This window comes from Colias croceus, chromosome 15 (genome assembly GCF_905220415.1).
Source record: "Colias croceus chromosome 15, ilColCroc2.1".
Classification (NCBI taxonomy): Eukaryota; Metazoa; Arthropoda; class Insecta; order Lepidoptera; family Pieridae; genus Colias; species Colias croceus.
The window spans coordinates 1,885,583-1,950,332 of NC_059551.1; the positions used below are offsets into that span (position 1 = coordinate 1,885,583).

A 64,750-nucleotide genomic window follows, 5' to 3' on the forward strand; every position below is an offset into this window, starting at 1 on the left:
TACGAGTGACAGAGGTGTCTGTCACGTGTGACATTTGTCTCATATAACCCGGCTAAATTCAGAATGTATGTGGAATAGTCATAACTAGCTTACCGCCCGCGTCTTCGCCCGCTTTGTCTAAAACCTAATAAATTCTATACTAGAACCTTCCTCTTGAATCACTCTATCTAAGCATACAAAGGGACATAGGGAAATAGGGACAGAGAAAGCGACTTTGTTTTATAGGTACTATGTAGTGATGATGTATAGCAGAATGATAACATTTTAAATCACATGTGATCACTTGTTCCTGTTAAAATGTTGAGTTTAGAAGCGTTGGTTGTACGGTTACGGTTATCTAAGACTTGAGCTTTTGAGAGGAAAAAGGATACAAAATAATTTTGATGTGAATAATAATAATATACGTAGTTTCTAGTTACATGTAGTTTTTAGAGAGTACAATTTTACGGTCGCGTCATGGAGTAGGGCGACGATTTTGATATACATATTTGAATCTTGCCAAAAAAGTTTCACTTCTGACACGTGTGCTCGAGAATTCATATAAAACATAATAAAAGTAATATTTCCTAACACTACTTGATTGATGGAATCACTAACATTAGTTATGAGTAGACATTTGACACAAAACACGGAATGTGCAATAAACTTCTGGAACAAGTTAGTTTGGAAGTAAATTAACGGCTCGCTTGTCTCTCATGTACGACATAATTTGTGACTTCCAGAAAGTTCGCGGAAGGAGAACAACGTCATATAGGTACAGACTACAGACTTTTGAAGACATAATATATTAGATGTTAATTATCTGTAGTAGGTATATTAATTCAAATAAAAAAGTTTGGATGTATATACGAATGCTCAAATATACCAAATCTATTTAATCTGTGCTTTGACGGCATAAAAATAATTTATATTCTGTTAGTTTACTCAGTAGCAAAAACTTACTTTGCCGTACAAACAACGAAAAAAAAAGACTACAGAGAACTCTATTACATATAGGTAAACCAGAATCTGATGGCAATTAGGGAAATCAAAATTTTGAGTGTGCAACCCTAGGGAAAATGGACTGAACGATCTTGATACGGCTTATTTTTTATTTTGTCCTCAACATCATTAGTCACATTACATAAGTGAACAATAATGTACTTAATAATGAGATATCCACTTAATATTATGTAGGTACATACTTACATGTGTATTATACATATAACTTTTATCTAAGCTTTTATCTATGATATACATATTATTATTTACACATACCTATATTTGTATATTATTCATTATCATTATGCCATGTAAAAATATGGATGTAATGATAATGCAGATCAAAACTAGATAATGCTAATAATTTTTTTATAAAATAAATAAAAACTATGTTTATTTTCGTAAGTATTAACAGATACACACAATATCAAATTGACTTGGACAGCTTGGACTTGACGAATAGCCGTATTGGAAACTCTTGTAATAAGTTTTCATAAAATTATATTGTAATCAACAAACAATATTATAGTTACCTACTTATAATATGTATTTTTAATTTTAAGTATCAAAACGGGTAAGTCCAATTTACCAATAAAATATTCAACATTGAAAATTGTGATGTGTTTGACCCTTCTTCATCGAATGTTTTTCCATACACGTTATAAACAACATCTCTTGTTGTGATTGCAGCGGCTTTTTCGACATTTTCGAAGATTTTTTAGACAAAATCCTAAAAATTATTCATCAATTCCAAAGAAGACAAATTATTTGACAACCAATTTGATAGTTGTCAAATAACATTGCCATATGAAAATCTTTTATTTCTTAATTATAAATATGCCATCAGATTCTGGTAGACCTATACCTATATTATTTCAATTTCCATTTTTATACGAATGTACGTATCATATAAAAATACACTCATGCAAAAAAGTGGATATTGCGAATCCATAAACATTCGCATGACACTCAAATGAAAAGGGTAGGTACAGTCGCGTAGAACACTCGATTGCAACGTTCACCGTTTCAACATTTTCGTTCGACTGTACGATGCATTAAAGAGATTAAATGGAATACAATGGCTTCACAGTTTAGTAGAAAAGTGTTTTTAAAAGCGATCTAGTTTTTTGCAAAGCTGGAACGAATTTAAAAATCAACGAAGCTGCAGTGATGATTTATAGTACCTACTATAAAATTGTTACAGGAAATTTTAAAAAATTTGCAATATGATTTCTTTCATTCCGTGTAATAAATTAAAAGCGTTATTTTGATTTTATCTTGGCATCTTCAACGTCAATTGAAACACGACTTATTTGAATTCTTTTAAACCATAGAATACTTACTCCAGCTATATCTTATTCCATAACTTGATATTTAATATTTGACAACTTAATTCAAATTGTTTACCTGTTATCGCATCAAAATGCATACCATAATACTGCAGTATATCTTATTCCATAACTTGATATTAGCTGTGTTTTACCTGAAATAAAACACATATTAAATACTTACCTATATTTGAAGCTTACTTATTGAGAAGGTACCTAGCTTTTTCCGCCTATTTTCTCTCTCTTTCTCGTTGTATATATGCTATCTCTCTCGCACACGGCACACCTCCCACCAGGTGGCGCGGCCGGCGCACGATAATGTGCAGGCGCTAGATCTTCTTCATTGAGTCGAAATACTCAACAGGTGGACGTTAAGTGTAAGCTTCAAATATAGGTAAGTATTTAATATGTGTTTTATTTCAGGTAAAACACAGCTATTAAACACTTGACCGTAATTTGAAGCTTACTTATTGAGACCTGTTTGTTACCCACCTGGTGTACAATATATGGACGCCAATGTGAATTTGAATAGGTACATAAGTAATTACTTATTTCTTTATTTGAAAGAGTAAGGTGTGCAGATAGTATACCAATAAATCACACAAATTTTTAAATTTTTATATTATTTATATTAACAATAAAAAGTTAATCAAATAAGAACCAAAAAGTAAATCATAATGATTAAAAGTATTAGAACTTATGAGATTGGTTCAAGCGTACCTTAGTTAACCTTTTGGGCTTGAAAAGTTAAAGTTACTACAATTTCCACTATCTTTAGCGTAAATCTGCGAAAGAGCAAGTAACGACTTTTAATTACGCATTTAGATGTTACTTACAAAATTAAGCAACAGCTCATCACCGACGAGGCAAGAATACCTCAAACTCAAACCTTTATTTATTCAATTAGACTTCTGTAGAAGCACCATTGAATCCTCATAACATAGATTTACCAGCTGTCTCAACTCACACAGTTCTAACCCAACCTGCTACTAGCGGACAAGTAGAGACCTTGGTCTTTACTTTTAGGGTCAAATAAATTAAAAGGTCATCCCTTGGATAAGGTAATAAAATAAACCAGGTAAGCGGTTTAAATTATAATACAGATAATATGTAACATCCAACCAAAGCGTGCGGTGTCTATTAATGTTTAGAGCCAACGCCACCGATCATAATATAAACATGGCTGGTACTTTCAGTGCAATGCATGAATTATTTATTTAAAACTGATAGGTTTTAAACTCTGTACTGGAAACATAATATAATGAACTCAAGAAGTTAGAGACTAAAATGATAAGAGCTTATCTGTGTCCCAAACCTGCAATTACTACAGCTAAGTACGTTAAGTTTTAATCAAATTAATTTTAAGGTATAGTTATGGTTTACATCAGAACTTATATACCAAAAGTCTCGGGACTACATAACGTGACTTATTTATAATGAAAGTGTTTGTGCATAACATCTAGGCCATCAACAGCTATATGAACGTCAGATAGGAAATGAGCCAAATTTATCCAGTAAGTAACAAAGGTTTTTAATTATACTTATTCTAATTCAACCAACTTCTACTAGCTACTCCGTATGTCTTTTGGGTAGACGGAGGCAAATAGGATTTTTTTTTCCGACTATAACATTTGATATTTGGAAAATGTATACATTTCTGTATACCTTCAGAGTCAGATTCTAGTGGTGCAGCACTAAACACTGTCTATTAGGTGAATGGTGCTGCTGACCGGGCCTTCAGTTCTGCTTTCCAGAATACCTTCGCCCTTCTCGGTGCTACTACTACTGAAATAGCAGTACTCTTACACGTCGTTCAGGCCTCGAACTGACTAGGATTTCTCATATTATCGTTACAACCCTCGCTCGCTCTAACGAGAACAAATTATCGCTAAGGAATTCTGCTGCAGGACAATGGCAACAGATTAATATGCATTATTATGTTCAGGAATATGGTGCGTTCTGAATACTATCGTCGTCTGAAGGTATCTCCTTTCGATTAACTGCATTAAGGGTGCAGATCTGATCCCATTTTTGTTCCGTAGGAATGCTACGACTGCCTAAACGTTAAACTGGACAAAGAAAGTTGCCCTGAATATGGTCGGTTGTTCAACATCCCTAATATGGCTAGCTTACCTTAGTTACCCCTTGATTGTAACTGCTACCAATGGAGGCACTGCTCGTGGGTTGTCAACAGTTTTTCGAGTGCAAAAATGAAGAACTGAACTCGTGGGGATCTATGTCGAATGAATCTGTTTTAAGATTATGAAAGGACAGTTGGTTGTGGATGCGAAGACAGGACGTTACTTTAGTCATCTGTAACCACCACGAGAGGCAGCCACGGACAGTGATATAGTAAGAACTAAACTAGCAAAGTTTAGTTGGCTTACTAGACTTTGTCATGTTTAAAATGCAGTATATCATCTGTATAGAATTGCATTTATGACCATTGATAAACTTAATTCAACCGCAACCACGAGAAGCAGGCACGGATATCGATATAGCAAGAACTAAACCAGAAAGCTTTAGTTCGCTTATCTGGTATATTTATAATGTTTCAAAAGCCGTATAGTCTGTATTGCATTGCATTTATTGCCCCCCCCCCCCTTCAAATCAAAGAAATGTGAAGTCATCTGGCAGAGCTTTCTCGTGAAGGGTAGGGGTTCCAAGTAATATCTAATAATACGAGGCTTTTGTTTGGAAGGATTGACCTTCCGTTATTAATTATCCTCTATCCTAAGTAACTCAATAGTCAGAATTCACAGTACTCGTTGAGTCCTTAAACGTTTTACGTTAATAGTTGCATATAAGTTTATTATATAATATAATAATCCTGGTGGGATGACAAGAAACTTGTCTAAGCAAATGATTATCCTAATCCCTCAGCGATTTATTGTTTGAGCCCTGAAGAAAAACTCATGGGTGCCATAATGAGGCCAAACGGGTTGATAAACGAGTCGAATAAATTGCCTACAAGATCGGGCAACTAAAGTAGGCCTATGAGAGGTCAACTATACATAACCAATCGTAATTTGTTACATTCAATCGCTTTGCGATTAAAAAATCTCTTCAGGTGATTTTATGTGAAAATTGGTCGGCTAGTGCCATGGAATTACGATAACAAATATACCATTGACACAAGGCTTGGTGACAATCCTGGAAACCACCGCCACAAATCATCTGCGAGATGATATTTGATCCGACTCGCCTCCCTTTGTTGTGATTCTCTGCATTGTGAGGCTCTGCATTGGTAAATACAATTTGTTCAAGTCGCAATTTCCATAATTGATAAACCAATGGTGGTTTCCTGATTAAATAAGCGTAAGCTAACCTTTTAGGATACAAAGTATTCATTTCATGCGTCCATTATTTAACGTCTCTTACCTATTTTATTGTATTTATTAGGTTATATTACTATACTTATATTGTATAGATGGCCCACTGTGAATTAGATTTCAAAACCTTTTTCTACCTACCTTAGAAGAGTGAAGATCCGTTACTGTCATCTCTAACATTTTCGTGGGTCCTCGTTGACGAAAGCAAATATCTATGATCATTTTAATGATCAATCCTTTGTATATTTGCACCAACCGCAATCAAAGCCCCGCGAGGGCCGATATATATTTGCACCATTTCCCCGTGAGGGACGGTCGTAATCAAAGCCCCGCGAGGGCTGATATATATTTCCACCATTTCTCCTTGAGGGCGGTTGTAATCAAAGCCCCGCGAGGGCTGATATATTTGCACCTATTTCCCTGCGAGCGACAGCTGCGCGAGGGATGTTTGTAATTTGAAATAAGTAGGGCCTTCCCAAAAATACTTAATAGTCACCCTGCGAGGGTGGGTTTAACCTGGCTAACGAACCTAACCTGCGAGGAGTAGCGGTTAAACCTAGCGGCCACATTTATGTAATCTGCTTCGAGCAAGATTTAAGGTGCTAATATAAAATTAGAAGTTAATAATCATTTAAAATAATAATATAGTAACAAGGTACTTTAACTTATTTTCCAATGCTAGCAACAGCTGTCCAGGATGAAATAAGAATTGATTTGACAATGGTAATTAATTGTTATGTATATATAAAAAGAAGGCTTTAACTATTTAATAAAGTCAAAATTCAAATCATTTACACAAAATTTTAAAATGAACTTCGATTCATATTTAATTTAGTTCATACAATCGATGTCACATTCAGTTGCTTTATATCCGTTAACATTCCTTACGAACGCAGCCATACGTGGCCATACCATCGTAGGACGGTTTTATTGCACAAAATAATCTCCGCTCACCCGCAATTTTTTACTTTTTGTCAAGGTGTACAAGTTTATAATATTATTCTAAAACGTTAGAATATGTGAATAGTAAATCCTTTGAAATGTCTCTAAATTTAATTTCTAATTAAGGTATCTCGATAACTATACGATAACGTCTCTTTCCAAACTAGAAAATTTAAATGTAAAATTTTGGCACTTACTCGTTTTAACCAAAAAGTTGCATCATTTGAAACATAGGAAACGTAATATAAATAAAAGTAATTTTCAAACCAAAATTGCTGTGTGTAATACCTATGTCTATTTTCGCTTATATACGGATCAGATTAATACTCATAAAAGGACACGTATAGACTACGGATACTTTTGAATGTGTGGTACGTTCATGGTACCTACTGAACATGTGCATTGTGCGTATTCCATCATTATTCAGATGAGCGGCTAACTCCCGGACGATTTATAACATAATATCTCGACATGTTCGGACACGTTGTGATTCGTGCAATTACGCTAACATCAATTTGTTCCTGTTATAGGTAATACCTATATAATTTGTTCTTTGAGCTGACTCATCTCGTTCGATAATTTTTAGTTATAAAGTATACTCCGAACCGTTCCTAGTGATAACGACAATGTAATAAAGTCGTAGCAATGGATTGCATGCCTGTTAAGCTTTGAGTTGGCTCATAGGATTAGCCTTGGATTTATCCATACATACTATTAATATTCACTTGTAACCTTGTAATAAAAACACATTAAAAATGAAATAAAATAAAAATATCTATATAAAAGAGAGGGTATTTGATATATTTAGTCAATATCAAATAATCACAAAAGTAATATTAACGATACGAGTAAAGCCGAACGGTAAATCCGTTAAAATCTGCTTTACTCACAGTATTTGAAATTCAAATATTCATTAGTATATATTGCATTACTTATAAAATATTTCAAAAGAAAAGTTACTATTTCACGTAAAATGTAACGGTTGTATCGTTAATTTTAAATATCTAACATACTATTAAGTATTTAAAGCATATTGAAAAATAAACTATTGCTGAAGGATTCACTAAAAGACCTCAGCATTTTAAATAAAGTCCAACGGATATACCGTCGATTTAAAAGATTTTTGCTCATTTTTAAGTAAAACGTCATTACAATAGATGTAAAAATAACTCACTGTACCGATCCGACGGGATACACTTTTTCACACTTTTAGCACTTGCAATATGCAATACTTAATACTTAATAGCACCAAGGTTGTAGTCTTGTAGACAACCTTCTCGCGGCGGAAGCTAGACGCCAATGAAGAAGATCTAGCGCCTGCACATTATCGTGCGCCGGCCGCGCCACCTGGTGGGAGGTGTGCCGTGTGCGAGAGAGATAGCATATATACAACGAGAAAGAGAGAGAAAATAGGCGGAAAAAGCTAGGTACCTTCTCAATAAGTAAGCTTCAAATTACGGTCAAGTGTTTAATAAATATTTGACAACTTAATTCAAATTGTTTACCTGTTATCGCATCAAAATGCATACCATAATACTACAGTATATATCGGTTTCTTCCAATAAAGTTTTTATTAACTTCCAACCGAACTTTCTTACACGACTGTACCGGTACATTAACTCGATTACTGCATGTAACTGTACACAAAGAAACTTTCTGCTTGTGGTAAACTATTATTGTCTTAACTGGAGTAACAATGTACTAATGAGTCATAGTTTATTTCTATGTAATGTGGTATATTTGTTTTGTGAATTTTGTGAGTAAATTGTTAATCGACATCGTGTCGACACACGTGGTGAAAACACGTGATCACCTATGCTATTAAATGGTAGCTGAAACTCAATAACTATTGTTTTGATAAAAACCAAAATTAAATCGTGTTTGTTTGCAGTTTTCCTCGAAAGTACCTTTTTATTTTAATCTGATGTTCATCTAAAGCGTAGGTTGATAAATAATAAATTTTCATTTTACGATGTACCTATTTAATCTAAAAATAAACATGACGTGCACATACTTCAGTGACTCATCTTAAATACATAATATAATTAATTCTTTCCTTAAATAAAATCTAATTGCAGCGATCATAATTCGAAACCACCTACACAAATAACCGATTTTTCGAGAACGTTTCCTACTGCACAATATTTCTATCTTATTTCAAAGAATATCGAAAAACAACTAAATCCACTTATGCAAATAGCATAAAGCAATCAAATTTAAACTCTGCACCACGAAGATAAAGTATATTTTCATATGCTATTACGTTTCCTCATTCCTGGATATAAATGTATTGTATTTATTTACATAGTCTTCGAATTTGCTCTTATCGAGCAATATAGATTATTCAGGAATAGAATTGGCTTGGGTATTTCATGGAATTTTCGAGATTTTATGAAAGAATAAATTTGAATTCAGAGCATCTTATCGCATTGTTTGAATTTCCAATTTGTTTTACAGTTTGATAAATACATCACTCAGATTATCGACTAAAATGAACAAGAATGGACGTAAAAAGCTTTTCTCGTTTCGCATTTCATATCTTTGCATTCTAATTTATAAGCAGAGGGCTAGTCGAATTTAGGCTTCACTTTTTTACCCATCCGTTTGTCACGCGTGTCTTTTCGTCTACTTTTCTAGTGAAACTTCTATAGGCGCGTTGAGAGTAAAATTTCAAGGTAGCCTCATGGCAATACCGCCACGTCATGGAGCAAGTCGACGATTTTGGTATCTTTGAATCTTTCCAAAGAAGTTTCACTTCTGACACATGTGCTTGGCAGACACGCCTTTTTTTAAAGAATCGGTCTGTCAGAAGAGTTCTATCTATTCCGAGTTATTTTCAACAAAAAGTGGATAACAAGAACAGCTGTGTAGCGACCAAGTAAGGCTCTAAGTACGGCCATTTGCAGATAATTATTTGTTTGATATCAATGACCCTTAACGGCTATGGGCTAGTCTCGAACAGGGTAGGGTGCGTTTTAATTGCAAACACTATTTATATGGAGTACCTTTTATTTTTAATAATAAATTTGTGCAATAATATTATTTAATACACGCCATGATTTTCAAAGAGCTGATTGATATATTTATAAATGTGGTTTTTGTTAACTTACTAAAGGATTAAGATCACACGTCAAATTAATCGTACATTAACGGCCTTACTAACAAAAAGTTACACAATGGATAAATTTCTACCATAGTCTACCAATCCTGTCTACCATCTACCATCTACCATCTACCAATGTCCTGCTCTTGCTCACATGAAACGTTAATCATAAAAACAAGACAGGTTATTGCAATAACTAATCCATTGCAAAGCGAATGGGTAACATTTTATTAGTTAGACCGTAAGATATTAAAGAAATCTGTTAATAAATGTTTAAGTGAAAGCTTATACTAAACCAATAAACTCTCAAATATTGAGAAAAAACATGTAACATAAACATATGCGTACATAATTAATAATTATTATATACCTCAAAACATATGTAAAGAAACACAAAGAATCGTTTCATATTACATACATTCACCGCTAAGTCGCTCAAACATTTACCAATAAACAAGCGCCCTTTCATGAAAGGCCAACCGTAGAAAAAGTTCCCCTTTCCTTTAATTACGTAACGAACGTTAGCATTCCATAGATATTGGAAATGTAAGGGCATTTTAAAATACCTTTTCCCCTTTTTTATTGTTCAATATACAATCTACTTAATGCAATACCTATACTTTGTTAATGACCAAAAGGGTGCAATCCATACTACTATTCCAAATGCAAATGTATGCCTGTCTGTCTACTAAAACATTGTAAGGATAGATAATAGTGAATACAAATAAAGACCTACTATAAATACACCAAATATTTGCATTTAAGGATATGAATTAACTTATTCATGAGAATATTTTCCTCAAATGGTTACAAGATAAACTGCTACTTCGTTTGTTCATTATTATAGATTCTAATTACTAATCAATGCATTACATGCCCAATCAATAATTTCAATTGTATAATCGAAAAACGTTAATTTTTTCCAAAATGTGCTAGAGAAAATACCTCGAACAAAGTAGTAAGACTCATGTACAAAAGATTATTTTCAACATCAATTAATCTTATTATGCATATTTACCATTTTTCACTAGAAGGCAGAGGATTTTTCCATTACAATTTATTTCAGAAGTAAAATAATATAATATATTAGGACCTGTGTGACCGCACCATAGCAAACATGTGACGTAGCGTGTACACAAAGAGGGTATTTTTTACATAATAGGGCAATATTTAAAACAGCTGTTAGTTGATGCTAATTTCGTAACGAATAAATATTAATTTTATATCAACAGAGGTCATCTGCTTCCTGTTTAATATCTGCTATAAATGTAAAATAAAAGGGTTAACTGAAAACTGGGGTGTTATAAAATATTACATTTTATGGTGTACAAATAAAAATATATGTATCGCATCTTCGTAATAATCTTTGCATTATTGTAGGTGTATAGAAAGAAATCTAATATTAAAAGGTTTAAAATATTTTATTCGATCTGGTTCTGATCGTCTGGATAATTAATGTTTTAAATCCGTTGAGTGAAAAATTACTAAATTCCGAATAAAATCAACCCGTTGATTCAATTTAAAGATTTTATACGCGTCAGTCGTCACTTCCTTTTCTTCAGTATTAAAAACTCCATTATTATTCCAGTCGTAGAATAACGATCTTCGATCTTTAGTTCGCCCGCACTACATTCTTAGAATAACTATACGGGCTATTAAACCAAACTTATTTTAATTCAAGTACTTTTAAAGGTATATCAAATACATCTTAATACCTACTATTATAAAGGCGAAAGTTTGTAAGTATGGATGTATGGATGTTTGTTACTCTTTCACGTAAAAACTACTGAACCGATTACAATGAAATTTAGCACACATATAGAGGGTAACTTGGATTAACACATAGGATAGGTTTTATCCCGGAAATCCCACGGGAACGGGAACTATGCGGGTTTTCCTTTGAAAACGCGGGCGAAGCCGCGGGCGGAAATCTAGTATAGCTATAAAAAGCATAAACTATCCATACTAATATTATAAATGCGAAAGTAACTCTATCTGTTACTCAATCACGATATTTTGATACCCGAGAAAGGAGATAGGCTACTTTTTACCCCGGGTAATGGATAGGTTTTATCCCGGAAATCCCACGGGAACGGGAACTATGGGGGGTTTTTCATTGACTGCGCGGGCGAAGCCGCGGGTGGAAAGCTAGTTAACTATAAACAAACTTATCCCCTTTAGGTAGGTACCTTCAAAACGATTCTGGGCTTATCTGTAACTATAGTTGCGCTACGATCAGTTAAGTTACCATGATGCCTTAAAGCAGTATTACTTCCAGTTTAGGAAAGTGACGGCGCTAGACGATCTATATAGCGCTGTCATTTTTCCAAACTGGTAATACTAATGCTTTAAGACATTATGGTACGGGATTGAAATGGCTTAACGATTTTGGTACATTAATTTTTGGTTTGGTACAATCATACGTCCCTCTAAAATCGAGTAAAATCTTGGTACTAATATAAAAAAAATTAAAATAAGGAACTCACAAATATATCTTACAGTGCTCTGTTCTGAATCCTCGTTCACGGCAATCCGTCTTCGATCTCTTTCGATAAGACATGCAAAACCGTTCTTAGGATATATGGATTTGTCTATATTCGCATACTAATGCCTAGATTTCTAGACAATATCCGTCTAGGAATTGTGTCGGCGAGATAAAGAAATCTGTTCGGTCTAGACGTTAGATAGGTCGATTTTATTTTAATTGAAGTTATTGTGCAGCTTAAACTTTCCTTACAATACTCAGCTTTACATACCTACAATACCGTCAATAATCTAAAGTATTAATTAAATATTCAATAAGAACTAGTTTTAAAATGTTTTAATAATCTTATATTACAGAAAATTAAAAATATCTATAAATTGAAGAAGTATGTCAGCGGAAATAATTATTAGAAACGGGGGCACGAGCGAAGTCATGGTATAATTATGTGTATGCTTGTTAGATTCACTTCCGTAATGATAGATGTTACAGTTAAATATTACAGTAATAATTACTAAAACAAATGTTATTATTTTGTTTGATTACATGAGATTACTTTCAACGGTAGTGACTTATGAAGAACCATTACCTACCTATATTTTAAAATAATGATTTAAAAATATTTTTGTTTGGAAACTTTACCAATATTTTCAATTTATTATTAGGTTCAATGTTTTAATTATGTTACGATCAACAACAGTCAAATAGATACGTTTATTGAAACCTCAATAATAAATAAATTTGTAAAAAACTATAGAGTAGAAATTGTGCGTAAAAATTAACACCAAAACACAATACATTCTTATCAAGTTCATCATTTATCTTCGTACACAATACAACCGAAAACAGAAAAAACCTTGGAGCCGTATTTTGTCACGATAAACTACATATTACGTAATCGAGAAAGTGAGTAATGTTAATTTAATTACTTAATGCGCCGATTACATCACTCGCCACGCTGTGAAAAACTGTGATATGTTCTGAATAACTGAATATATTACAATGTCTGCTCCATAGTTTTAGTGCGATTTGTTTTGATTTTATTTATATGTAGGTCACTCATCTGCGTTCCATTGCACGTAACGCAAAGAAACAAATATTCCACAAATCTGCATTGTCACACCAAAACGATACATATAAATACAAATAATATGATACCTATACATCGAAGGAAGTTTTAACATCAATTTCGTTATTTAACAAGACGTCATAACTTAAAAATATTAAATAATCTCATAATATAAAAATATTAAATAATCTCTCTAGAAGCCAAAATTCAACGCCACTATAGTTTTATTATATTTACGGTATGAATTATTGGTATCATGTTATTGTTTTTCCCAATACACCCACAAAAAATGTCGTTAAACTATAAAAACTCGCCAAACGAGCATCTGTTACACCGAAGTGCAACGTAGGCGAGAATTAAATCATTTGTCAGCCTTCGACTTCCACACACTGCCCACACGTACCCACGTACCTTTGAGCAGTGCTTTATAACCTTTAAACTCTTTGTTGAAGGTGTTATAAATCTCTTATAGGTATATTTTTAGATAAGGACTCACTGACGTATGGCGATTACAGGAAAAGAGGAAAAGAGTAAGAGCGTATTTTTAGAAAGGGAATTGATTTGTTTAAGATGTTATAAATGCCTTTATTCGCTTTCAATTCGGTTTCACTCCAAGGCTAATTGGATTGATGTTAAGGAAAAACACGCAACTCCATTTATAAACACGTTTTTTTGAGATATTAAACAATTTCCTGTCCATCACATCTACATGAATATGATTATAATCAACGCCTATATACCTTTAAAAAACAAATGGTAGTATTTTATAAGCCACAAGCTTTTTAACACGCCTTTATTAGCTTCACCTGTATTTTGTGTAAACGATTCATTAAGATTCGATTTTGACCCACTTTAAACGGACAGATTTAAAATAAAAATTTCCTACGTATCAAGGATCGGTAACAATACAGTAATGTCATCAGTAAAAGCGTGTTTTTTTAAACTATATTAATTATTAACGTTTCAAACCGCTGTCTTTGAGGATTCATTGCAAACGCATGCACCTCGTCGCCCCTCTGCCTCGGGTACCTATTCCACCAACGCGAACGCGTGAACTTATGTGAAACTGTTATTATGTTATTATTATTAATGAATTATATGACATGTTATTCTAATTTATAGCTCGTCACTGAGTTTGAGCTTTACAGAAAGGTAAAATTAATATGCGAATTTTTGATGAATTCATTTTTCTTGGAACGAATGCGTTACTAAAATATATTTACAATGTTTCAAGGATTATTTGTTGTTAAGAAATGATGATCGAAGATATGTTTAAATTTGTGGTGAGAATGCATTTTGTGTAGGTTATTGTATATTTACTTAGTATGAATCTGCAATGCCTAGGTACATAGAATTATACGAACAAACTTAAATTAATAATATATTATTTTATTTTAGCAAAAATTATAGGTATTCAGATGAGTTTCTCTACCAGAAAAATTACAGTATTTCTAACAGTATTTATTCCGTAGGTAATATTATTATCTACCCGATGGCATAATACAAGTGTAAATACATATATGCCATTAACTTCAAAAACAAGGCCACAAAGTCGCTGTGCAATCTCGTTGAAAAATACTATGGAAAATATATAAAACTGAATTTTCTCTTGTTTAGACTGAAACTAATTTTGTAGACACAGTTCAACGTACGTCGCTATAAATAACTTTATATTATGATATTCTGCGTTTACGAAGCTCTCATACGATTACTGTATTTATATAGAAACTTTTAGATGATTTTAGACGAGTTTACGTTTAGAAATATAACAAATTTTCAGTCAAATAAAAAGTATCTACTAATAAACTACTGATGTTGTTTTAAAAATGAAACGAAGATTTCGAGCAGCTTTTTAATTTTTCTTTAGAACTTAGTTGCATTACGTGATACATCGTCACACAGTACAGAGCAAGAGAGCGAGCGTGTGAACAAAACATACTTCAAACTAATACTGACTAATAAATCTATACAAACATTGCCATATAAAACAACAACTATTAACCCATTGACCACCGAGCGGCCCAATGAGACCACGACACAATAGATTTTCTATTGTCTGTGATTCCGGGGGCTGAGGCACTAAAGTAATCGAATCTAACTCTATTGTATTCTTAATTCTAATTGAAATCTGCAGTTCAGATATTATATCACGAATATTCGACATAGGCACCTATACTTACTCATATTTTCGCATTTTAGTTTTAAATATTTTCCTTTCATCCATTACTCTTGCTTTATATAGACAATTTTCTATAAGATCGTAGATTATTTTTCACATGTCGATAACACAAGCTTGACCCTATTATTGAGGAGCTATTGTTATAGTTTTAGGTTAACAACCTTAATCTATTATCTTAGGTATGTACAATAAAATAGACTTTTTCATTGACACAAAAACAGCGTTTCTTTTACATTTACTTATATTTACATAATATATTATCATTACTAGCTGTCCCGGCATACGTTGTTCTGCCTTTCTCTTATGACTTATGGATACGAAAAATAGATGTTGGCCAATAATTCTCAAACCTATTAAATAGGCACACAAAATTTCATACGAATCGGTCCAACCGTTTCAGAGTTGTACGGCACGAGAATTTTATATATTAGAGATATACACATTACACAAGTAACTAGATAACAGATCAAGTAAATCAATTAACTTATTATCAATTGATATGTATGACGGTGTCAATCTTAGGTACACCTATTATGATTAATGATATATACCTACCTATATATGTATTGTACACATCCAAAATACTTATACCAATAGTTTTTCACATCAAAAGAAAACAAGTTACTTAGCTCGTAAATGAGAAATGAACCACATTTGTTCGCGATAGTTGATTCATGTTCAGATCGTATAGAAAATGATGTGAGTTATAACTTATTTATACGAAAATATATTATGAAAGTTTTGTGTTTTGATTCAGTATTTGTTTTACAATTTGTACAAATAATGAGCAGAAACATATTTGATATTTTGGTCGCAAATTTCACTTATTCTTTGTTGAAAAAGGCAATTTTGTAGCCTTGTTAAATACTCTTTAATCTCAAATCAGAAATAAGATCATAAATTAAGAATCTTTTATCTTTGCTGCACTAGTTGGTTTATCGAAATGCATCTTGTGCAGTAGTCAGTGCATAGAAAGTATGTTTAAGTTTCGTTGTCTTTACCTAGTTAAAATTTAAATAGAAAATGTATCTGTTTTATTGCATTCGATTTTTTTGTGATGCATAGTTTGGGGAAGTTATGTTACCATAATTACCTACATTCCATTTGAGATTCCATTATGTCTCCTTAAGTGTTGTGTACATAAATTAAATTGTATATAAATTAAATTGATATTTATTAAAAACATCATCTTGTATACGTACAAATAAAATAGGAATAAATCAATATCAGTCTAAATGCAAGACGCGTATTTCCGCACACATTCCAAGCGAGGAATACCTACAAAATCAAATCATGCGCGGGCACATACACGACTATAACATTCCGTAACACAATGTATACCGTCCATATTAATTTTTAAATGTCTGTCTGTCACTTTAACATTAAAGTAGTCAATTTATTTTGACAGTTTTTGTTGATATTTAAATTAATTCGTGTAAGGACGAAAATTCTGAGGTAACAAACCCCAAAAAATGCAGTCGAATTGAGCATAAGAGCATATATATTATATACAGGGTTACTTGTAAAACACCAGCAACCTCGCAGGACAAGATAGCTAACATCATAAGTAACAACATTTGTTCTACGAATTTTGATAATTTGTTAGATTTTATTTTCATACTGTATACCTACTTCTTTCTTCGAAGTCGGTTGAAAACTGTCATACCTACAGCTAATTTCACAAAAGCGAAGCTGCTATAGAATAACATCTTATTACCCTTTTATGACTTATAATGTACAGTTGAATAACACGTCCAAAATCCGAGCAAATTTAGCTGGTGTCATACCATGTACGCATAAGCCACGCATTGTTCTCAAATCTTAATGCCTAATACAACATCCTCTTAGATAGTTATGTCATTTTTAAATCACAAGTCGTTATTTTTAGCAAACAACTCACGTACAAAGTACATGAGATAAGAAATAGTTGGTACAATTGCGCGGAAGTTTGATGATAATTATTTTATTAATTGGTTGGAATATGGTGGTTTGGTTATGTATAGCTATTGTCTTTGTGAATAGGGTACCTACTACGTAACAATTAAACCACGCTTTGAAGTAATTTTTTGTAGTTTTTAATATCTACATGAAACCATGAAACGCTTAATTGGAAGTTGAAAGGGACGTTTTGAATTCTGAATTTATTACAAACATAAAAAAAAATTTAATATTCATTCATCTTCCAAGACTAGTATTAGACTGGATAAATGTTGCCAACTAAAAATATTAGTAAGCCAATTAAATTATCAATCTATAAAATTATTTAATACTGTCAACTTGGTGCTCCATATTTATTTTGTTATTAAACACCCTGCGAGCAAGTCACCTGACCGCTAAACCGCAAAGCCAGATAAAATTATAATCTGTGTTACATGATATTTGATATCTGTGCTGCATTAAATTATTCTAAGAGCTATTGCATTTAAAAACATACAAGTTACGCATACATACAAGTTTTATCTGCGGCTTTTGTTCATTATCTATATATCTATCTATCTATGAAGTTTCTTGCCGGTTCTTCTCCATAGATACTGTTTTCCGAATCGGTGGTAAATCTTTTTAATAATAAATAAATAAATAAATAAAATGTTAAAAATATGTAATGACGATTCGAAAGTGCTTCTAAAAGAAGTCTAATTGATTAAATAAATGTTTGAGTTTGAGTTTATCGGTATCCTAAATTATGTAGTTATAGTTATTAGTTGTTTTTTTAGCTACATATTTAGTTTTGACATACAGGGTCATTCCCACAATTAAAACGAACATAAAGACACATATCAAGTAAATTATCAAAACGTTTACGCGGCAGAGCGTGCTAAATAAATATACATGTATACCTACACATATGTACATACATAGATAACTATTTCACTCTAAACATATCGTTTCATTGGAAATTAATATCGCATCATACTCATATCACTATACAAATGGTGAATTTAATTTCAAATAAACATTATTTCTTATTCAAGAGATACGAGAGTAGGCTATCATAATAAATACCTATGTAATGAATTTATTACTCCATGATAAGATAAGTTACACACCGTATTAACGATCATACACACCTTTAATTTGATAATGTTTTCGAAAGTAAGTTTAATCACATTTCGTAATTTGGTAGCGAAGTAAAAATGTCATTACATATACCTACATATTTTTGCCAAAAGAAGATTTTTTACCGATTTCAATTTTAACCTGAAGGATAAATATTTTCACGCAAAAACTACATCAACCAAATGTTATTAATGCGAAAATTTGACTCTTTGATAAGCTATCCATGAAAGTTTGTTACTCAATCACGAATAAATTACTGAACATATTCTTATGAAACTTGGCAGTCTATCTACATAAATTCTACCTTTTGGTCGAGGTTACATCGTAGAGTAAAACTGCACAGTGCTTATAGCTATATTTATAAACAATCGAAAAAATACAGAACGAACATAGAACCGCCTTTGTGTTTGGAAGTCGATTTTATTAATGCAAATTAACTATCACACTACTTGTCCCGGTTAAAACCAGAAAATTCAGGGGCAGTCATTAAATATAAGATAAATCATATACCTGATGTAACCCACGTTACCTGTCCGACACTGCCCACAGGCTTCCGTCTACCATTACCTACTGTAATTACCTAATAGTGTAATTCTCACTGAGTCATAGACAATAGACAGATATCACTTGCAATTACGCCATTACGTTTTCCGCCATGTGAATTACGGTTGAAAAAGTTGGTTAGGTACATAGACAATTATGGATGTAGATTGTAGCTATTATGGGTAAATCCAGTTTTGTATGCTATAATACGACATAATCAGTCGTATTGTTGCAGGAGATTATTAAAAACAGACAAAAAGAGGAGTATTATGTGAATATGGGTTTCTGTATTACATCTTTTGTTTTTTAAATATGGTATAATAAAAAATATTAAACTAAATGACAGAAAAAAATTGACCAAATTGCCTGATGTCTGCCCGAGACTCCCACGTGCACTCACTCTGCCCGATCAACGTGTAAATAGGTAATTTTAAAAATATATCGAGTGATAGCGCGGAAACAATTTTGAGTTGTTGTGATTATTCATAAAAAACTTAAAGCTTACAAACAATAAATGATTCCTCTTTATAAAATTGCTCTTGATAAGGATTATTGACTTGTCCGACCTATAAAATTTTTAGTAAACTTTTCTAAAATAGGACAAAATTCGTGGTGGGTGGGATTGCGTTAATTTAATCTTTAATTAAAGCTTAACAATTAGTGGGAGGTGTTCTAATACAGTTAGAATCGGGATAGGAGCAACTATACTAAAATTATATTATGCATCATCATCATCATCATCATTGTCAGCCTACACTCGTCCACTGCTGGACATAGGCCTCAGTCATGGCACGCCACTGAGCCCGGTCGTTTGCTCGTTGTCGCCAGTTTTATATATTATGCATATTCTATTATAATTCGGAAAACATGTAAAAATAGGTCAAGCTCCTTAGTAGGTACCCACCATGAAAATATTACTTATAATATTTAATGTGCGATGCTGCATTGACACATTCGTGCGAATAGCGAAGCGCATAACGAACACGTTTTTTACCAACCGTGGTCAGTGCACTCGAGGTTCGCCTCGAGATTCGAGTTTTCGGACGTTATCAAAGGGAAGACAAATGTGTGAAGAATTCTTGACGTCACTAAAATACGAATGTATCGACTATCGTCAAGTGACGTGGCGAATGTGTAGGTAGGTAGATTATGCACCATCAGCATACCTACTAAATTACAGACAAATCAATTGAGTTTTGAGTAAATGAATGAACATTTACACCGACACAAACTTTCAAATTTTTAAAATCTTCATTATTCATGAAATACCTAAGACATTATTTAGATTAATATAGGCATACCTATATAGGGATATAATATGTCTAGTGATATATGTATAGGTATATGAGACATTAGTGGATATGTCCCTTTGACAAAGCATTCAATTAGATTCAAGTGCTGGACGGATCGAACTTAATAGAATTTCATTCAGTTAATTCACTTACTGTGTAGGTACAATATAATATGATATCATGTTGTTAGTTTTATTGTTTATTAGGTATATACCTACCTATCTATATGTGAAATATTTTGTATGAATCACATCTGTAATAATTATTGTTAGTACAGTCATTATAAACATTTAAAAAAGAAAGTGAATTTGCGCATCTAATTTTTTGATATATTGTAGGCCGTAGGGGATACCTATAAAAGCTTAACTTGAGTTTTTCGACCAAGATTTCCTATGAGCTTTCGCCGCCATCTTAAAAAAAAGGGGTAAAATTTGTTTTTCGGCAATAACTCGGCTATCCGATGAAATTCGGAAATCACTTATAAGACACTTTTTGTTCCTTTTTTTATGCTCTACAATTAAGTCCTGACCATTTTTACCGTATCGTGCATCGTTATCGAGATATCGATCGATAAAGTAAAAAATTCAGGACACATTTTTCTTTTCAAAATGGTCAGGACTTAATTGTAGAGCATAAAAAAAGGAACAAAAAGTTTTTTATAAGTGATTTCCGAATTTCATCGGATAGCCGAGTTATTGCCGAAAAACAAATTTTACCCCTTTTTTTAAGATGGCGGCGAAAGCTCATAGGAAATCTTGGTCGAAAAACTCAAGTTAAGCTTTTATAGGTATCCCCTACGGCCTACAATATATCAAAAAATTAGATGCGCAAATTCACTTTTGAAATAATATCATACTAATAAATAAACTACCTATTAATTTACCTAATTGCAGCATTAAGATATGTACTTACTACCTACCTAGGTAGGTACTTGCAAGTTAAACTTGAAACCGATTTAATCTGGTCCAATTAATACAAGCGTGCGTTCGTAATGGGAATCTAGATTCTAGATAAAGCCTATTTCATTCCTAAAGGCATATCGTGTATCCTAGTATCGTCCTAAATAATGCCCTCTACGTGATTTCGAATTAATATACAATATAACATTAAATAATAGTTTAAATAACACGTTATGCTGAATTTAAGTTACCTACAAAATAATAATTACAATTAGGTAGAATCCTACAAAAAAATAATTACAATTAGGTAGTTAGGTACGTAGACTTTTTCATTAAAAAATTCAGACACTAGGTTTCACGGCCAAACTTATCATTATTGAATAAACAATAATCAACTGAAAAAAAGTAAAAGCGTAGCGATTTATTTTTAATTAAGGTTATTTGAGAAACAAACTTCCTATAACAAAAAAACCTGACACAAATCAAACCTATTGTTGACTACTTTATATTTCCTTTGTTCGGAACGTCCGTTCATTGTGCAGCTAAAGAAAGCGACATTTCTAAACAGCATCCTATGTTATTTACGATTTAACACAAGAATAGTGTTTGTAAATCGCAAATACCTTCCCACGCTTGACCGGACGAAAAACAGGTCCGCGTTGCATACCAAAAGGAAATCACCGGCATCCAACGAGAGTAATTATTATTTAAAAGTATAAAAAACTGGTTGACATACCTCAGTTCTCGTTATCCGTACAGTGCACAAAAACTAAATCACACACATAACTCAAAACTTACAATACGAAAGTAATTTATGTGAGTTCGGTTTATACAATTCGATTCGATTATTGGAACACGCGGACACTGAATTCGCGCGGAGAAAAATACGTGCTCACCCCTCGTAAGACGGAGCTAGACTGGCGCGGCGTCCGGTCAGCACTCAGCTCAGCCTCAGCAATCAGCTCATGGCTCGCCGTGAATGCGAGATGGATACTACGCTACGGCCATTCAGGTATGGCAACAACCTCTGAGACAATTCCTGCAACTCAAATTCATCTTTATTGAACAGGAATAACGACAATAATTCCGTAACAAGCACTTTGTGATAAGACTGCGTCGATATCAGCTAGCGTCTAGGATCCTGTTGAGCGAGAGAGCAGATGTTATACGTAGGAGTTGGAAAGAGATGAATATACTTCTAGTTCTACATAGAGATGAGTGAACCGTGAAATTTTTATATTCTGTTCGCAAAAACACAGCATCGGGACAATAGTGTAGGGAATGCACCCAGGGTGTTCAACTCTCAAGTAGTCCTTTTAGCAATCAAATATTTAAAGAATTTCTTACGGGCTTGTACATTGACCTGTAGATAATATAAACACCCTACGCTTTCATAATGATTATGTACGTACCTATTTAAACAACAATTCCAATGAAAGGGCTAAATTTAAAGCGCTAAAAATGAACATAGTGCATCTTTCAGTTATCATGCTTACGAACAATAAAATATTGTATGAAATGAAGCTATAATTAATCGGAATTTTATGAACTACAGCTTTTTACGCATATTTAGTTACCTATATTACTTATATTTTATAATATTGAGATAATGTAAAATTTCAACATTTATATGTAAATGTACCTAGGTATGTGCTAAAAGTGCAATAACAAATCAGAAACTCATTTTTATTCAATGCAAGTATGGACATGTCTTATCAATTATCATGTATTTATTTGTATTTAACTTTTGAGATGTTCGTCTTGTTAGCAAAAAAATACTGGACCGATTTGGTTGAAATTTGATATACCCACGTGTTAACCCTCAACTTGTTGCCTATAATAGCATTTTTTTCCCGGATACCAAGAGACTAAAAGCGATTTCTAATAAAAAATAGTTTAGTATTATTTTGTAAATAATGAAAATGTCGGATAAAAAAATGAATAAGTAACGGGTTAAGTGGCTAATTTAATATTAATAACTATTAACTAAATTAGCCACTTAAACCGTGTAATCCTAAAAAATATTAATTTCCAGGAAGACAAGCTATTAAAGTTAGCAACACCAGGTGCAAATGTCTTCTTAAATTAAAATAAAGAAGGATAGCGTCATTGTTCCAGTCTAGAATATTCTTCGTGAATTTTTGCTGTAAAAATGATGTATTCTCCCGAGATTTAATGTAAAACGTAATTATTATAATGAAGCAGTTGAAAGGATTGAGATTATTAATTTTCTATTTATAATATTAAATTTAAAAGGATAGGTTTAAGTATCACTATACATAGTACAAAACAAAGTCGCTTTCTCTGTCCCTTTGCTCTGTAGTCTGTACGTAATTACCTACGTATGCTTAAATTCTAAAACTAAGCGACGGATTTTGATGCGATTTTTAAGATAGATTCAAGAAGAAGGTTTTAGTATATAATTTATTTTTTAGACAAAGAGAGCGAAGTCTCGGGCGAAAAGCTAGTTATAGATAAACTTCATCTTCCATCATGAAACAGAAGGACAAATATATAAAGAATATACCAAAAGTAAATATTTGACAACTCTATGGTAATTTGGTAATGACCATGACTAGTGCCACTCGGTATATGTTCCATTCCCACAATTATTGTAGATGTAAAATAGCTTTTTCGTGTTCAATTATGTGTACTTACGTATTTAAATGCTAACTAGACCTCCAGAGTTAAGTATGTTCATAAATATGTATTTATATTTAAACTAGCAGAATTGAAGTAGGTACTAAAATTAATGGGACCTATGGTACCTAAAAGATGAAATTATCATTAATGATCGACGCTGAATTAAAATGGAATATCTCGCCAAAAACTGGCCACGACTGCAGGAAATCAACATTGGTCTGATGTTATCATTTAATCGATAAATAAATCGGTTTTCAATCGCGTATTCATTTAACAAAAATTATATTAATCTATACTTATATTATAAAGCTGAATGGTTTGTTTGTTTTTTGAACGCGCTAATCTCAGGAACTTACTGGGTCTGATTTGAAAAAATTCTTTCGGTGTTAGATAACCCATTTATCGAGCAAGGCTACATGCTATATATGGGAACACATGTCCTGAAATAAAACAATTTTATTTATTTTATATCATCTCGCTAAGACCAACAGGAGCGGAGCAATGCGGGTAAACCGCGGGGCACAGCTAGTTATATTATATGAAAAGTTTCAAGTACCATATTTTAATGTCAGCCACCATTATGGCCACCATTACATCAAATGTTATTTTGTACGAGATCAATTAATTATACCTTTCTATTATACAATGAAGATGTCGAAAGAATAGGTATTCAACTGTAAAGAAAGTACCTGTTACTCATTGTATACTCCTTTGTCGTTTGCCGCGGTTGCTCCAAAATAGGACCTTTTTCTTAAAACCTTTTAAATATTATGAGCGAAATTCTTCTTGCTGTTCCTGTGAGTTCTTACGCCTGAGAGGGTTTAAAGAACTCTTATTTTTTGAAATAAGGGCAAGATGTCCTTGTTTTAGTTATGTTGCGTTATAATAATGTAGGCACTCTTAATTATAAGTACCTATGCATAACACAATTCCAGAAATAGGTATGTACTTTATAATATAGAAAATACAGAAAAGTATCAGAATTTATAAGTTAGTTTATCTAACAACAATACAAACTAATATTATAATAAATTATAGCGGCAATTGATAACAATCGATAGTGATCGCTACATCCGGTACTTAGGTCAAAATAATGTAGTTTCTCGTCGATAATGGCGGTTAATCAAAGCACTTATGTGTTTTATTATAATAATTCTTACTATACCTATAATAACTCAAAATTAATTATTTGTTTCTTTGTAAACAATAAGCTCAGAAACTACTGTATCGATTTTGAAAAATCTAGTAGAAAGCTAGGTTCATTATTTCTTAGTGACATAGGCATTTATTTAGCGAAAAGCTAGTACATAATATATAAACATGATATATATTATATTTCATTAAATACAGCATAAATACTTTAACATTACTGTTTATACAAATGTAATTTATTGTAAATTATAATATGAAATACGCAAATTGCAAGGACAGTGTAAAATAATACGGGTCGTGTCGGATTAATTTACGCATAGTTCAAGTAGATACATCACAAACAAGGCAGTAATTACATACAATATTAAAATATAGCTTTTGCATATTTATATTAACATTTAAGTTATCATTTAATATTACAAGCCGCTAGATCAGGTCGATCCGGTAAAAACAGGGATGTCGATTTCTAACAGAAAAGGAGTTAACAATCGATTCAGTAAATAACTCTCGCAAACCTTACAGACTACTATTGAGAAATGAGAAATGCTTATTTTATTTTTCTAATATAAGTTTGAAAGCTTTTTATAGTAATTATTTGTCATCATCAATATAATTTTCTTCTGCCGAGATCTGAACACGTTGATGAATATCAAGAAAAGTGTACTACCTATTATGTTATCTTTGATGCAGGTATTTTGTTTCAATGTTGATTTTCAATTTAGTTTGATAGTGATAAACTGAATATGTAGATATTTTTATAATTCATGTTTTAACAATTAAAGCACTAAACAGTTGACGCCCTTGTGGATTTCGCTACCAGGGTAAACCTTCTTTTCACCCACGCGTCCGCGTTTGATGTAGCAGCCCTTTTGGCTAACACCGAGAAACACCACACAAAAACCGAACAGTAATTGCAAAGATTCATGCAAAATGCATAAATTTTTCTATCTATTAAAACTTACATTGCCAACGTCCATATTTAATTACTAGTTGTGCTCCGCTCCTGTGTGCTCCTGTTGGTCTTAGCGTGATGATATAATATAGCTTATAGCCTTCCTCGATAAATGGGCTATCTAACACCGAAATAATTTTTCAAATCGGTACAGCAGTTCCTGAGATTAGCGCGTTCAAACAAACATACTCTTCAGCTTTATGATATTAGTATAGATTTAATTCTTTTTGTTACAGGTGTCGGGTTCTCAACTAAATAATATTGGCAATGGGCATAACTGCAGATCGCTACTAGCTACAGAAAACAGGAAGTTTGCCATTCTCCTTTTATTATCAAGGAATCTTATTTGCATACAGTTTCTTATCATTATTTCAACATTACGTCTTATATGCAAATTTTTTCTATGTACTTTCAAAGCCTTTATCTTAATGCAATTATGCAACGAACATAGATCTAAACATTTACAAATAAAACGCAAAACTATTGTCATACTAATTGAGTGTAATCGGTCGTCCCTCATAATTGGTGTTGATTGACGTAACCATGTGGTCAGTATTCGTCAGTAGTTCACACGGTACATCATTAATACTTGGAATTACTTTTACCCTGTTTTAGATTTTAACACTATCATGGCGTGCCACCTATTGTACAGTGACACACTTATTAAGCTGGAAATAATAGTTTTCTTTTTGACTCAATGGATCGTTGTACATTTTAAGCACTTTGCGTTCTGTTATCTGAACCTTATATATATTATTATGAACTATATTGTCTTGTAAGCTTAGGAGTTAGGGGGTATAGCCCCGTATATTGTTGTTTGCTCTATGTGTTATTATATTGTATGTTATTGTTCCTATTTTCTGTACTTTTTTTCTTGTACCCTTTGCTCCATGTCGTCTCTCCTGTGCCAAGTAACCTGTCCCATGTGCGAGTTCTCGAAATTTCCACATTACAATACATCAAAGTACGTAGAAGAATACATTCCTGGCTTTTCTCTCGGAAATCGAAATACAGTTAAGTGCCCCGTTTACAGTAGCTTCCGTCAATACGGAGTGCATGTAATTTCAAGCTGTAAACAGGCATTAAGCATTCCATTTGTTGGTGCAAAACAGACGTTCCTTTAATTTTCCTTTGATTTACTTTACCTGGAGACTGCATTTATTCAGTTAATGATTTTTTAACCCACAAAATAGTGGAAATGGAAATAAACCTATTTTAGGAAGCGTGTAATTAAAATAATATCTAACAATTTAACACTTCGGCTCTAGAGGTCTTATAATTTCTCATAGACATTTTGAACTATATTTACTGAAGCTTTGCTCACTGATACAGATAGGATTGAAGTTTGACGTATGTTCAATATTCATACATATTCTCTATACTGGCTTACATTTATGGTTATAAAATATAAAATGAAATACTTATATCTCATCACAAAATAAATGTTTTTAATTTTCGTTGTCGAGATTGTATCACATTTCATTACCCAAACTAAATTAGCCAACTGAGCATTTTTACAATATAGCTACCTCATTTTCGCATAACAAAAGTATAATATAATATATTGTTTACACGATATAAAATATAAACTGAAACTTGAATTCATAACGTATCCCATTTTGTGATGAAAAATATTACTGGATTGCAGTTTTTCAATCAGGCTACCTTTGTGCCAACAACAATGATTTTAATTAAACAGAGCTACCAACCTACAAATATTCGCTGAAATCGTTTTGGCCTAACGTCGTATTAAGCACATTTTTTGTTTTCGTTCAGAGCCTAATTTTCTTTTAAATTTTATTGTAGACTGAGAAATACATATTTAGATGTTGTATAGTGGGTTTAATTGCGTGTAAAAGCGTTAAGGATACCTACCATAGATTTTTATAATTTAGAGACAAAGTTATTCAAATTATTGGCCCAGCAAGTATGTTTGCATACAGAGTTAAAAGTTTTTAGTAAATTAGTAGGTAGATCAATAAATCTTCTATGTAAGTATTACTTTATGACCACTCTGAGGCGAACCAATGTTAATATTAATGTTAGCTCTTATAGATATCAAACAGTCAGATTACCGTATCTAGAAATATAAAAAATCGAAGAGTTGATATTCTTAGGCAAGTTACTTGAGAGTTCCAGTTATTTGCTACACATACTTCTAAACATTTAAGTACTGAAGGTTTTCAGCACTCAAAAACTTTGATCAAAGTTCACGCTTCGTGAATCACTCGAGTTTTAGCGAATAGTTTTAATATTAAACTTAACAAGCCCTCTTACTTTACGCTTGACGGCTTCTAGTTATTCATTTCGACATACTTTTTAATAAAGTTTCAGTATTTTTAAGCGTGCTCTGGTATTTTACTGGATGTTTTTATGAGAAGCGTTTTACAGAACACTTCTCTTGTCGTGTTATAAAGATACTTTTGCAGTTCGATGTCATGAGCTGCATATTTTTTTTTCGGTACTATTTACACACACGGCACGATCTGATCCCATACTAAGCTTTCGCTTGTGTTATGAAAACCAGATGGCTGATAAACATTCATATATATAATTTTAAATAAATACTTTTATAGATAATTAACACCCAGACACAGAGCAAACATCTATGTCCATCACACAAATATTTGCCTCGGCTGGGAATCGAACCCACGACCAGTGACTTGGAAGGCAGGGTCACTACCAACCAAGCCAACCTGCCAGTCACTTTTGCTACTTTGCTTTTCGCGAAACAATTGCCAGGACCGCTCCCGAAGACATTGGGATATTTTATGTTTAGAATGAAAAATACCAATGTATATTTAAAGAAATATATTTGTAATGTTATAAATCTCAGTTACTTTAATTTAACACAGAAAATTTTATCACATATCACATCTGTAGGTTAACCCTTCTTTTTTGTTTTCTTCTATACTTTTTCTGCCATTTACTAAGCGTACTTCGTTTTTTATCATATTTCCATTTCTTTATTGCTTCCATTACTTCATTATGGAAGAAACGTTTTAGGAACATTCTTTTCACGAGCGGTTTCACCTGCCCTATCTTTATGTCAACTCCGTGGCCGATGCTTGGTACAGTATGTCTAGTTTTGGCCTTCAAAAATGGCAAACCTATATCATCTATATAATAACTGTCTTGAACTTTAACTCTGTACCAACCATATTTTTTCTTATACCAATGATCAGGATACTTTTTATCCCACGGTTTGCGATTATCCCAATCATAGTAATGGTAATTATGTGGAGGTCTATTCCAGTCATCATAATGATAATTATATTTAGGACGGGTCCAATTCCGATTAGGATAATGATAGTGATAGTTAGGTCCATTCCAGTAATCATAATGATAATTATATTTAGGACGGGTCCAATTCCGATAAGGATAATGATAGTGATAGTTAGGTCCATTCCAGTAATCAGAATGATAATTATATTTAGGACGGGTCCAATTCCGATAAGGATAATGATAGTGATAGTTAGGTCCATTCCAGTAATCATAATGATAATTATATTTAGGACGGGTCCAATTCCGATAAGGATAATGATAGTCATAATTAGGTCCGTTCCAGTAATTATAGTGATAATCAGGAGGTTTACGCATACGCCTGGATATGATTGGTTTTTTGTCTGGTATGAACATAGTGATCGGTCTGTATGTGTATCCCGGTTGCTCTGTGACGATGTCGATAGGTACAGCTGCGTTTACGCCATTTTTGGGAACTGAAAATGATTCGATTAATCTGGGGGCACGGTAGTGCCCCCGCCAAGACGAGCCAAGCGAACAAGCGAAGCGCACGGGCACTACCTACCTTTTCTCGAAGCGCTTCGACGTTTTTTTGAACCCTCATAACTTGGGTTTGGATTATGCTAGATCAACAAAATTTTTGGGATATATTGTCAATAGCGGACTTATTGAACATATTAAGTTTTAATTACATTAGCTTTTATACTTCAGATTTTATTTATATCTAAAAAACGCTAATTTCGTCACTGACTCACTGATGATCATCAAAATTCTTAAGGTATTTCCTAATGTCCTACAAAGCTGAAATTTTGTATGTAAGCTAGTATTAGCACACAAACAACAAAAAAATTATAAAACTTGTAACTTTCATCCCCCAACCCCTTAAACTAGGGGATGGGAGTTTGTATGAGACCTGTAATTTTAAATTAAATTTTGATGACGCTAGAGGTCTAATCTAATAATCTAAAACTTGGTTCCCCTAGATAATATTATATATATATATGTATAGGTACTCCTTATTAAAAAAAAAATTAAAACTTTAATCGACACTTTTGTCACAAACAACTTACAAAAAGAAATGAAATCCCACCAAAAACATTTTCATGTAAAATGTTGCCAAGACGAGCCCATATGACTCGCACTGTCAAAAAGTTATCAGATCTCATGTAGAGCCAAGCTTCTAACACTACACGCCCTAACTCTACAAGGCCTAACTTCACAAACTCTACACCTTAGTCAAAATATGTGGCTTGGCCGTTCGTTACTACAAGAACTATTGTATAACACAAAAGTAATGAACAGTGAATTAATTTTTCACCTTACGCCGATGTGAATGTAACGAACGGCCAAGCCACGTATTTTGACTAAGGTGTAGAGTTTGTGAAGTTAGGCCTTGTAGAGTTAGGGCGTGTAGTGTTAGAAGCTTGGCTCTACATGAGATCTGATAACTTTTTGACAGTGCGAGTCATATGGGCTCGTCTTGGCAACATTTTACATGAAAATGTTTTTGGTGGGATCTTATTATTTTTATCCTTACAATAAGTCTTACTTTACAAGTCAGCTTATTGTGATTATGGGAATAGTGATATCTTCTCAATTTTACGTTACCTATACAATTTATAAATGTTCATGTCATAACTGGGTAAGTATATTTTTATGTCTTTAGAAAGTATTTTTTGCTATCCGTAGGTAATTTAACATTGTTAAAATTTATATATACATAGGTAGTAGTTTTCATTCTAAACCCTTGAGTAATTTAGACATTCGTATTTTTTGATTTATGTAGGTCGAGGACATTATTTGTCGTAGTCGATGTAACAACAAAAAACTTCGTGTTACTGTTTGATTCCGCGAACAAAGCAAATTGATACCTACTACACAATTACACAAACAGTCGCCTTTACTCAATATCCAATAAAACGGCCACCCGTCCAAATCCAATTAAATTAAAACTTCAAATCGACTCACACAGGGGCATAAATTTCCAGTAAATAATGAAAATAAAAATAGCTCTCCGTGTTTTATTGTAAAACATTCGTAAACGTTGAAATATGGACTCGTTCCGAAATCGGCACGAGTTCTTATCAAAAACTCATTTCCTTTTATTATAAAAGTAATTGTTTGACCAATATAGGTAGTAAATAAAGTGGAATATCGTCAAATGAGTTTCTCATACGTGAAGGTGAAAAAGGAAATGGAATAATTTAGGAACCTTTAATTCTATATTTAGAATAGATACAAACATAGAAAAAGCTAAAATCTTTAAATACAGGTATGATAAATATTTTGTTTTCTACAAATATTAAAAAAAATAAACTTGTGATGCTTAAAAATTCAGCCGAGTGTCGACATTCAATGAAAGCGCTAGTCATTCAATCAAATAGGATTCAACCAGATGGCTGCGACACATACACCGTCTTCAATTTGAGCGAGTTTAAAAAATGTGACATTGCATATTTTCACTGTTTTTCTAGAATTTAATTTTCCAAGGAAATACGAAAGTAGGTCTCTCTCCCATTACCCATAAGATACGTGAAGTTAAGGCCGTGTACGCGGTCCGTGCGCTGTTTGGCTCAAATATGTGATTTTTCAAACCAGATTGTCCATCAACCACTTATCTTACAAACATATGAATTACTAATAATTTTAGGGAATTTTATTGTCTATATAGTTAGTTAAGAGTTTTTTTCAATTAATACAGTATTTGTGAATACCATCAAGATAACTGAGCCGATGATTACTTGATTTCACTTTTAGTGTCAATTTCGAAGCTAAAAATATCTGAAATTGCTGACAAATCTAACACACATTTTTTTTTAACTAACTGCAAAAATCCTTATTAAAATAGTTAGTTAAAAGATTTTTTTAATTTGGACTCCTAACTTACGAAATTAAAATCCGAACAATGTGAATTTTTTTAGAAATTATACTCGACAAAATGATTATTTTCACCAAGATATTTGACTTAGTTGAATATAATTTATACATATTGCAATAAAAGAACGTATTACTTATAAGATAAAATTTAAAAAATCAACTAAGGTACCTCTATTATTTTTCTACAATTTTTTTTAAAGTACTATAAAACACTGCGCGCGACCCGATTAAAATCAGTCGGCAGCGAGCCTTCCCAGAGAGAGGACATGTTGCTCGGCGCTCTCCTGTGGACCTATGCTGTTCATAGTAAAAGGATAGCGCAAGCCGCGATCTATCGTAATAGATCGCGGAGATTTTGACTTGCGTTAAATTGAATAAGCGCTCTTAAGATCATTAAACTTTTTAATTAACTGCATACTTTTGAATGAAGTAGCCATTTTCACTTTTAGTATAATAGATAAACTAAATTAGGAATTTCAAATTTTTCTATAGAACTTGGAAGAAGTACTTTCTGGAACCAAGAAAGAGACACTTAAATTGGAAGTCTGTTAATAAATGACTAATAAAACTGACCTAATAATTCTACAGATTTTTAATAAATGAACATAAAACAATTACTTGTTTTTATACAGACGTTGTTATTCCGTTTCTCATAATTAGGAATTGACCAACATATACGTAGCAATTATTTCATCAATTAGATCGGCGAGTTTGCCTTTCATGACATCATGTCATAATAAAGACAGGACATTACCTACAAATTAGGGCCTAGCATGAATCATTTTATTCGCATTCTATTAGATTCATAGATCATTTCATTTCTTGTATAACAAACAAAATAGGGGAAAATAAAACATCGATATTTTCGTACATTATTTAATTTTATCTTACAGTGCATAGAAGTGAAACATAATAAGTTAATTTAAAAGACATAAAAATTACTTATAAAATAACTATAGCTATTTTTGCACAATGAGGGTAACACAATGAACATGATAAAAGAAACTATTTAATTGAAAACATGAAGTACACACGCACATACTAGAAACACACACACAAAAAATTTCACAAAAAATTGCTACAATATAAAGTGACCTCATGACCTTGTGTCGACTAATTATTTATTCTATTATCTGTATTTTCTCCCTTCGCATGAATATTTCCAAAATAAGAACAATACTAGAGACAGCGCATCCAAAAATCCAGATATAAAAAGCACCAGCAGTTTGGGACAGAGTGATCGCACATCCTACCTGACAACTATAACTGTTAGACATTATATTTTTATTCGCGATATCCGCTTTATCCACATACGTGATCCCAATAGCATCGAAATATAACTTTTGGCATATACCAGCTTCAAAAAGGTGCATAACCATCTTTTGAAATGGCGCAGTAAAGTAACTGTTTTTCCGAATAATCATCTCGTGGTAAATGAATAGAATGTCTTCGTTCACTCTGACAACCCTTGCTTCGTCACCAACAGCAGTATCTGCTTGATACGGAGGTAGAAATCCATCAATCAATATAGTCGTACCTTTCTTTTTCAAAATTACATCTTCACAATCTATGAAATGCCCACAAGAGCCCGAAGTATTCGCAAAGCTTTCATACTTCTTGTCTTCTAGAAAATATTTCGCTGTGAACATCAAATATGGCTTGACTCCGGATGAAATCAACTCATCTATAGTTCTATAGAGAGTTGGTGGACCTTGAATAGTCAAATACGAATACAGCTGAACGCCAATATATGCTGATAAATGAAGTGCCATAATGAGATACACTACGTTGACAATTTTCTGCTTGAGAGATCTCGCATCTTGCAATGACGTTGTTCCAAGCAGAGCACCAGCGCTATAGAGTAATGTATCGTTTAATGAAATGGTCTGATTATCAATTATGCACATCAGTTTCCATACGATTGCATAAATAAAATAAAATACGAAGAAAACATAGATACCTTTTAATTTACCTACAAAAGATTGCCATGACCGTATCTCTCGCTCAACACTGTAAACCCAAACAACGGCTTGCCGCGTATACACTCCCGAATAATCAACTATATCATCATAGATTCTGTAAAGACCTCCAGCACATATATCTAAACTTCCATTTTGTAGTAGATCTAGAAATTGTTTATCAACAAATGGATTTTCTTCTTGTCTATATATAAAATATAAACGAAGAGTTGTGTTGAAGTATTGAGATGCTATTTTTATTAATTCAACATCGGCACCACTTATATCAGAATCAGTAAGAGGATCAAAATCTGTGTAGTTTTTATTTTTTTTATTTAAAGACATATACGGATGTAGAGTGGCAAAACCAGAATTTAGGGGACATTTTTTGAAATCTCTTAGTACTTTCTTTGGAAATATTGACTCTCCGTTTCTTAAACATCCTCTTGCACATCTATTCACTACGCGAAATCTTACTAAACGAGTAACGTTGCAAGTTATTTCATCCACTTCCAATTCAGCATACATAAATGTAAGATTTCTGGGATCATCTAAAACTGTAAAGGTAATATCTCTAGACATTACAATTTCAGCATTATTTTGAAATGTCTCATTGCATACCTTCAAATCGCCGATAATAATAAATAGGTATTTCGTCAAGACCCTTTCAAATGTTAATTTATATAAATCTCTACAATCTTCAGTGATAAAAATACACAAACGGCTAACAGTATCAGTTTCTGCATTTATTGTATTTATATTATCTGTTGTAATAATAGGAATCTCATGTAAACTTAATTCGTTAATCATAATATCATGGAATTCCTTTTCTTGCTTCGTTTTTGTATCATCTGGGTTATAAATTAAAATCGTTGATTTAAAAAATACATCATGCCTTGCAGCTTGTATAATACACGGAGCAATCGATTCTACAGCCTCGGCACAGGGATGATATTTCGTTATATTTTCCAAATAATTGTCATTATTTATAGCAAATGTCGTTTTTAAAGAATATAACAAAAATGTGATAAACAACATTACCTTAGCCATGACATAAAAAGACTGTTACGTTTGGTAATGATACTATTACTTTTTCAGAGACTATGAAAGGGAATTTAATAAATTTAGACCCGTCTTATTTTTAGACTTGATTGAAATGACGTTATGTTTTAAAACTCTTGTTTCTTACATTTATATTTGATCTGTGTTAAAAGTATTAGTAAAAGAACGAACTATGTAAAAAAAAAGCTTTTAATAGTTAGTTCATTATTTTCTTAAATCTATAAATTCTTATTTCTACAACTGAAATTTTACATGTTTGTCTCTATTCAAATATCTTAAAGAATGTTAAAATATCATAAAAATAATAAAATTTATGATACCTGATACTTTCATATGTTTTAAAGTCTATGGAATATTACATTTAATAACTAAAGGTACAAGATAATTACATATTTTACGTACTTAGTAAATAGAAATCTATGTAACTAGGAAATGCTTTTAAAAGAACAAGCAAAGAGACTTGTAGGCATTAACCTTTTTATATTGAAAAATTTTGTAATTACAGAATAAATGGTGTTTTTTGTGGAAACTTCTTTAACCATTTTGAACACTTTTTGGTAGAGGAGAAATCTTATGGATTTGGGTATCCAATATGCTAATTAGATAATAATATAATAGATAATATAAACATACTAATTAGTTATGTGTATTATCTGCCTACAAATCTCTCTCTCTAGACTGGTTACTTATTTATTTTAATTTTCCCCAGAGTACACTCAAACTAATACCTATAATTTTCTATAGTTTCTAAATTAATTTGAAAATAGTTGATTTTGGTAAAATTACTGTGAGCGACAACTTGTATGATCTTTATTGTAAGTATTGAAAAGTTATAATATGTATTCAGAATTCAGAAACAAAATTTGGATACTATTAAGTTTATTTTTTTGTTTATTATATTTTCAAACAATCTCTTTCTCTTTTCTCCGATGTATTGGGGGTGTTTATAACAAAGGAATGAAGCAATAAGAAAAACAAATAACAATTTAACCATTTATTTACAATAATACGTAGCACTTATTATATTTTAGTTAAAGATACAATCAACAATGACTAGACAATAATACATACAGTAAATTCGATGTAATATAAAATACGATCAATATAACGAATATAAAATACTGATTGGTTAAATAAAAAATTAAAGAATTTCATTTAACGTTGGATTTAAACGGAATATTTATTTGCGGTTGAAATAATTTTATCGAATGCACGAAATATATTTTCAAATTTGTTTATTTACTGGCAACTCCCGCACACAACAAAAACAATCCCACATCGACGTTTGACAGTATTTACATCGGAATTTCGATTCAAAACAAATAAGTTTGGAAATACAATTTTAATCTTCTTTTCCCGCCCAAATGCTGTCTCCGTTGACTTCGGTTTCAGTCGTGCCTTTCACGAATTGTTGTATAGCTGGCAGTTTGTACAGATATACGGACATGATGGACCCCGCACATGCTCCAGCCCAGTATACTGTGGCATGCTCAGTTAGCGTGTGGCCGTGGCAGCCGGCTTTCAACGATGTTGCTAGGACGGGGTTGAAATAACCACCGGAATATTCGAATGCTAGAAAAAAAAAATACAAATGTACTGCGAAAGTGTAAAACTGAGAATAAACTTATTTAGAACAGGAATATTCGTATATAAACGTTTAAAATTTATCTATTTCCGAGATAAATCTCCGTTCCAATTTCATGTTCTTTACAATGTTCGTATTTTGCACTCTATAAATTACCATTAACAAAACGTTTTTCCATTATCTACATTAAAAAAATAGATAAAAAATAAATGAAATGTTATATGGATTAAATCTACAACTGAGCACATTTAAAACTATCCTCTTGGATAATAACTTGGTAAAACGGACAAGCCTGTAAATTCCTAACTTTTTAGTTTTTATCCTCTACGAGTCTACGTAATGGACGCAGATTACGCTTTATGCAGTAATCGTGCGAGTTTCCCGCGTAAATGTATAGCGTCGTTAAATAAAATTGGCACTTATTTTAATAAGAATTTTTATTTTTCAATTTTAACAAACTGTATTTGTTTAATTTATTTCAGAATTCAGAACGATTTTATAAGTTTTATTTTGACGTAAGATAGACAAAACAAATATAAACTAAGTAACACTTGAAGTACTAACATTACAAACAACATTCATATTACCTATCAATTTAACATGCTACATTATTTAGCGATATCTATACTATTTTTAAACGTGCAATCAATAAAAAAAAATATTTAATACTAGACGACAACTGACTAGCATAGCATAGCACTAAATATGAAACTTAAACCAATAAACAAGTTGTAAGGAAGGAATAAATAATGGTATAAGGGTAACAGATAAAATATAAAAGCTAAATATATGACCAAAGGCCATTAGGTAAGAAAATATATGCGAATCACTGCGAATGATACTATCAGCACGATCTGCCCATACATGATACATTTTAGTTTACAAAATGCTGTTAGACATTTATATTTTATACGTATCAAGAATACCTCTTCCTAAATTGACTTTGCAAGTAACAGACAAGCTGATGTCGGCATTTGGGCTATCGTCTTGATAGCTAAAGATGTAAATCGTGCCTCTTAATAGAGCGCCTGTAACACGGAAAGCTAGGCATTTGAAAAGGAAGTTAGTGGGTTTTGCTGTGATAAAAATGACAGGCGTGAATTATTTAAGTACAAAAGTTCAAATCAAACGAAATTGTGATGCGTATAACATAGGAAATAATTTGATGGTGTGATGATAAAGTTATTTTACAATAAAAAAGTTATTGAATTGTCAGAAAACTGTAATTAAGTGATTAAACATACGTAAACATTACTGCCCCCCTAGCCAAGTGGCTTTCTGTTAGCGTAGCGTTCCATAGAATAGACTACGAATGTATGAGATTGACGTAAGCTGTGGATAAACGTATCTACAGCTTACGTCAATCTCATACATTCGTAGTCTATTCTATTGAATGCTACGCTAACAGAAAGCCACTTGGCTAGGGGGGCTGAAGTAGTTTAGATTTTAATCACGATTCCAAAGTAAAATTCATATACAACTGAAATTTTATTTTTGAACATAACAAATCATTTATTTTGTACACGCTTGTTTAAAAACAAATGTATTCCTCAAAGTTCAAATGAACCAGTTCTTACCAGCCACAACAAGAGATGTGCCGACAAAAGCGTCGATCGCAGTGGCGAAGCGTGGGTTGATGTCTCCCAAGGCCCTGGATGCTAGTCTGCACATACAAGTGGCTACACCTTCCACTAAGGCACCATAGAGCACTGGCACCTGAAATATAATGCACCTTATTACTTGTGCACTGATGACGAAAGTCCTATATCTTCATAATGTTGAAATGTTTTTAAAATTCTAATTTACTACAGTTCTAACAATGTCTCATCTATCTTGCGTATATATACTATTATTTTTAATTTATAATATTATCACACATTATTTACTATTCACAAAATAGATTCCATACATTCAAATGATTTAATTAATCGTTGATTGTGAAGTACTCAACTGAATGGAAAAATGCTATAAATGTAAAAGCAATCAATATATTACATTGCAATGTAAATGTAAAACGAAATCGAATAATTTCGATAAACGAAATTTACAAATTAAACGTCGATGACTCTTGATAATTTATTGGAGTGGTAAAAATGAGAGCTTTTTGTTATTTATTTAATTAATTATACGAACCGGTTCGTTGTACGCAAAATGCTGTTATTTAATTGAACTAATTTATTTTAGAATTAAGTGATTGTTTTGTGTCTTTGTTTTGCTAAAAGTCAGTTTAAAAGAGAACAAATAAATTTTAAAATCTTAAAAAAAAATTGGTTGGGTTTCGGGTTCGATACCAAACTAAAACTTCATAGTAATTCTTTGTTTCGATATTTTATTTTTTATCAATTTTTATAAGTACCATTCAGAGCTCTCTCAAATTACTCTACACGCTATATAAATTTTAAACGCCTACCAAAAATAAAATGTTTTTACACATATCCTCGAAATTTTGTTACAATACTATTTTAAATATATTTGTAACCTAACGGACTCTAGTGCATGTGTCTAAAGAAACACAGCCTTGTCTGGAAAGGTTATTCTGTAGCACCTATTGGTTTGATTGATCGTGTGTATACCATCAATCTAAATATAAGTGCAATGTCCTATAATATAGAAGTCGTAAAACATTAAACTATTATTAATAGTAACCTACTCTAAAATAGCTTGATTATAATTTAGTTGAAATAAACAAACATGACGTATTTTTCAGATGAAGAGCGCTTGAAAATAATTAAGTGGGTAAATATTTCAGTATTTATAAAAAAAATAATGTTTTGGTGAATAAATCGTAATTAAAGATTACCTATATGTAACGATAAAAATATTTCTTTACTATAAGTACATTACTTCACTAAAAGCAATTGGTCTAAGATCCGAATATAGGTAAGTCGAAATGCAACGGCGTGATAATAGAATGAGACCAATTTTATAATAAATTTAGTGTATTAAAAAATGTATTAAAACTGGGTTGACTGGGAAAATCCTGGACAGGACATTTTTAATGAATTTAAAAAAAACATATTTTTTAATTAATTGCAGTATCAACATAATAAAAAAAATATAATAGACTTAAAGTATGAAACCTACAGAATGTGCAGTCGTAGTCGTTTTCTAATATTTACCGGGACAAACGGCTAGGTTGGGAGGTATAAACACTAAACAGGTATGTCGGTACCAGTTACTTTCACTTGATAGGACGATGAAAAAAAAAATTATGTCAGCGCTGTTTTATTACAAAATTGTTTTATTATCTCGAAACTGCAATTAATAAAAAATTAAAATAAAAGATTTTTTAATAATTAATAAAAAATACCTTGTCCAGGATTTTCCCAGTCAACCCATTTTTAATACATTTTTTAATAAACTAAATTTATTATAAAATTCGTCTCATTCTATTATCACGCCGTTGCATTTCGACTTATATTCGGATCTTAGACCAAATAAACTATGTTACAGTTTTAATAAATCGTCATTAAGCATAATTAAATATATTAAATTTGTAAAACATAATTCAAAATCTAATTAACAGTAAAACACAGGTAATAACTTCTCCGCTCTTTGTTAAAGTCACAGTTAAATAAATCCAGACGACAGTTTTATTGCATTTAGAAAGATGTTATTAAAGTTAACGTTCCTTAAACTAAAGAATTATAACATCAGTATTATTTGACTTCGTTCTTAATCCAGCTTTTAGAGTAATGAAAAGATTTTTGTTTATAGGTATCGCTTTATTGTCTTTGCTTAAATGTTCATGTCTGAAAATAGTATTTGTATTTATTTTCTTTGCTATTTTCAGTACTGTCATTGAACTTTTAGCAGTTAAAAATAGATAATAAAATAAAAGAAAGAGATTCAAATTGTCCGAAAATAGTTAGGTATTTTTATTGTAATTCTTGAAATATATTTTTATTAGTCCCTTTATACATCTGTACATGCACCCTCGGACAGTGAAATACTAAAATCTTCTGTTTATCAATTTACTGTTGACACTTACGTATTTAATAGAGCCCTGTTACTTTAGAAATATAACTAATATGCATTAATACTACATATGTTTTATTAATTGGCCGTAGATAAGCAAAAAGGATCCAACCCACAACATGACCGAAAATGAGTTAAATATACCAAACTGCTCGTCTAGGTCTATATTTTCGATTAGCAAAAACAATCCAAGTAAAATATGAATATTTTGACGTTAAATTGACACTGGGTACCAACCCACATGTATGGAGAAGCCATATTTTAGTTTCGTAAAAACAATCCATTCTTCTTGGATCATATTGTAAAACGCTCAGTCTAAGAAACTAACACAAAACTAAAATGTTAAAAAAAATCCAAAAGCATGTGGATCCTTTTAGATATTTAATTTTTATGATATTATGATGCAATAGATAAATCACTAAAAAGATTCAGAAAGCATGGATCTCTTTTGTTAAACTGAATTTTGTAGAAATGTATACTGGTTTAATAACAAAAACGATTCAGAACATTTGGATGGACTGAATATTATGTATTTAAAGCTTGAGGCGTTAGGCATGCATTAAGTTCACACTCCAAGTATCTTGATCGGGTCACACATCTTTGCCTTTTTTTATACCGATTTTTCTAAAATAGAAGCACTTCGAAAATACCTGAAAAAATTTACGAAGCTGACGAACATGTCGAAGTAACAAAAAAAAATTACTCGCACATCTATCGATCACGCGCTCATGTGATCTTTATTACCTTCATTCAAGAATTGCCTATAGAAGACTGTAAGGTTTGTTGGGGATATAAATTATTAAGACTGAAATCGATTGTATGCGCACCTCCATCGACTAAACAGTTTAGTCATGTTGAATTCAAGAGGAGAATACAGCTCGACAGATCAGTTTAGTCGATGCAAAAGTTGTATGTATGGGCGGGCTCGAAAGGTAAATCTTCGGAGGTATCTGATAATGATTTTTAATGACTTTGGCCAAATGTTAAAGAAAAGCCCAATTAGACGATTTGGAGTCAATCTTTGACTATTTATCTAAATACTGCCTGGATTTCTATAAATCAATCCAAGGGGGCAATCCAAGACTTCATGACGATGTAGATATGGCGATGAACCGGACTTTGCACACGAAGAAGAATAGTAAATCGGATAGAATTAATATGTTTTATATAAATAATGAAAAAAAAAATTGAAAGTTAGTTGTTTTATTTACGAAATTAAAAAAAAATAAGGATCTTAGTAGCAATTAGCTACTTTGAATCGTTTTTGCGAAATGAAAATTCACTTATCATAATTGAAAATAGGTTTTATCAAAAAGGATCCTAACACACATTTAGCTGAATATTTCAAGAAATAAAACTAAATTCAATAAAATTTGTTTGTAAGAATAAAATATACATTGACACACACACTTTTCCTTAAGAAGCAATTAACACAAGCAAGTCTTTATATGAACAAACACAGGTTAAACTTCAAACTTCAATAACTCAAAAGTAACATTTTGTGGGTTGGATCCTTTTTGGTTATCTACGGCCAATTTATCTATTCGTATTGGCTCCCATTTTTACGCAATTTGAAACTGTAGATAATAGCAGCTTCTATAAAAAAATAATATAATATTTTGTGTTTTTGTGTACAAAAAGGAATAAATATATAATTAATATATTACCTGTAAATCAGCCGTACAGTCTTCAATAGCCTTATCCTTGTGTGTATCAGAGATTTCAAGAGCCCAGTACATTTGAACGTATTTGAAGACTAGCAGACCGCCGCCCAACTCCGCCCATGTTTTTAGTACTGCTTTACGAATGTCGGTCCTTCCTGGTAGATAGAAGAAAGTATTTGGATTAATTATTTGTTTAGGTGCTTAATCATTGTGTTATAAATAACTTATAATAATTAAACGGTCTGTAAGAATATAAATTTATAAAGAATAGAAAAAATTCGATCACGAGGCGGGACTCGAACCCGCATCCTTTCGCGCCATTGCGGGGCGGTAAGAATAGTAAATTTAATAATATTATCTTCACAAAGTACCTACATACTCTTCATAATTATTGTATCACTAGGTCACCTAATAGCCCTTTCGTTTTTATTTGACCTTTAAATTCTATGTATCAGTATTCTATGTTCATTATGTAACTAACTTTATATTATTTATTTTTTGTGTTTATTTTTTGTGTTGTGTATTTAAAATGAACATAATTATTATGTCCCAACTTAAAATTTCTCGACTTCAAGACATTAAAATTAAATTATTTTAATTACTCATATCGCATACCTTCAATAATATCTTCGATATGTGTGTACGGGCACGCCGTGGCTTCCCCCCAATTTAGTGACCACCATATTGTCAATAGAAACAGGAATACCGCGTATGTAGCTACACCGAAGTTGTCTGCCACTGTAATGTAAATTTTAAGTTATTAAAGATATTATTACTTAATTTTACGTGAATTGTAAAGAAATCATTGCATAACTAAAGGAATATCATTTATAACCCACGTCCCACCCCACGTCTTGCTGAGCACAAACAGGTAACAAGGCGAAGATTTGTTAAAATTAATAAAAAAAAAATGCGATAAATAATTGGAAAATGTATTACAATCATATACTCAATCGCATCCAACAATTAAAACATTTTTATAATGTAAACACTTTACGGTGAGATCCCAAAATTCGATGGTGTGTTTAAAAACCATATTTTAATGTACCTACCTATCATAAAAATTTGCATAGATTCAACAATTTGCACCAAGTGGCTGTAAGCTATCGTAATTTTATTCATTCGTTTTGTGGATGTTAATTTTATACCCCCATTTAATTAATGTTTCACACTTGCTTAAGTAATTCAAATTTGTCTAAATTTGGTTAACATAAGCTTCAAGCGGGTATTAATATTCAAAAATATGTAATAACGATAACCTCTAAACGACCAACAATGTGACATGATGTATTTCATATGAAATACCACAAATCACAATAGTGTACTGTGAAACTAAAGGGCATTGAAACTTTCTGGCATATCAAACCCGCCGCCATTTTGATTTTTTTTCAAAATCGCGGCGCACGATTAAAGTGGTATGTATGGATAGAGGACACATAGACAAACAAAAAATGTCTTATAACATAGTACCCTAAAGCGTCACATTACCGAGATATTTGGAGGTAAATAACAGTTTATTGGAAGAAAGTAGGTAGATTCATTACATAAAAACATACATACATTACATAAAAATGTAAGTAATGTAATGAATACCTACTTTCTTCCTGTAATAATAATAATCTACCTGGGAGTGATTATTTGGAGATAATATCATGCATATAGACACGTAATAAGTCTATTTTTAGTGTTTGTCGCAGGGATGTAACGGAGGTAGTTTTATCGGAACCGAAATCGGAATCGGAGTTTTCAAATTTGGTTTATCGGAATCGGAATCGAAATCGGAATCGAAATCGGAGGCAGGGTCAGTTTGTTTAAGGACAAATAAAACATTACTTATAGTCAATTCTTTTCATTTTTATTTTTTATTATAAAATAAAAAACAACTGTGAAAAAAAATTGGCATAATTCGAAATGAACAAAAGATAAAATTAATGAATTTAAAGTTTAATTAAAATTAAAACCCAAAGTAGCGTGTTACATTTGGTGACATTACAATAAATGAACAATAGCTAAAGCAAATTAAATCAAAATGGACTCCAAAAGTAATGTATTGTACTTTATGAACAAAAGCTTTGATGCTTTGTCCCCATCCAATCTATTTCTTAAAGAGTCGTAAATTAGGCCAGCACCACTAAAAAGTTGTTCGCTAGCTACCGAGCCCGGTGGACATGACAAATATTGCCGGGCAATTGATTGTAGGGGCTGGAATTTTGTACAACTGGACTTAGGTTTCATTATCCCACACAAAAACAGATCACTTTCATTGATAATAAGCCGCAAAAATCAAAACAATTATCTATAACCTATAAACGTGTCTTGGGCGTAACAAATAATAACAAGTGAAAAAATAATTGATGATAGAGTGCACGTAGTGGGGGTCGGGGGATTCCCCGCGCGACATGTATGAACCTGTTCGGCACAGGCCGTCGCGCGCCGCCCGCTTTGTTTCGTTCGACCTCCGATTAACATCCGATACAAAAGTATCGGAACCGAAGTTGGAACCGAAAGTGTAATAATAATCGGAAGTTCCGACTTAACGGAACCGGAATCGAAGCTCCGTTACATCTCTGGTTTGTCGTACTCATAAGTGAATATTTACCTCCAAATATCTCGGTAATGTGAAGCTTTAGGGCACTATCTTATTAGACATTTTTTGTTCGTCAAGGTGTCCTCTATCCATACATACCACTTAAATCGTGCGCCGCGATTTTGAAAAAAAATCAAAATGGCGGCGGGTCGATATGCCAGCGTCCATACAAAAAGTTTCAAACCCCTTTAATTTTCGCATAATTCTTGAATACCTAATATCGAACCATCTAACTGTGCATTTATACCAAACGAACATAGAGCTAGAGCAAGAGCATTATTTCGTGATATTTTAGTGTAAACGAAAACTCGTATTCATTGTTGTTCAGTATTAGAACATTGCCTAGAATCTTTTTGAACGCACTAAGAACAACGAAAGAATGCTCTACACTACATTAGAATAATATGACATAGTGGGGTTAGAATGAGCATTCGCTCGACTGCTGTAAATGCACCGTTAGACTAATAAAGAGATAAGATAGAGTCATAGGTTATAGTAGAAGTGGAAGGCACTTAAATGAAAATATTTTTTTAAGTATTTATATTAACTGACTGTTTTTATGTGATCTTATCTTCTTGTATTTCAAAATAATGTTTACGGGTATAGGGAAGACTAACTCTGACATCAAATGAATACTAAACATATTTATGTTAATAAATTGTATTATAGCTTTATGAGTATGTATTTTTATTTAGGGTAAAATATGAAAAGGGAGTCTAAAGCCTTTTGATATAATTTGATAATTAATGCTCTATAAAAAGCTATTGATGTATCATACTTATCCATACTAATATTATAAATGCGAATGTAACTCTGTCTGTCTGTCTGTTACTCAATCACGCCTTAACTACTGAACCAATTTGCATGAAATTTGGTAATGAGATATTTTGATACCCGAGAAAGGACATAGGCTACTTTTGACCCCGGGACATAGGATAGAGGTTTTATCCCGGAAATTCCACGGGAACGAAAACTATGCGGGTTTTTCTTTGAAAACGCGGGTGAAGCCGTGGGCGGAAAGCTAGTAATTTATAAGCTCTATATATATCTTCAAAAGTGATTTCGATATTTGCTAATACACAAAGGGAGACTAAATTTAATAAGGTCAACTCGTTAAGTGAACTTTAGAGGCAGAAAAACGAATAATCAGTATAAAGTCAAACAAAACATAAATCTTTAAAAAGAACTAAGTACTAAAGTTGTAAGTTATTAAATGCCGATAAAAGAGTATCTAGGGTAAGTTTTAGGAAAGTTCCTATTATCATAGCATACGTAATTTGAAATGTTTGGATTGAATCCCGCTTCCATATCCTTTTCTATTTTTATCCGTCTTAAAAATACTTAAAATTTGCATACACGTAATGAAGTTCCATGAAGATTTTTAGTTAATAAATGCAGAGGTATTACAACAATTTCTTTGGTATTTCTGTATTTCAAATTACCTACTAAGTCACGCCACAGATAATATAACACTTTACGACTGAAGTTTTCTTCCTCGCTTTCGCACATTGCCTGGAAGAGATCGCTTGTAGCGATAAGACGTACATTTCAATATACCTTCTGTTTGTGTTTTATAATTGTATTCATAAAAATTATTTCAATTTCAGTAGGTGGGTCTCCAAATAGCGAGCATCCTCGCGAAGCATTTGCTGCGTGAAGCAACTCGCTCTGTTGCTCTGTTGACTGTTATTATATTTTTATTGTTATACTAGCTTTTCGCCCTCGTCTTCGCCCGCGTTTTCAAAGGAAAACCGGCATAGTTCCCGTTCCCGTGGGATTTCCTGGATAAAACCTATCCTATGTGCCCTCTATATTATGTGTGCTAATCGGTTTAGTAGTTTATGCGTGAAAACCATACATACATACATACATACAAACCTTTCCTCTATATAATATTAGTATAGATTAAACTTACCAATAATCAGTTCAAAACAGCAGCCACACAACTCCGCAGCAGCGATCGCTTCCTCAAACAGAACCCTTACAAACGGGTCCTTAACTACGCTCTGTACCAGGCGCCGCGCGCAATGTGCTAGTATGGATGTAAGGAGGATGAATAGAGTTGATACCACTAGCGGTGCGAAGGTTGCTTTGTTCACCTGAAAGTATTAATTAGTTTAAATAGGCTATTAATTATGTCTGTAGAGATGAAGAATAATTGTATCCGAGGGTGGTAATATACGTGGTTTGTTATCGTACTTTGTGTTTTCTTGACGTACCCTTTTTTTTTTTTTTTTTTTTTTTTTTTTTTTTTTTTTATGTTGTCAGATAGCAAACGAGCAGGCGTGTCGCCTGGTGTTAAGCGATACACGCCGCCCATAAACATCCACTCCACTGGGAAATGGATGCGTTGCTGTCCATAAAAAGGAAAGAGAGGGATATCGTAGGAATTAATTAGCCTTGGCTTGCTGCCGGTTTTTCAGATACTTAAAGGTACACTTTTTAAAGGATTCCATGTTATAAGAGTTCGGGAATACCGCTGGTGGAAGGTCGTTCCAAAGCTTTACAGTTCGTGGCAGAAAGTTTCGCGTAAATCGCACTGTGGAACTCCGCCAGCAGTCGAGATGGTGAGGATGGAACTTATTTTTCAGGCGGGAAGTGCGATAGTGAAATTGCGCCGGTGGTATAAGACTGAACAGTTCCTCAGAACACTTTCCATTATAAATACGGTAGAAGATACAAAGTGATGCTAAGTCCCTTCTGAGCGAGAGGGGATCGAGCTTGTCGGAGATTTTAGGATCGTTAATAATACGAGTTACCCGACGTTCAATACGGTCCAAAGGAAGAAGTTGGTATTGTGGGGCGCCAGCAAACAGATGGGAGCAATATTCCAGGTGTGGACGAACCTGTGCCTTATACAAAAGGAGCAGATGAGCTGGTTTGAAATATTTCCTCGATCTGCTGAGCACACCCAACTTTTTAGAAGCTAGTTTGGCTTTGTCTTCTAAATGACCTCGAAATTGAACGTCGCTCGATATTTGGACGCCTAGAATTCCAATGCTCGGTGAGATATTAAGGGGAGTGTTCTGAAACCGAGGGGAAACAAGAAATGGGGACTTTTTAGTTGAAAATACGCATACTTGTGTTTTTTTGGGATTAAACTCAACTAAATTGAGCCTTCCCCATTCAGAAACTTGATCTAAAGAAGTTTCGATAGTATTCACAAGTTTATTTCGACATTCCTCCACGTATGCCCTAGAGACTTGTGAATGGCCAGAGTAACAGGCATCCCCCGTACTATCGTCCGCATAACAGTGTATGTTGCATATTTGCAACATGTCGTTAATGTGCAGGAGGAACAGCGTGGGGGATAGCACACAGCCTTGAGGGACACCGGCATTGAGAGGCAAAGAGGCAGAGCGAAAACCGTCGATAACGACTTCTATTCTTCTGCCTGAGAGGAAGCTGGTAACCCATTTACAAAGTCCCGAAGGAAGTCCGTAGGAGGGGAGCTTGGCGATGAGCGCCTTGTGCCAGACCCGATCAAAAGCTTTGGCGACATCCAAACTTACAGCCAAGGCCTCCCCCTTACTCTCGACAGCCTCCGCCCATTTATGGGTTAAATAGATCAAGAGATCGCTGGCTGAACGACCGTGGCGAAAACCATATTGGCGATCACTCAATAGCTGGTCTTTCTCTAGATAACCCAAGAGCTGGCTGTTGATAATGCCTTCCATTATTTTTGAGAGTAAGGAGGTTATGGCAATGGGTCTGTAGTTTGTCGGATCTGATCTATCGCCCTTCTTAGGAATCGGGTGAACAAAAGCGATTTTCCATGATTTCGGCACTACTGCTTTTGTGTAGGAATGTCGAAATAGGCGCGTTAACACTGGTGTAAGCTCAGGAGCACACGTTTTGAGCACTACAGCAGGGATTGCATCCGGCCCACTCGACTTGGATGTGTCTAGGTTACGGAGTGCCTTACGAACAGCTCGTTGTGAAAACCGAATTTCCGGCATTGAGTTTAGTTGGTGTGGAATCGAAGGCGGCGTTTTTCCCCCATCATCCAAAGTTGAGTTACTCGCAAAGATTGCGCCCAGGAGATCGGCTTTATCTTTGGCAGAGTGAGCCAGAGTGTTGTCACCCCTGCGTAAAGGTGGAAATGAGGACTGACTGAAGTTGCCTTGGATTGCCTTGGACAGTGACCAGAATGCTCGAGTTCCAGATGGGAGTTGTGCAAGTCTGTGACCTAACCTTTCTATGTAGGCAGCCTTCGCTGCGGAGATTTCTTTTTTGTAGGCCCTAGAGGCGGAGTTATATTTCTTTTTATAAGTTGCTACGTTGGGATCACGAGTAGCCAGTGCTTTAGCCCAGGCTTCGAAATGTTCTTGCTTGCGGCGTGACGCCATAATGCAAGAACGGTCAAACCAGGGCTTGGACTTGCCACCGACGGGTACTACAGAGGATGGAATAAAAAGTTCCATACCCTGCAGCAACACATCAGTGACAGCGTCTGCACAGGAACTGGGATCATCGTGTGAGAAGCAAACACCACCCCATGGGTAGGAGGCATAGAAAAGTCGCATTCCCTCCCAATCTGCCGACTTATAATGCCAGACTCGGCGGCAGGTTGCCTGTTCCGGCCGTTTTGCACGTTCGAGTGGCACCACACTTCTAATCAAGCAATGGTCAGAGGACCCGATTGGGGCGGTGACCGTTACCTGATAATTATCAGGGTGTGTAGTTAGTAGTAGGTCCAGCAGAGAGGGTAATTGGCCATCCACATCCGGTAATCGCGTGGGCGAGGAGACCAGCTGTGTCAGACCGTAGGCTAAAGCAAGATTGCACACAGTTCTCCCTGCGTAGTCGGTTGTCCGTGATCCGAGCCAATCTGCGTGGTGAGCATTGAAATCACCTAGTAAAATAAGCTCTGCAGAGGGAAACTGATGCAATACCTCATCAGCCATTGATTGGACGTGCTCAAAGAGCTGATCAATCCCATTGTTTCCACTGTGGGGTCTGTAAAGACATGCATATATACGAGGGCGGTCTTTAAAATCAACATGTAGCCATATAATAGAGAGACCAATAATCCCAGAAGTATTACCCTATCATGATACAAATATATATCGCAACCAAATATACCTACACCTACTACAGTAGCTAAGGGCCGATTTTTCAATCTTTGGTTAATATTTATACGTCAAATAAAGTATTACACAAACATTTTAAAATATATCACCTCTAAACTTTCATATACGGACGATTAGAATACATTTTTGAAATGGTAGTTTAATACGTTATTCGATGAATAAATTTTAACCAAGGATTGAAAAATCAGCCCTAAGTATGTTTTATCCCTTTAATTAAAAAAACGAGAGTATGAATTGTTATATTTTAGGTAAACACTTATACCACATATACTTTTATTTTTCATGCCAATATATTCACATAGGTACAATAGTAAAATATGTATTTATTAAAATTTTATCAACTATTAAATTTAATATGACTTCGTTTTTAGGCCAACCTAAATTCCTTTAAACACTTTTTTCTTTTATAGGCTACAACTAAAATTTTAACACTAGCATTTCCATTAAAATCTCAAACACATTTTCATAACTAGCAGTGCGTATTTTAGTAAAATGAAATGAGTTCCTTTGAAACAATTTCATAATCAGACTTCTAAGTAATGAAACTCGACTATTACGTGAAAAGTACACAGTATTAAGGTAGCTCTACATTAGTGCCGTGAAGCTCCGTTAACAGGCGTGAACGTGAATGTAGACGGTCCCTTAGACACATAAAACTGAAGGATAAATTCGATAGGTAGACGGGATCACGGGTGGTCCAAGTTGGTCAAGGCGTCGCCTCAGAATGGCGGAAGATGCGTTTTCGAATCGCGCTTTTTTTTCTTTTTTTTTAATGTATAGACGGTTTTCGTTCGTCGATTTTTATGTTCTGTTCCCCGTTAAGAGTCGGTATTTTGTCTCGCGACAACTATTCGCGCCTTCTTCACGCGCCGTTCATATCCCCATTCGCGATCTCATGCCATGGTAACCACAGCAACCCATGGTATCATAGTGATTTTAGGAGCAGCTTCTACGTCCATTTCACGGCGTTTTCACGAAGTATTGCGAGTATCCTATGAATGTTTACACCATTTATGCCGTGAATTCACGCTGAAGTCGCGGCGTGAATTCACAGCACTAATGAAGAACCACCATTAAAGCAACAAGGCGAAGAGTTCGTTACAAATTATTCAAAACTACTTAAAGCGGCTTCATTACAGAGTTTCGAAGGTTAGCATTGTCCTCCAAGTCCTCGACTAACTCGATTAGTACAACTTTCCGTTTCAATAAGGCCTCTTGTACGTGACAATTCCCGTTTTGTTTTTTTTACATTGTATTTTTCACAAATTCGACGGGTTTTAAGTGCTCTTCCTGTCGGCAAGGCGCATAAGTTAAATTGAATGTTGTGACCGTGTTTCTGTAAGCTGGTGATAAGCTCCTTGAATTTTTTTTTTTTTGCAATCAGTGCGCAAAACTTTTAATTATATTTCATAGCTCTGCGTATGGTCTACTGATAGCGTTTGAAATTATTATCGATTTATATTTATATACTTAGATCTCGAGCAGCAAGGAAAAAGTGACCATAGTATGATACCCAAAGTAGCTTTAAAATGTCAATAAAAATTTACCAAAATGTTTTTACAAATTAATGCGAATGCGAATTTAGTAGAAATATAAAACGACATCTTAATACGTATTTTATTGTTTGGCTTAGGCAATAAAAACCAAATACACCCTCCAAAACAATTCACGACACTGCCTCGTGTGGTTTTAATGGAGCATAAGGGGTTAACAAACTTGCCTATCTTAAACATTACATACTAGCTTACCGCCCGGGGCTTCACCCGCTTTGACTTAAACCTAATAAATTATATAGTAAAACCTACCTCTTGAATCACTCTAGTTATAAATAAAAATGTTTAATTATTTAATTTTTTATCTGTATTCTATAAAATGTTCTAATTTATGGTTATAGATTTCGTTTGGATAGCCTACATTTTAACATAACATAAATAGCTCAAAAATCAAGCACTAAAGTCTATATTTAAACATTTCTAAGCCTTAAATAAGTTTGAAATTGAATTACAATATTCCCAGTCCCGGCTTAATAACAATTAAGAAACTCAAACTCGTTTAATCTAATTGGAACTCATCTCCACTTTATCTTCGAGTTTACAATTGTTCGATTATTCTAAGAATGTTAGAATCAACACTTTAGATATGTAATTGGTATTAAATTTAAACGGTAGAGATGTTATTATAAATAGTTTTAATTATAAATATTGCATAATGGTGAGAGGTCGATTATTGATAGGAAAATTGTGTTTTAAAATTTATTGTAATGTTTTGTATTGTAATCTAATGTTTATATATAATTACAATACAATACATTACAATTAATAATTTAAAAGTTTGTAATTTGAAATTAAAATAATCGGTATAAAAAATATTGCCACATTTTTATCGTTTGTATGCGTGAAAGCTTTCCCGTAAGCTTTTCAACTGCTTACATTGTAAATTAGAAGTTTAAGCAAATAAATAATAATTTATCGAGGTTTATTCCTATTTACTTGGCTGTCGCGTACTTATACAGTATTAACACAAGACCTGTGACAGAGATGTGTATTTTATAATTTACCTCCAAATTCGCTCCACACAAGGTAACCCAGCCTCACCAACTGTATTAAACTCTAATTATAAACACACGGGAGATTGTTGTATTGAAAACGCTACGATATTTTGTATTAGTTACCTAGTTAAGGTAGAGCCATATAATGTAATGTTATTTTATTTGAAGTCGCTAATTTTTTTTTTTTTATATTGCTTTCATTTCATGTTTCTTTGTTAAATAGGTACATCAAAAAAGCACTTTTATAATGTGAAAATCTAAATATGAATATTGAATATAAGTATGCCATGTAAATAGATGAAGACAAGGATAGGTATTATTTAAAAGAAAAACGCTCTGAGATCTTCCGTTGTTCTAGAAACATCTAATGATTAATTAAAACGACGAAGAAGACGACAATTGTATTAAACGGCATTAGATTACCTTCATTACGTTAATTAATTTTAGAACCTATCTAGATTAGGGTCTTACCTCCTAATTTTAACGTTGATAATAAGCTATCTAATCTTAATATATATAAATCTCGTGTCACAATGTTTGTCCTCAATGGACTCCTAAACCACTTAACCGATTGTAATAAAATTCGCACACCATGTGCAGTTCGATCCAACTTGAGAGATAGGATAGGTTTTATCCCGGAAATCCCTTGGGAACGGGAACTATGTCGATTTTTCTTTGAAAACGCGGGCGAAGCCGCGGGCGGAAAGCTAGTAGTAATATAGTTATAGTTGAAAATGAATCAAATTTTGGATGCTTGGGTAGGGTATAATTAAATTATCCTAAAGGAAGTTCCTCTTTATATATTGCTGCTAGCGTTTCGCCCGCGACTTCGCCCGCTTTATCTATAAAACCTAATAAGCATAAGCATACCTTAGTGGCAATATGTACACTTAAATATAGTATGTATGTAAATATATCTAACATTTTTATTTATTATTAATATTATTATTTTTTTTTTATTTATAATATATTTTTTTTAATATAACTACCATCTCTTCTATATGTATCGTGATTATATTTTGTAATTATTCTATTTTTATTTCGTATTTTAATATTACTCACATATTGTTTCTCTAATCGTAACAATGTCTAGGGGCCACTGAAAACCAGCTCTGTGTGTGCATAATGTTGCAGCATAGATTATGCTGAGTTGGCTTCCCTTTTTCAAGGACACTGTTTTACAAACGTTTTTTTTTTCTTTTATATTTTAAATTTTTTCTCATGTTCTTTTTTACTTTTTCTCGTGTGTAAATTTTATGTAACTTTATTTTTTTTTGTTTAGTTTAGTTATGTTTTTTTTTTTTTTTGTATTGATGTTCTTTATTGATGTCCTTGAAATAAATGTTTTTTCTTTCTTTCTTTCTTTCTTTCATACATAGGGACAGAGAGAGCGACTTTGTTTTATATATGTAGTGATTATGAATAAGGATGGTTAAAGGAATGTTTATCATTTATGCATATTTCACCAAAAACAACTGATCAAATCGGGATGAAGTTTGATAAAATAAAGTCTGGATTAGCATAATATAGATTCTATACCAGTTTTTATCCATGTACCGTGACATGTAACACATATTATAAAATGCCTGTAAAATGTTTACAAAAATATATTTTACTTTAAACTCAGACTCGATCGTCACTCCGCCATTCCCCTGCCATATGTTACATTCGTCAACATTCCCAGAATGTAAACGTTTGCTTCGGAATTCAGGAATCAAACTGAATTCGCAATCTACACCCGGGTTGTTCCTAGATAGATAATGTATGACACATCTGTGTCTCGCTGCTTCGCTTGTCTGAAAGTTTTAGTTGTTCGAGGCCGTTGCGAAATCCGATTTCAGTACAAACGTTTTATAGGAGCGTTGTAGTGCATGGTATAGATGTGCTATGTGTTTTTGAGCATTTTTTTATTGAAATTGTTGATAAATTGTGTTTTAGGACATTTTCTGACTGACTGACTGATTAATGACCCCACTGTATAACTAAATTTTCAATAATATGCTTTTATTTATTAGCCGCCCGCGGCTTCGCCCGCGCAGTCAAAGAAAAACCCGTATAGTTCCCGTTCCCGTGCGATTTCCGGGATTGCGTCATTTTCCCGGGATAAAAAGTAGCCCGAGAAAGGTCCCGGGTATCAAAATATCTCCATACCAAATTTCATGAAAATTGGTTCAGTAGGTAGTTTACGCATGATTGAGTAACAGACAGACAGAGTTACTTTCGCATTTATAATATTAGTATGGATTATAAAGATACTTATAAAAATAGTACAAGTTCTAGAATGTATTCGTTTGAGCAAAAATGTATGACGAGTTGAACGCAAGATTCATTTCATTTGAAATTATCTACATAGTAAGGAAATGTTCCAAAAATACAAAATGTTTTGATAGTTTATCCAAAAATAGATGTTCTATAAAAATCTTTGTTTTGTTGTTACATACGTAACATAAAACGTTACCTTCATTGCAAAACTATTGACGTAGGTACGTAGAGTGGCTTGCCAACATTTGTTTGTAACAAACAAACTTTAGTACAAAAAAAAAATTACGAGTTAAGTAAATGCTCACGTAATATTTAATCAAAGTTTTCACGTATTCATTTAAACAATAATATATTTTGTCCTTCTAATTAATAGCAGGCTTCACGTTATATGAAAACTTTTAGATAATAAGTTTTAAAAACGAAAAGAAAGCAACACTCTACAACTTTTTCTTACATAAGTTTTTTTTTATATTTAACAGAATAAAACGTTTAGGTTCAATATAATTTACCTTACGGAATAGAGATTGTAGAGACAAAAACTATTCTCTTTTCATTTATTTTTATTCTTTTCATTTACAGAAAATGAAAAAAATCAGGTCAAAGCTCTCTCAAATTATTATCTAGGCTTTAAAACTACATATTCATGAATTTTCTTAAAATAATTAATCTGTTTGTATTATAAATTATTCACGACAGAACTAATGTAGCCAACAGTTCACAACATTATTATTTATTACCGAGGTGTATACAGTTAGACATTAACTTTGTACGAATAAAAACATTTGAAAAATTTTCTAACATTTTTTATCTGTAAACTCTTTTATTTTCAGGAAAGGGTAAAGGTTAAAACGTTTATTTTAATGTTGGATATCCGTAAATACAGTTTATGTTTGTTGTTTTTGGTTGTTGAAAAAACAGTTTTATGAATAAAATAACAAATATCGGAAAAATATTCGCCACGGTTTCGCTTCGCTAGCTTTTTTGTGCAAAGTTTTCTGATAACGTCGCTATAACTAATTAATATCACCTCAATACATATTTAAGGTGATCATCAATTTATATTTTGCATTTCTTTAAGATTTCCATAAACTGGAACCAATCTTCAAACTGAAAATAAAATATTATTAATATGGACTAGTTAGAGAAGGGCTTTTCTATAATTATACCTATTATTGACAAATAAACACCTCCTCCACCACTCCAAAATTTACCAAAAATATTTTTTTCGTGCGTACGTGTAAATAACAACGGTACATAATAATTTAATTAAATTTTAATCAGAACGTTATTTAAATCTTTACGCGTAATGACAATTATTGTCTTGCGGTAAGGTCAAAATTAATATTCGAAGCATGCTTAATTTATTTTTGAATCCAATGCCATGATTGTAAATTCAAATATACTGGAAGTACCTACTACGATTCATCTATGAATATCGAGTTATCAAAGTATTAGACATTTTTTTCTTCTTGTAAATGGTCATAATAAGGCTAGATTTCGTATTTATTCAATAAAATGTTAATTAAATACCAAGTTACAAAATAAAGTAGGTATACGAAAAGTTAAATTGACATATTATGGTGTTTTTTTTTTAATTTTAGAAAAAAAGCATCATCACTACATAGTAAAACAAAGTCGCTTTCTCTGTGCCTATGTCCCTTTGTATACTTAATAGATAGAGTGATTCAAGAGGAAGGTTTTAGTATATAATTTATTAGGTTTTATACAAAACGGGCGAAGCCGCGGGCGGTAAGCTAGTTAATTATAAAAATCTTCTCCACAAACGTTAAATTTATTGATTATTTATTATATTCAAAGTTTCCTTTTCTTAAATCAATATAAATATTTGGTTCATAGTTAACCACAATATGTAGTACCTACCTACATAATAACAACAGAGTAGACTGCCAATAGAGACCGATACATTAAGAGGATTGACAGTGTTGACATTTTATTTATAGTTTGCGTGCAATAAAAATAATCTATCTTCAGTACAGATACAACTTTCAAATGCAATATTTCAAATTGGACCTATCTCAATAATTTCTTATCATTACATAATTAAGCATGAGAAAATTTCAAGTTTATCTCATGGGTTTTGCAGAATTTTAATAGTTAATTTACTGGTAATTCATAATAGGTATCTAGAGGTAAAAATGTAGAGCTTTACAAATAACGTGACGTAGATGACTCTATCATCACCATTTTTTAGTGTCCCGAATCATTTTAGAAAAACCCCTTGTACATTAAAATCTATTCAGTGCATTGTAATCAATAGATAAACATAGTTTCAGATATATTATAATGAATTTCCCCGGGGACCGTATGCGTAAACGCAAACGTAAACGTAAACATTTAAGTATTAAAAATGCGAAGCAATAGATTTTACGCTAAAATAACAATATTTTATATTATTTGTACTTCATGTATAATCAAAATATTATAATTCCTCTTTGAATATTCTATGGCTTATAGCTTTCTTATATAACCGTAGAAATCTAAATAATGTTTAACCTATCAATTTCTATAATCTTTCAATAATGAGCAAAAACAGTGAAAACCGCATTCTCGACTAGGGTACACGAAACAGATGCATTTCACATCTGTTACACTTATCGATTATTGTTCCCAGATAGTTATCTTGTGTCTGGCTAACAAGTGAGAACCATCATGCTCATATACCCACAGTTAGAAGTACCTATATCTATCGATACAGATATTTTCTGGTCGCTAGATCACTACATAAGTATAAAACAAAGTCGATTTCTCTGTCCCTATATGTATGCTTAAATCTTTTAAACTACGGATACTACGGATTTTGATGCAGTTTTTTTTTTATATAGATAGAGCAGTTCTTGAGGAAGGTAAATAAATTGTTAAGTTGTTGACAAAGCGGGCGAAGCCGTGGGTGTAATGCTAGTATCTTATATCTATATAATCTCTACTTATATTATAACGCTGGCGAGTTTGTTTGGTTGCGCTAATCTCGGGAACTTCGGGTCTGATTTGAAAAATTCTTTCAGTGATATCTCATTTATTGAGGAAGGCTAATATATGTATTATCATCACGCTAGACTAAAAGGCGCTGAGAAATGCGGGTAAAACCGCGGCGCATAGCTGACATAGTATAGAGGAGACACACCAATGTATATTTGTAGCGATTTGACTCAAAAAAATCCGGACTGATTAAAAATATTATTTCACAGCGAAAAGCTACATCAATCTATTACTACTTCCACGCTTAGACGTTTCATGGAGATATTAATAGACTATTTTGTCTATTCCATGTGCATATGAATTGCACATAAATATCCAGAGGGTATCAATTCGTTAACATAAATAATCTAATATCTGATGTTATTCGATTCACAAATTAACAAAGGTTATGCTCCCGTTTTAACTGTCAGAAGTTAATTTATGTAGCGACTGGTACGAGCATTATTGTATTCAATAGATTATTATAGATACTTGATGAGATAAGCATTATACAAATATAAACATACTAGCGAAATTATGAATGGAATCGACACGTTTGATTTGATTTAGAGATTAGAAATATACATGTTTTAAATATTATCATGATAAAAAATGACATCAAATGATTGTGAAGGATTATTATGAATGATTTAAGTATTTTTTTCAAAAACAACACACAATATTGAGATAAGTTACTAATAGCAATATGAAAAGTTATTTTTTTAGTTTTTAATAATATGAATAAATAAGTTATCCGCATGTACACTTTGTGATTTATATGTCACATTGAAACACCGATTGAAACACACAAAAGCGATGCCAATGAAAAACCGCATTGAATATTAATTTCATTATGTAACTAGTAATCATAAATTAGAACTGATGATACATTCAATGAGCATATGATCTACATCTGATGATAACTCCGAAGCATTGAAACTCCAAACTTACCCTAATAACAATTTTCAAAAACACCCCGAGAACGTCAATAGTAAACTTCATTTTGCCGTATTCAAAATCACATCACTTCAACTGGAAACAAATTTATTTTTAAAACGGGAACACGCGCCAATTTATTTTTGAACGTTTAAACTTGGCAACTCACCATTTTCATCAGGAATGTCCAGGATATGATATCCTCAGGGATCACACCGGGTATCGGAAGGGTCGGGTTCGAAAAATATAATATGTGCTACGTTTGATTTTTGCGCGGCGTATAGTGCGCGGGCGCATAGCGAGGTCGTTTAAATTTAGATCCGAACTATTCGAACTGCGATCGCGGTGTCCCGGGACTGCGCGCGCGCAGGGCTATTTACCGATTAAAAGATCCCCTGGTGGGTACCATATGTGCAATTTATATTTATTTCTTTGCGTGTGATATTCATAGATTCATAATATTCAACGTAGATGCGTCTCCTGAAAAACTATTTTTTCAGTAGAATTATTCAATGTGAAAATTCTGAAATAACAAAAGATTTATTAAGTTCATTTTCGAATTTAATAAATTTACAAAAAAAAACCGTTTGTTGTATTAAATTTAATGAACATTATATTTTGATATATTGACTATTTAGGTACCTAGACATCTAGCTATCCTGTCTTGGAATAACAAATGTACATAAACAAACAGAATAACAAATATATTATGTACTTATCTATTATGTTTCTCTAAATAAGGGTGGCTAAACAGATCAAGCAGTTTTATAGAGCAGGTAGAGCATATTCCTATGCCGTGTGGGCGTAAACTAGTTATTCCTACTCATAGGAAGATACTTATTCCTAAATTATCAGTTATTTCTTACAATCTGAAAAAATACTGATGCAATGAACTTCTCAATCTTAAAACGAAAGTGAGCTCTCTTTTTTTATCGTATACTAGCGGTCCGCCCCGGCTTCGCCCGTGGTACATATTCACGTTTTCTCTACATAAGATCCATCCTCGAACTTCAAGGAATATTATAAAAAAATAATTAACAAAATCGGTTAAGCCGTTCTCAAGTTATGCGCTTACCAACACATTTTGGGATTCATTTTTATATTATAGACTAGCGGTCCGTCCCGGCTTCGCCCGTGGTACATATTCACGTTTTCTCTTCATAAAAACCATCCTCGTACTTCAAGGAATATAATAAAAAAAGAGTTAAAGAAATCGGTTCAGCTATTCTAAAGTTATGCGCTTACCAACACATTTTGGGATTCATTTTTATATTATAGAAGATATGTATTATTGTACTTTCAAAGCTAAAAACATATATAAAGTAAATAATTTTCCGCAAAAAATAACGCAACGAAAATATTTAATACATCTCGCGTCACGTGTGGATTCTGTGAAACTAGTTTCATTTTTAAAAGAAAACGGATATAACGTCTGTGCTAATTAACTATGAACTGCACATGTTGCTAAATAATTTCTTTTGCCAGTACATATTAGCTGTGTAATTAAAAATAGAGAAAATATTTTGTTTTACATTTAAGTTACCTTCAGGACTACCTACTCTCCTATTTCTTTAATTTGTATAACAATATACGAGTGGCACAATCACTACATAGAATAAAACAAATTCGCTTTCTCTGTCCTTTTGTCCTTGTATTGTTATGTATGCTTAAATCTAAAAAACTACGAAACGGATTTTGATGCGTAGATAGAGTGATTCGAGAGGAAGGTTTTAGTATATAATTTATTAGGTCTTAATAAAATAAGTCTATTTGATTAAATGAACATTTCACTTTGCTGAAACCTTCATTAAATAATTTTAATGGAACATTTGAATTCGTCTTATATCAAAAGGAGCTTATTACTCAGTATTCTATAGAAATTGAAATATTGCAATATTTCAATAATTCTATTGTATCCTTGTGAAATATCCAATGCTGCAGCGACTAATTAAAACTTGATGACAACGTTGAAAAATGGAAATTCATAAAATAATGGGTTCTTATAGAAATCGAACGGATGCCGAGGATTCTCACTGTCGGGAATTTTTCCTGTCGACTTTAAATATAGATGGGGCAAAGAAAAGAGTTTGTAGTAGGTATTTCCAAGAACAAAAGGTTATATTTTTCTCCAGAGATATTGTTTTTGTGAAAATTATGAAATTATTCGAACGTGACGATGTCCGTCAGTCACAAAATTGGTGACCCACTGTGGTGACCCACATATTCTGATAAACGGTTGAAGTGAAATCTGATTTTGAAAGATTTTTCTAGAATTATGTTTTTCACATGAGAATTGGAATTGGTACTTATAGTACATTGTTATAAGGAAATATATTCAACTATATTTTAATCATTGCTTTCTGGCATATAAATCTCAATCTTCCACAAATATTCAATGAAAGCAACCTTCGTTTTAATGTTCCTTATCGTTGATATATATTTATTTTACTCTTAAAATAGAAAAATGTAGAATTTCCAAATTAAAATGTTTGTATATAAAGTACTAGCTAGCATATTGTTTAACAGTATCTAATAATTTTCACATATTAAACATAATCTTAATATATGTTGTGTTATATCTTCTACATAAAAAATGGTGCGTGCCTGTAATCTCAAAAGCGGCTGCGCGCTCTTATATCCTCACATAACCCGAAAAACATTAAAAAATTTACATAAAACCTTCATTTCCGCAAAGTAAAAACGTTTATTATCCCGTATTTTATCACTGTATAATATTTTGAGTAAAGCCAGTATCGATGCGGGGAGAGAATGCAGGATATTAAAGTTTTCAGTATATATCGAATTTCCATCTATCCATATCCTAGCAAAATATGCTCGCTTTCATCAAATTTAAATCTACTTTACTGAACAACGGATGTTGTAAATAATGTATGTGTATAAAAATAATAAAATATGTGTACGTAGAGCGTATACTTCCAGTAAAACAGTTCATAGATTGGATTCTAATTTGATATGATAGATTAACTAGGGAGTTTGCGTTTAAATACATATTGACTGTGCTCACTATCCGTTTGTGTAACTATAATAATATCATGCCACTATTTTAGAGCCAACGAGTGTCTTAGTTTGAACAAACTTATTACAAGTCAATCTGTCAGTCAATTCTGAAGCTAAATAAAAATGTAACATCATGGTTAGAAATTAAGAACGTAGATCCTTTCTTGTTTAACTTGCATACTTTTTTAAATACATATTTAGATTCGTTAATTAAGATAACGCGAAGAAAGTCGCGGACTGAAAGCTAGAAAAATAGAAATACAACGCTATAATTTCTACATTTGAATACATTTGATTAAGAATGTAGCTGGTAACGGTACACAGGAAGAGAATTAAATAAATGCAGTGTGGAGAAACAAAGAATTCCTTAGTTAAAGCGTTTCCTTCGTTATTTCAAGTTTAATTTAATTTTAAAATAATTATTCCATCCCTGTTGTGCACGTTCGCTTACGTTTCTGTGCGAAACAAGGTTTTTATCTTGTGTTCCGTTTCAATGAAATAGTGCGGCTAAATTAAATTGTACTTAGCATGATATTTTAACATTTTAGACAAGTTAACCTAACGTATAGAACTTACCTTTAATTATTCTTACAGTTTCAGTAAGTAAAAGGAAAGTTTGTACATAGTAGAGCCTAGAGCTCGTGGTCTTACTTCCTTGGTACCCTGGTAAAAAGAAGCTTATATTTCTATTTCAGAAAATCTATGTGGGTGTTTAATCGAAATGTAGGTATTACACGAATTCTTTTTATGATATTGGTCCTAAATATAGTAAAATAGCGTAAGATAGATTTAACAAATAAATTCCTACTCACATGATAGGCACTGTATGTAACGTAAATTCATATAGGAAATACACGTACGAAAAATTTACTCCAACATCAACTAAAAACATTATAAAATAGATTTTTATATTTCTGCACAATCTACAAACTGCAAGTGGCAAGCAACACTACTACAATGTAATCTTTATTATGAAGCACTTCAATTACATCTAAGATGCATAATATTTGGTATATTTTCTATAGAATTGTAGTCAAGTAAGATAGAAAATAAGATTGTTTTCAGCTGAATTATGTGCCAGGAACATTCGAAATAATCACACATTATCATGTTATATTTAGATAGTCAAATCTATAATATAAAAATGAATCGCAAAATGTGTTGGTGCTTACCAACTTATTATGTGCAACATATTGTGCTTACATAACTCGAGAACGGTTGAACCGATTTCGTTAATTCTTTATTTTTTATAATATTCCTTGAAGTACGCTGTACGAGAAGGTTTCTTAAGGCCGTGTACGCGGTCCGTGCGCTGTTTGGCTCAAATATGTGATTTTTCAAACCAGATTGTCCATCAACCACTTATCTTACAAACATATGAATTACTAATAATTTTAGGAAATTTTATTGTCTATATAGTTAGTTAAGAGTTTTTTTCAATTAATACAGTATTTGTGAATACCATCAAGATAACTGAGCCGATGATTACTTGATTTCACTTTTAGTGTCAATTTCGAAGCTAAAAATATCTGAAATTGCTGACAGATCTAACACACAATTTTTTTAACTAACTGCAAAAATCCTCATTAAAATAGTTAGTTAAAAGATTTTTTTATTTTGGACTCCTAACTTACGAAATTAAAATCCACAACAATGTGAATTTTTTTAGAAATTATAGTCGACAAAATGATTATTTTCACCAAGATATTTGACTTAATTGAATATAATTTATACATATTGCAATAAAAGAATGTCTTACTTATAAGATAAAATTTAAAAAATCAACTAAGGTACCTCTATTATTTTTCTACAATTTTTTTAAAAGTACTATTTAAAACACTGCGCGCGACCCGATTCAAATCAGTCGGCAGCGAGCCTTTCCAGAGAGAGGACATGTTGCTCGGCGCTCTCCTGTGGACCTATGCTGTTCATAGTAAAAGGATAGCGCAAGCCGCGATCTATCGTAATAGATCGCGGAGATTTTGACTTGCGTTAAATTGAATAAGCGCTCTTAAGGAGAGAAAACGTAAACATAAACGTAGCACGGGCAAAGCCAGTGTGGTCCGTTAGTTTTTTTTTTATAAAAGTGAATATAGAAATTGTTTCTATAGATATATATTTGGATATTAAGAATAACGAAGGAAACATAAAGAAAAATTATAGAGTTTCCACATTTTTTATAGTATGTGCTAAAGTAGGGCACTTACCGCACCCTGTTTCCCGCAGTCAGGATTTTTAGCTTTTGCAAGTAAACAAATTTTATATTCTATCGGTAACATTGATTATTACGGCGCGTTTTATTGAAAACATGCCTGTCAATAAAGTTTTTTTCCACCATAATAAAATAGACAACAAGTTATTTCTTCAATACTTTCAATGATGTTCTGTGGATTTCCGACACGTTGCTCCACTTTTCCTCGAGGCAAATACTAAGTATAATTATTAATATTGTACTTTGTGACCATTTATGAAAATAACATGATATTAAGATGTATCTCTAACTGGGGTTATATCTTAGTAGACCAACGTTTTTTCTATGTTTTTATTCACGACTAGCTTCCGCCCGCGACTCCGTCCGCGCGGAAAAATTAAGATTTATTTTTTTCTACGTATTTTTCCGGGATAAAAAGTATTCTATTTTATGCCCAGGATAATAAGGTATAATTATACCAAGTTTCATCGAAATCGAACCGTTACTTTTCACGTGATGCCTGAACACAGAACACAGACAGACAGACAGACAGACAGACAGACAGACAGACAGAAAGACAGACAAAAAATTTTTTAATCACATATTTGAGTTTGGTATCGATCCAGTAACACCCCCTGCTATTTATTTTTTCAATATTTTCAATGTACAGAATTGACCCTTCTACAGATTTATTATATGTATAGATAAATATGCACGCATTAGTGTAGTACCTAATGCATGTAAACCGAACTATCTGATTTAATAGTTCTTTTCTTCAATAGTTACAGCATAAATGATCTACGTAGCTCTACGACTCT

The 64,750-nt window shown here is 32.7% G+C and overlaps 3 protein-coding genes across 5 annotated transcripts; all 3 read right to left on the bottom strand.

Annotated features, from left to right (window-relative positions):
• Positions 1-28,825: 28,825 nt before the first annotated feature.
• Positions 28,826-31,221, bottom strand: LOC123698193 (uncharacterized histidine-rich protein DDB_G0274557-like). The gene is made up of 2 exons (XM_045644785.1): positions 31,166-31,221; positions 28,826-29,673 (listed from the first exon to the last, which is right to left on the bottom strand). The coding sequence occupies exons 1-2, from the start codon at positions 31,173-31,175 to the stop codon at positions 28,826-28,828; spliced, it is 858 nt and encodes a 285-aa protein (XP_045500741.1). The 5' UTR covers positions 31,176-31,221.
• A 1,974-nt stretch (positions 31,222-33,195) lies between these two features.
• LOC123698195 lies at positions 33,196-34,614 on the bottom strand. Its single transcript, XM_045644786.1, has one exon. The coding sequence runs from the start codon at positions 34,612-34,614 to the stop codon at positions 33,196-33,198; it is 1,419 nt and encodes a 472-aa protein (XP_045500742.1).
• Positions 34,615-36,073: 1,459 nt separating this feature from the next.
• On the bottom strand, positions 36,074-59,071 carry LOC123697793 (aquaporin-11). 3 transcript variants are annotated; one of them, XM_045644342.1, is made up of 8 exons: positions 58,893-59,071; positions 58,739-58,819; positions 46,824-47,007; positions 42,937-43,059; positions 42,325-42,476; positions 38,257-38,395; positions 37,606-37,707; positions 36,074-36,666 (listed from the first exon to the last, which is right to left on the bottom strand). In XM_045644342.1, the coding sequence occupies exons 2-8, from the start codon at positions 58,787-58,789 to the stop codon at positions 36,437-36,439; spliced, it is 981 nt and encodes a 326-aa protein (XP_045500298.1). In that variant the 5' UTR covers positions 58,790-58,819; positions 58,893-59,071; the 3' UTR covers positions 36,074-36,436. The 3 variants fall into 3 exon arrangements, with proteins under 3 accessions (XP_045500298.1, XP_045500299.1, XP_045500300.1); XM_045644343.1 differs by lacking the exon at positions 58,739-58,819; XM_045644344.1 differs by lacking the exon at positions 37,606-37,707 and having other exon boundaries at positions 58,893-59,064.
• Between the last annotated feature and the right edge of the window lie 5,679 nt (positions 59,072-64,750).

Bases quoted from the DNA above. Each gene is read 5' to 3' on its own strand.
- LOC123697793 (XM_045644342.1), bottom strand. From the start codon at position 58,789: ATGAAGTTTACTATTGACGTTCTCGGGGTGTTTTTGAAAATTGTTATT. The intron at 38,396-42,324 runs GTAATATATTAA...ATTATATTTCAG, and splicing joins ACTGTACGGCTGATTTACAG to GTGCCAGTGCTCTATGGTGC. The intron at 36,667-37,605 runs GTATTCTTGATA...TTTTTTTTCTAG, and splicing joins CAAAGTCAATTTAGGAAGAG to CATTCGAATATTCCGGTGGT.
- LOC123698195 (XM_045644786.1), bottom strand. From the start codon at position 34,614: ATGTCTAGAGATATTACCTTTACAGTTTTAGATGATCCCAGAAATCTT.